Raw genomic sequence first — 72,089 nt, 5'->3', positions numbered from 1 at the left:
CCCTCGTTTTGTATTTTTAAGGACAAAATAAGAAACAAATGTTCGAGGAGTCAATGACATGTCACTTTCTAGAATAATTAATAGAATAACGCCCAATCTTTTAATGAAGGCTAAAATATATTTCCATTAAATTTTCTCTGTGTAATTAAATCTGTAAGGTAAGGCGAAATGGTCACGATTAATGTAAGGAAGGTACTTTTTTGCTGTTACGGTAAAGAATGTTCCAGAGAAATATTTTTGTATCGATACTGTAACGCAAGTGGAAGGCAGTCGACGTAATTTGTTTTTGGATTGTATAAAAGCAGGAGCAGTGAGCTCTCAGTCTCTCACGTTTGGTTTCGCTGGCTGTTTCACAAAACGTAAGAATCGCTCTCGCGTCTATAATATTTGATTGAATAGTTACGCTGCTTTAATTACAATAACCATATTTAAATTAATAACCTACTTTCCTTTTTCATTAATTCCACATATCAAATTATTATGCTGCTGTTACCAGACTATTATTTCAGCGTCCCTGAGATCTCTTTCAGCGGTCGTCATTATCAGTTTCCTCGCAATGTAATTACGCAAACTGCGTAAATTTGAGACCGATCACTGGCCTCTAAACAATGCCGTCGGTCAACGTTCTCGTCGGTCTGATGGGAATCTGATGCTGGTTGGCGGAATATATAATTTCATTATCCACAAGTAAAAATTTTCTATGCACCATTTTACCATTTCAGAAGCTTTGACACCAACAAAACCGATAAATATAATATTACACTAATTTAAAAAAATACCTTTAATGTTATACAGTGTAACCTTCTTCCATTGTAACCTCTTCTGGATTAACCATTTTTTGCCGTAACCAATTTCCAGTATAAACATTTTCCAGTATAATTATTGTCAGTGTAAACCTTTCTACGGTCTAATCAGTTCCAGAGTAACCAGTCTTCCCTGAAGCAGTTTCTACACTAACATTTTCCCACTGTGTCCTCTCCCAGTGTAACCATTTCCAATGCAGCCATTTTCCATTGTAATTGTATATCAACATAACTGTTTTCCAATGTACGTTCTGCAGTGAACAATTTTTTAGTGTAACTTTTTCCTAGTCAAAACATTTGCCAGAGTAATTAATTCACGGTGTAAGCATTTTCCTGTGTAACTGTTTTACAGTGTGAATGAGTACTGAGGTAGATTTTTCCGCCATTTTCTGTATATGTGTAACAGTGTAATGGTTTTCCGGTATGACTGTTTCTAAATTGTGACATTTCCAGATGTACCCCTTTCCAGGGTAACCATTTTCCAGTCTAAATTTCTTCCGCTTTACCATTTCCAGTGTAATCATGTTCCTTATTTCCAATGTTGCCTTTAGTCTGGTAAACCACTTCCACTTTAACTATTTTCCAGTGTAACTGCTCTCCAGGGAAGCTGTATTCCAGTTCAAAATGTTCAAATGTGTTTGAAATCTTATGGGACTTAACTCCTAAGGTCATCAGTCCCTAAGCTTACACAGTACTTAACCTAAATTATCCTAAGGACAAACACACACACCCATGCCCGGGGGAGGACTCGAACCTCTGCCGGGACCAGCCGCACAGTCCACAACTGCAGCGCCCCCGACTGCTCGGCTACTCTCGCGCGGCTGTATTCCAGTGTAACAGTAATTTAGTCTAGGTATTTGCCAGTATAAGTACTTTCCATTGTAACTATTTTCGTGCAGACATTTTCAGTGTAACCATTTCCAGTGCAATTAATCTCCAGTGCAACCATTTTCCAATGCAATTATTTTCCAGTGCAACCATTTTCCAGTGCAACCATTTTGTAGTGTAACTGTTTCCCAGTGTAAAAATTTTCCATTATACCCACTTTTCCACATAAACATCTTCCAGAGTAAAGCCTTTATCAGTGTAAACATTTTGCAGCATAGCCATTTTCCAGTGTAACTGTTCCCCCTGTAAACATTTTCCAGCGTAACCATTGACAGTGTACCTGGTTTTCATTGTAACCATTTCTGGTAAAACATTTTTCAAGTGTAAACTTTTGCATTGTTACTATTTTATTGTGTCACTACTTTCTAATGCAACAATTTTCCAGTGCAAGATTCATCTAGTACAACCATTTTCCAGTGTACCATTTTCCAGTGTAACCATTAAATGGTGTGCCATTTCCAGTGGTACGGTTTTGGAGTGTATTCGTTTGCCAGTGTAAGTGTTTTCAAGAGTTACTTAGTCTGGTTAAACTTTTGCAGTGCAACGTTTGCTCAAGACTTGTTCCAATAAGCAAAACATACAGATTCCTGATGTCATATCCTCAGGTCAGCGCGCTTATCTGGTGAGCACTAACCATGAAGCCCTTAAGTGTGATGCCTTAATATCACGGATGTTTCACTGACTTTAGCTTCATGTAGTGGTATCATTAGCAGATGTTTACACTGGGAAACACTTACACATGAAAATGTTTATACTGCGAAATAATTACCCAGCGAGCTTTTACACAGGACAATGGTTCCACTATAAAACAGTTACACTGGGAAACTGTTACGCTTTATAAATCTTTCTGTTAAAATGTGTATGTTTGACATGTGTATCTACGGTTAAAGTTTGGCATTATCAAGAGGCAGTTTGTTGGCTCTAACATAGGCTTTTACAATTTTTGCTGTGACATAGGTTCTCGCAATTTTAGCGGTAACATGCATTGTTACAATTTTTACTACAAATATAGGCTGTTACAATTTTTGCTGTGACATAGGTTCTAGCAATTTTTGCGATAACATGCATTGTTACAATTTTTACTACAATTTTGGTTGTTTAATGATCTTCTTTACCACGTAGAATAAATTAAGCGTGTATTCAGGGTAACAGTAGTCACTCATTACACCCACACTTTGACAGCTATTGATGACACAAAATTGTCTTAAGACCAAATAACAAACACTGCCAAGTAATGACACATACACTATCACATTTTGGGAGTCAGAATGTCAGTTTCTGGTGTCACAAATCTAATTCAGTTACGCATCCCCTTTTGTTTGTGTAAAATAGCAATATCGTGCGTGAACATGGTTGTGGTCATCAGAGTTTAGGTCCTATGTTTTTGTGTGTCAGATAATGGTTTCTCAATGTGCTATGTGGCAGCTGACATTATCTTATGATGACTAATGAGAGATAGACGGTTGTTTTTCCAGATTTCATCAATGATTCGTGTTAAACTATTATAATGTAGCAATCACCATTAGCTGTCCTGAGATTGCTCACGGGCCTGCACTCCCTGGATCGAATTTTTTTCGAGATTTTCTACGACAATGAACACGAGGCCGTTCTGGTACTTTGTCCTTCAAGCAGAACAACCAGCAAGATCCAATAGTGGTCACATGCATCAATACCAAAATCCAGCAGATGCGTTAAACACTTGATGCAAGCATAAATAAGACAGTACAACCCCCCCCCCCCCCTTTCATACATCTTATTCTCCCATCAACAATAGACTGTAAGGTTATTACAACAGAAATCGCAAAAACAGGCAGTAGTGGCGGCGACTTCTCAGCCGAGGTGCCACGGGTCCAGATCGCTTCCGCGCGAGGCGCCGTTGACGACGAGAACGTCGACGCCCTCGCAGATGTATCGGGCGTGTCGGCGGCTCAGAAGTGCCGGACGCTTCGATGGGGAGAGCCGCAGCGGTGGGTGGTAGGGGCTCTCCAGCGTCCTGTAGGCGGAATAAAGAAGCTTGAGAATTTCGCCACCAAACAACAGTCTACGTACTTCAGTGGATTGTTTCAAAGTAAATGACAAAAAATTGCGTTAATTCCAAAGGCTATCAGTTAGCGTGAATGTCGTAACAATGCTGTTCTAATTTTCAAATTATCGAAAGCACATGTTAGTCGACTTGGCAGTTCACAGACATTCGTGTGATCAGCTCACTGGTGCTCGTGGCTGTTAAGACACTGTTCTACGTGGGTGACTATCAAGACGGTCATACGGAGTGTTTTGCAAACACGTCTTTCACTCGCTAAATAGTTCACTACTGGAACCTGGTACTTTATACTTTGTGGATCATGTTGCGCAGAAACGAAATTGACATAGGTTGTCAATCAAGCAGACGTAACAGCACCTGTAATGTTGTCAGTATACCTAACCCAATTATTGCCTGGTATCAACAGCATCAGGTGTTTACAAGCCACTATCACCGTATGGTGAACCTAAGGAAATGCAAAGATAATTACAAAAAATTTCCACTAGGTGTACTAATGGCAGCACTCTCTAACTAAACGTAAATACAAGATAATGTCTATAAAATAGATAAGTAGCCGTAATTCTGCCCGACTAGACATGTCTCGGCATATAAGAATTTAGAGGTAATTACAAGAACCAATACAGAGTGGGATAAATACTTCAATCAGTATCAACAAACGAAAATGTAGGTCAACGATTAAGGAGGTCAGAGGCTTCTTGGAACGGTTCTGCGAAAATACACTGCATACATAGGAACATTTTACGAAAGGCACTAGATATAACAGTTCCGCGGTATTGCCCTTGCGTTAAAGGAGTTCTCATGAAGTAGGAACGTCTGCTCGCATACAACGAATTCAGAAGCGTACTCCTAGGGTGGGAAGCGGTCGGTTTAGCCCATACGAAAAGAGTAACAGAGATGCACGCCTTACTTTAATGTCACTCTTTGGACGAAAGAAAGTGCACTTCACCTGAAACTTTGTTGGCTAATTTAGAGATCCTTTATCTGAATAGGAGTGTACGACATTATACTGCCGTCGTCAACATCACAAAGAGAACATCAGAACAAGAGACTAGGATGGCACAGGGGTGGCTACACAGTCACGTTTCCTCACTCAAGACGAGAATGAATTTTCACAGATATTCGTTCACATTGTTAGGAAGAACACTCCACCATGTACCACACTCTGGGTTGTGGAGTATATTGATAAATGCAGATTTACCACTTCTGATTGTCAGCAGTGAATGTAAACTGAAAGCTTACGAAGAATACGCACATTAAGTCTCTAACTGCTAAGCAGAAGCTTCAACTTAAGGAATTGCTTATATAATAGACGATGCCACTATATTGTCTGCTAATTAGTAAGTTCTTTGACGGAGTGAGTACTTTCTCTTGCTTTCCTGCCTCACTCGCCGGTCTAAATGAGAAGGGCGATAAAGTTAGGAAAAATATAACTGATTCAATGGTTAGCAGACATTCAATCCATCCACACTTCATTCGCAAAGCAGCACAGAATATAATGAAGCGATAATGGAACCAGAAGAACTCCCTGCAACACACAAAGCAAGACTGAAGTGTCTAGGACACAAACGCTAATTAGAGAGTTGAGTTAGCTGATCGATACTTACTCCCAACATTACATTTGTGAATAAAAAATGGTGCGATAAGAACACTTTCGAGGACAGTTGCCACTCCAGTCGTACAATTTGTGAAATCCAAGTGGATAAATTATTTTAACAAAGCCTTATTGGAGTTCCAGGGAAACGCGACAGAGTTTAGTAACTAGTGGATGAGTTAAATGCAATGAGGTTGCCACTGTTCCGTTTGCCCTGTCATTAGCTACATAACACGATAGGCCTCACCTACAGAGTGTCTGGGACCGCAGTTCGGCTCTGCTCCTCCTCTTCCACGTCCTCCTCCATCTCCTGGTATCCGGCGCCCAGGCAGCATAGGTTCCTGATGCGTTGGAAGATCTGCATACACAAAACAAGGTGTGAGACAGTGGCCAGAGCAAGCGAAATGCAACGCAATTTAATACATGCTGCTGATGCTCTACAGTACAGGTAACGCAAGAATCACGAGCTTCGTCCTCTTTGCTGAAAAACACCTGAGTGTTTGCAAAGTGTGTGGAACCATAGTTTGGCAGCCTTCAGAACAAACAAACGTTGAAGTTTCAGATACTGCATCTGCGTTACTAGCAAGCAGCAATTACCTTGTGTTATGAAAGTTCTATGTATTCTGCGTCATCGAATCGGTAGACTCAACAAACACTAGACATCTCCCGCCCTACAATGCCATTACTACAGTTTATCTTCCCCTTCGTCGTACCAACTGAGAAGTGAGAACAAGCTATTGTCTCAGTCTACGTGTATACTGCAACTGGAATTCTGCATTCGAATAGTAATGGCGGCTGTTTGGGGACGTACCGTGTGGCGTCCAGATCGTCTTCCCTCTCCAATAGGATGAGGACGCGAAGCGTGGTGTGGTGTCTCTGAAGAGCGGGACGGCTCGGTGTCCACACTAGTCCAGCAGGCAGACCAGGCGCCACCAGTGTCCTGGAGAAAAAAAATTATGAAGTCTGAAATAGCGCCGTCTTGCAATGGTGTGCTCGACAGATGTGTATGGCTAGGATATAAGAATTAGTGGTAATCTAAAGTTGCTGCCTTAGTATTGAAAGGTTCGTGTTACGGACTATACGAATCTAAACGAGAAACTTGGCGTCAGCTTCTTTTTTTCTGTCGTGGACTAACTTCAAGACAAAAGCTATTAGGGTGTAATTTTGTTGGAAGTTATAACACTGTGATTTTTATTAGCTTCACTTTACTTGTGAGTGATCCGCTATGTAATGCAGTGGGGTATGTGTCGCTGTTATTATTGTTTCATTTGTCTTCAGTTTGAATACATGTTCGATGCAACTTTCAAAGCTAGACAGAAATGTGCAAGCCTCTCATGGTCAGCCCCATTTGCTTTAACCTGTTTTTAGTAGTCACATCTTGCTCTCCTTGTACAATGGTTAGCTCCTTTCCCCCTCCACACACGTTCTTTTCTACATGACCACAGTTATCATAGCTTAATAATTTGCAATTAGTTCCACCATTAAACTGTATTGTAAGTGTCTTCCTGAATCGTTGCAATACCTCCTAATTAGCTGACCAGCTTACCCATCCATTCTTCAGCATTCTTCTGTAGATGGCGCTAGGCAATCAGGATTATGACCTTACTGAGTCGTAAAGTAAATTCCTACACTAACTGCACAAAGATATTTGCAAACTAAGCGTGTGTTTCTCAGACACTTAATAAAAGTGACGAGGGCGCATTCTGTTTACTCTGCAAAATAAATAGGCCAGGAAAAATACGTTGTATAGGTGCAAGACGCCGTCTGCACTGCTAACATGTAATGACTGGCGGATATATCCAGTAGTTGCCTCCAGACCACTCCTATAACGGAAGAGTACGGAATCTGCGGTACTTACCCCTCCAGCTCCACGCTCTTCCTCTCCATGCAGGCGGTTTCCAAGCAACAGAAGAAAGAACTCGTCCCGCGTCACAGCTCGCACCTATTGGGGGAGAGAATACGACTGTAGACAACGAAGATTTAGTTGAAGTGTTGGGATGGTGTAATATTCAACATATCTGGACTGTTCGCTGCTGTATCAGTAATCACACTTTCTAGGCACTCGATAAATATTTACATTTGTGTTGTCTGATAACAATAAAAAAAAATAGGAATATTCGAGCCATCGTGCTATCGTTGGTCAGTCCGAATCTTAAAGCTGACGCTGTCGAGTCTTGTCTGCATGTGGAATTACATGGAAACCTTCGTAAAAGACTGGTAATACACAGTATTTACAAGAACCAAGGGGCAAGAGTCAGAATGGAAAAGTAAGAGACAGGTGTTCTCATTAAAAGCGTAGTAAAACCGGGATGCAGTCTTCCTTCCCTACTGTCATTGCTGTACATCAAAGAAGCAATGACGAAAATAAGAGAAAGGTTCAAGGAAGCAATTAAAATTCTGCGTGAAAGAATAGCAGTGGTAAAATTCGCAAATGAGGTTTCAACCCTCTGTGAATGGGAGAACGGTTTACTAAACATCATGTAGAGTGAACTGTGCAGTGTAATGAGCAGACAATGTGCCCTCTGAGGAAAACAATGAATAAACAAAAGAGAGTGGGTGGCGGGGGGGGGGGGAGAATTCTCCAACGTTGGAAACAAAATCACACAAGACGGTTAAAGCGAGAAAGCTTCAAGAAGTAGACCAGAACAGATGAAGACGGTGATTCCCCGGTAAATGGAGCCTGCTAATATCAAACACAGGTCTTAATTCGGGGATTAAATGTCTTAAGTTTATACGTCTGTAACACGTTATGAGCCATGGGAGAATCTGAAACGAAGAGAACTGAAGCGTTTTGAAAGTGTTGTTGGAGACTTCCATTAAGATTCAGAGGACTGGAGAGATAAGAAATAATGAGTTCCTCCGGTGAGAAAGAAGGAATATATGAAAACACACGGACTTGAATAATGATCTTCATTAAATGAAATCTGTCACTATATCAGGGAATACATTCCATTTTACCACAGCGAGCCGCAGAGTGTCAAATATTTAGCTGAAAGCACATCTTGCAATGCGTTCAACAAATAATTCAGGACGATGATGTTAAAAGGTATTATGAGACGAAGAGGTGGGCACAGACTTTTTCTGTTCTTGCTGGCCGCTTCAAACTGGTCGGAGGACTGACTACATTTAGTTTCCGTCTCATAAAAAATTCAGTGCATCCTAACGCCTATAAGGCTCTCTCTATATACATCACCAGAGCAAGCGATACACCGTTAATCAACCACACGAGCTGCAATGGTGTCTTTCATCGCCAGGTCATGCAGCAGGTCTTTTACATGAGATTCCTCTGTCACAAAACGCTGCGACATCACTATCTGCTGCTCTACTCTGGCGTTCCCTGTAATCAGGTTCCTTCGCATTCTCAATACGGTCTTGTTACTCGTAGCCAACGCCATAAGTAGCTTGTTGTTGAGTGCTTTTGGACACTTCAGTTCTTTCAGTTACGTTAAATTGTTTGCGTCCCGGCAGAGTCTAACTGACTCGAAACAAAAACGAATGAACAATTGTCATCCCCTACAATTTAAGTTTTGCTCTCGGAAGCAATGTAACACGACGATACTCACCTGCAAGGTGTCTTCTTCTGGAGAGACGTCGTCCCACACGCGCGTCTCCTCCGTCTCCCCTGGCGCTGCTGACAGGCAGCAGAACCACTCCCTCACACGAGAAAACATCTGTGCAGAGGAGGCACCACGTGAGATGTAGTCCAGGCAATACACAGGGACAAACATTACAGGAACAATTTCGCTGCAAATCTTGTAATATTAAATACCTCAATCATTAGGGAAATTGGGATTTTTCTGTAGTTACTACACTGAAGTTTAATAGGGAAGATTAAAATGTACATGGGATCTGTTAATGTTTGAGTGTCGGTATCATTCGGCTTTGGTTACATTCGGTTCCTTGGTAGCGCTAGGTACTTACAGTGTGTGTTATACTTCTGGATAGACCGTCTTTTGGCTTACGATATCCTGCCCCCCTCCCCTCGCTCCCCTTTCCCGCTCAACCACCAGAAAACGAATCTTTAAACTGTTGTGCACAACTGTCTCTCGTACCATTTGTTGCTTGAAAATGAATGTGTGTTCAGATGACGAAATATTGGCGATGGTCGAGGATGGTTCCCGGCTTTATTCCCATAAGTTAGGATTTCAGTGAAGAAGTGGTCGTCAATAGTTACTTGTGTTACATACACGTCAAGATGATAAACCCAATGGAGCCATCAGTCCAAGGATCTTACAAGATTTGTTTGTGATTTCATGAATGATGGTGTGTGCAAAATCTGTTGGAGGTGCTGGACACCTAAGGGTGACAAAAAAGTTATTAGAAGGGAAATGGTTTGGCAACTATAATCTCTGAACGTCGGAAAATGCTATGTTACTCGAGAGTAACGAAAGTTGTCAACATCTGTACTTATGGTAGAAGTTCATTCGCTCATGAGAGAACAATACGTTCAAATGATCGATGTTGAAACATTAGTGCAACCCTTTTGAGCCACCTTAGTAAAAGCAATGTCTGCCATTCAAGATATTCACAGCAACACCAACACTGGGAATGCACCATCTGATAATGAAACGCACGAACCCAACCGCACAAGAACTCTCACGGCACCGTAGCACACTTCTTGCTGGAATAGAACTAAGAAACATTCGGGAAGGCGACTCTGAGTTGAATTTGTGGTGTTATTTTCTTCGAGGTCAGTTAGTGAGTAAATTTGTTCAGGCCAACTACAATATGGGCATGGTTTAAAACAAATGAATCTTATGGTAGTAAAACATTTATGATGTTCGTAGGAACTACTTTCACCACATTTTTGCAATTGGTACATCTAATATGTTTATTTTCTTCAGTTTTAAATACTTCTCCTAAACACATAGATTATAGACAGTAAATTCGATTACCGTAATTCAGTTTCTCGTGCTACAAAACGAAAATAACCTAACGTAAGGCTACCAAAGTAGCACCGCTCACTGCATTCCGGAAATTAAACAGCAGTAAAAGCAGAGTTTACAGGTATGTAAACATACAATAGAAGAAGAATGGGTAGCTCTGAGGGATGAAGTAGTGAAGGCAGCAGAGGATCAGGTAGGTAAAAAGACGAGGGCTAGTAGAAATTCTTGGGTAACAGAAGAAATATTGAGTTTAATTGAAGAAAGGAAAAAATATAAAAATGCAGTAAGTGAAGCAGGCAAAAAGGAATACAAACGTCTCAAAAATGAGATCGACAGGAAGTGCAAAATGGCTAAGCAGGGATGGCTAGAGGACAAATGTAAGGGTGTAGAGGTATATCTCACTAGGGATAAGATAGATACTGTCTACAAGAAAATTAAAGAGACCTTTGGAGATAAGAGAACCAGTTGTATGAATATGAAGAGTTCAGATGGAAACCCAGTTCTAAGCAAAGAAGGGAAAGCAGAAAGGTGGAAGGAGTATATAGAGGGTCTATACAAGGGCAATGTTCATGAGGACAATATTATGGAAATGGAAGAGGATGTAGATGAAGATGAAATGGGAGATACGATATTGCGTGAAGAGTTTGACAGAGCACTGAAAGACCTGAGTCGAAACAAGGCCCCAGGAGTAGACAACGTTTCATTACAATTACTGACGGCCTTGGGAGAGCCAATCTTGACTAAATTCTACCATATGGTGAGCAATATGTATGAGACAGGCGAAATACCCTCAGACTTCAAGAAGAATAAAATAATTCCAATCCCAAAGAAAGCAGGTGTTGACAGATGTGAAAATTACCGAACTATCAGTTTAATAAGTCACAGCTGCAAAATACTAACACGAATTCTTTACAGACGAATGGAAAAACTGGTAGAAGCCGACCTCGGGGAAGATAAGTTTGGATTCCGTAGAAATGTTGGAACACGTGAGGCAATACTGACCTTACGACTTTTCTTAGAAGAAAGATTAAGGAAAGGCTAACCTACGTTTCTAGCATTTATAGACTTAGAGAAAGCCTTTGACAATGTTGACTGGAATACTCTCTTTCAAATTCTAAAGTGGCAGGGGTAAAATACAGGGAGGGAAAGGCTATTTACAATTTGTACATAAATTAGATGGCAATTATAAGAGTCGAGTTACATGAAAGGGAAGCAGTGGTTGGGAAGGGAGTGAGACAGGATTGTAGCCTCTCCCCGATGTTATTCAATCTGTATATTGAGCAAGCAGTACAGGAAACAAAAGTAAAATTCGGAGTAGGTATTAAAGTCCATGGAGAAAAAATAAAAACATTGAGGTTCGCCGATGACATTGTAATTCTGTCAGAGACAGCAAAGGACTTGGAAGAGCAGTTGAACGGAATGGACAGTGTCTTGAAAGGAGGATATAAGATGAACATCAATAAAAGCAAAACTAGGATTATGGAATGTAGTCGAATTAAGTCGGGTGATGCTGAGGGAATTAGATTAGGAAATAAGACACTTAAAGTAGTAAAAGAATTTTGCTATTTGGGGAGCAAAATAACTGATGATGGTCGAAGTAGAGAGGATACAAAATGTAGACTGGCAATGGCAAGGAAAGCGTTTCTGAAGAAGAGAAATTTGTTAACATCGAGTATAGATTTAAGTGTCAGGAAGTCGTTTCCGAAAGTATTTGTATGGAGTGTAGCCATGTATGGAAGTGAAACATGGACGATAAATAGTTTGGACAAGAAGAGAATAGAAGCTTTCGATATGTGGTGCTACAGAAGAATGCTGAAGATTCGATTGGTAGATCACATAACTAATGTGATGGTACTGAATAGAACTGGGGAGAAGAGAAGTTTGTTGCACAACTTGACAATAAGAAGGGGCCGGTTGGTAGGACATGTTCTGAGGCATCAAGGGATAACAAATCTAGCTTTGTAGGGCAGCGTGGAGGGTAAAAATCGTAGAGGGAGACCAAGAGATGAATACACTAAGCAGATTCAGAAGGATGTAGGTTGCAGTAGGTACAGGGAGATGAAGAAGCTTTCACAGGATAGATTAGCATGGAGAGCTACATCAAACCTGTCTCAGGACTGAAGACTACAACAACAACAATAGGTATGTGACGCACAGCATCCCCTACAGACTGTTGTCAGTATTTTCTAGGTAATTAGTATGAAAGGTAATATTGTATGAAAGCGTTTTCTGTAGATGATTTGCTAAAGAGGCAGATTTTTGGAGGAGACAGTAGGATTTAGATCTACTCTAAATGCAAATCTAACTAGAAGAGGAAATCTGCTGAGGCCCTGTGATTTGGCGCGGACTATGTGAGTAGAAGTACGAAGACGCCCCGTCCAGGTTCCTAGAGTATTTCACGTGAGTGACTGTACGAAAATGTAAAATGTTCACTCGTAGATTATGAGCGATTTTTGAGCAGCAGTTCACTTATTGTCGTGGCAGCCCAGTAGTCAAACACACCGATTAGTAATTCGTCGGCTTGAATTGGTTTCCACTTCTACCACTTTTCTTTCATTTTTGTTTAGTCTCTGCGATGTTAAGCGATTGATTATAAAATTTAAATATCATTAAACAGTTCGGTAAAATTAATATATTCAATTTAGCCATGATTGCCACCCTTGTATGTCCAAAGGCTATAGGCCACCAAATTGTAGCACACTGCTAAAATTTTCCTTGGACCACCACTGAGTGGATGCGTATCACCGCCTCAGCCTCCAGCACTGGCAAACTACACTTTAAAATATGCGTTGCCAATAAAAGCTGTTTAACTTCTGAGGGAGTTCTCTGACTTCGGAGTCGCCACGGATCCGTCATCATCTCCTGAGGCCACCCATACCCGACATCTTGAGTTCTTGGATGACTACATAATAGTCAAGAACCTGGACTGCTATGTTTTAACCAGGGAAAAAGCAGAATTGAAATATTGATCTCCATCTCTGTTTATAAGGTCACGAGCTCGTGTCATCTCAACGGTGTCCTCAATAACACTATACCAGTAGCTGTAAGTGTGTGCCGGCCATGGTGGCCGAGCGATTCTAGGCGCTTCAGCCGGGAACCGCGCGTCTGCTACGGTCGCAGGTTCAAACCGGCCTCGGGCATGGATGTGTGTGATGTCCTTAGGTTAGTTAGGTTTAAGTAGTTCTAAGTTCTAGGGGACTGATGACCTCAGATGTTAAGTCCCAGAGTGCTCAGAGCCATTTGAACCATTTCTAAGTCTGTGCCAGAGGTGTATTGTTTTATTCTACTGTGCGACAGATACGGAAGCCATTTTCTGCAATCACAGGTTTGCTCGGCTAATGTAAATGTGTGTCACGCTTCTGGTCTGTATACCGGTCCTCTATTATCCTGATCGCGGCACCGATGTGATACATGCAACAACTGCGCAAGATATCGTAGGCACCTGCCTTACGCAAACCAAGACCATCCTTTCTTTACGTACGGTAAAACGAGCCTCATTTTGCATAGTGTGCGGTAAAGGCACTTCACACAATGATTCCCATAATGTTTCGTCAGAATACGATCAATTCTCTTTGGAAATGCCACATACGTAAGGGAAAAATAACTGTGGATTCAGAATTTTCTCCTCTTAAACAGGCAGTATTTCCAATAGGACTGGTTGTATGTGGATCGCTATGACACACAGTTTTCATGGACGATGGGAAAGGGCCATGATATATGGAGCCCTTACACGAAGCCGAACTGGTAGGAAACTAAGTATCGTGGTTTGTACGAAATTGTAGTCTCATTGCATCCGTTATAGGAAACATTGTAAGAAAGACGAAGTATGTCATCATAAGTGGTGGAGGTACTAAATTACTTTAGTGCGCTGAAAACGACTCGATCTTTGTGTTCGTAAGTCTGTCCAACGTGTTGTGGCCTCATCTCACTTTGCTCATCTTCTTCGTGAACCCTTAGGAAAACGCCCACTGAAATATGTATGGAGTGAAAGGTTAAATTTTATGGCCATCTGGCTTCTTCTGAAACACTTCTGGTTGTTTCTAATTGGATCGTATAAAATGTCTTGTGTATGACTTGTTGAGCACGAAGAAGATGTCCTGATTAGAAATATCGTTGTATCGACATACGTAGAATAACATTGGGTGCGACGGATATTTGTCATGCGTGCTTTGAAATACTGTCCGAAATTCAAGTTCTAGAGATAAAAAAGAAATAATAAAAGAAATTGTTTCTTATGGTTTTTTATCATCGCCAGAAAGCCAATGGTAAATATGGGCTCTCTATTTCATTACTGACTTACGAGGTGTGGCTAGAAAAAAACCGGACTAGTACTGGTGAAACAATAAAACGAATGTAATAAGGCTGAAAGTCGCGTGGCCTCTCACGTGACTCTCGCCCCGCCTACTGCTCGAGTTTCATCTGCCTCCTGCACTCAGTCTGCCCGTGGCGTCTGTTTTAAGTAGTTGACGTTTTGTCTGTGCGTCGGAAAATGTTGAGTGTACAGAAAGAACAGCGTGTTAACATCAAATTTTGTTTCAAACTAGGAATATCTGCAAGTGAAACGTTTGTAATGTTACAACAAGTGTACGGCGATGATTGTTTATCGCGAACACAAGTGTTTGAGTGGTTTAAACGATTTAAAGATGGCCGCGAAGACACCAGTGATGACACTCGCACTGGCAGACCATTGTCAGCAAAAACTGATGCAAACGTTGAAAAAATCGGTAAACTTGTTCGACAAGATCTCCGTTTAATAATCAGAGCAGTGTCTGAGTTAACAGGAGTTGACAAGGAAAGTGTTAGGCAGATTCTTCATGAAAGTTTCAACATGAACAAAGTGTGTTCAAAAATGGTTCCAAAGTGTCTCACAATTGAACAGAAGGAACGCCGAAGAATGATTTGTTCTGACATCCTGGAAAACATTGAAAGTGATCCCACCTTCTTACAAAATGTTATTACTTGCGATGAATCGTGGTTTTTTACTTACTCGTACGATCCCGAAACCAAACGCCAATCGATGCACTGGAAAACTCCTGGTTCTCCACGACAAAAAAAAAGCACGAATGTCAAAATCGAAATTCAAGGCAATGATGATTGTTTTTTTTTGACATCAAAGGGATTGTGCACATTGATTGGGTACCAGAGGGACAAACAGTGAATCAGCATTACTACATTAGCGTCCTGGCTACCCTACGTGAGCGAGTACGGAGAAAACGGAACGATTTGTGGAGAAAAAAGTCATGGGTCCTTCACCAAGACAATGCCCCAGCTCACAGTGCGTTGTCAGTGAAGACGTTTTTGCCAAAACACAACATTCCCATCTTAGATCATCCACCCTACTCACCTGATTTGGCCCCCTGTGACTTTTTTCTTTTCCCTAAAGTCATGTCAGCTTTGAAAGGAACTAGATTTGAGACTGTTGAAGCAGTAAAAGAAAAAGCGACGGAAGTAATGTATGGACTTACCGAAAATGATCTGCAGCATTGGTATGAACAGTGGAAAATTCGTATGGAGCGGTGTAGAGACCGAGGAGGAGAGTACATTGAAGGAGATAACATGAAATTGTAAATAAATGTTTTTTCCAGCATCAGTCCGGTTTTTTTCTAGCCGCACCTCGTATGTCTTATTGGATTCCAGATCATGATTTCCTATCACAATTCGTTACATTTATCGCTATCCATCATGTCCCAATCTTAGTACCATGCTCACGGAAACGCCCTGGATGACAAAATGATCCCATAACTTAGCACCTAACGCCGAACTGACGTACAAACTACCGAATCCACTATTCTCACCACACCAGATTTCTGCTAAATTTCCACAAAGCAACTGTTTCACCACGGTTTATCTTAGTGCTCAGATGTTTTCCGATCATCTGCAGAGAGAAAAAGTATCCCCTGTTTCGTACAAGCGGCTGATGGCATTATCAATTATCTACATTTCCTAAAATATGGTATTTTTTTTGTCAGTTCATCCATACAAACTGTATAGAAAAATGGAGCTGGAGATTGGATGTCTTACGTAAGCAATAAGAGTAAAACCAATATCAATTGGATTGTAAAGCACAATCTTCACTTCAAACGCTCTGAGAGCGGTTAACTACACTTCACACGAAGATATCAAGTGTCACACTCCAGCACAATATAACGCTAAGCCCACAACCACATGAAGGTCCGAACACGTTCAAATTTGCCTGTAGTCCGACATATATTTTTAAAACCCTCGAAGGCGGAATTCTTCAACAACAACGGGCGCTAAATTATCCTAAGGACAAACACACACACCCATGCTCGAGGGAGGACTCGAACCTCCGCCGGGACCAGCCAAACAGTCCATGACTCCTGCGCCCCTAGACCGCTCTGCTAATCCCGCGCGGCTTTCGATTATCCCCCATAATTGTTCAACGGGACTCACATCGGGTGACCTGGATGGGCAAACTATTAGCTCCAGTTTTCTGTTCTTCACACCAATCGCTAACAACTGTGTCCCGGTGACATGGCGCATTGTTGTCCATAAAAATTCCATCGTCTTTTGGGAACATGAAAGGCTGGAAATGGTCTCCAAGTTGTGGAAAATAACAAATCCAGTTAATGATCGATTCAGCTGGACAAGAGGACGCAGTTCATTCCATGAATGGAGCCCCCACCAACTTGCACAGTGCCTTCTTGACAACTTGGGTCCATGGCTTCGTGGGGTCTGCTCCACACCCGAACCTTACCGTCATCTCTTACAAACTGAAGTCACGGCTCATCTGACCGGGCCACGCCTTTCCAGTCACCTAGGGTGCAACCGATATGATGAAGAGCCCAGGCAAGGCGCTGCAGGCCATGTTGTGCTGTTACTAAAGGCACTCGCGTCCCTCTTGTGCTTCAATGGACCATTAACGCCAAATTTCGCCTCATTGTCCTCACGGATATGTTCGTTGTACGTCCAACATTGATTTCTTGGTTATTTCACGCAGTGTTGCTTGTCTTTTCGGCCCTGACATCTCTACTCAACGTTGTTGCTCTCGGTCGTTACGTAAAAGCCACTTTGTCCGTTTTGAGTGGCAATGCCTGAAATTTCATAAATTTGGTGCGCTCTTAAGATTGCGGATGTCAGTATTTTGAATTCTCTAACTACTTCCGAAATGGAATGTCCCATGCGTCTAGCTTCAACTACCATTCCACGTTCGGAGTCTGTTAATTCCAGTTGTGTGGCTGTAATCACTTCGAAAACCTTTTCACGTGAACTACCTGTGTACAGCTGACTGCTCCGACAATTCACCGCCCTTTTACATCTTGTATTACCGACGCGTCAGCCAAATGTATATGTGCATATCGCTATCCTTGTCACCTCAGTGTACAAATGGCGTACATAGCATGAGCCCACAGAAAATTATATGCTTACGAGGGCAACAACAAGAGGAGCACAGATGCGAACGCTGGACTGCTTAGTAGTGCAGTGGTGCACACCCTGAATAACCAGCTAACTGTATTTTATGCTAGTAATTAGCGAATGTTTCGTGCATTATACCATAGCTCTGTTTTGAAAGAAGTTAGTGAGGCAATAGCCTTAATTCACGGTCTCATTTAACGCAAACGGAACTTTTCCTGAACAAAATTTGCTGTTTTGAAAAACGAATTACTACTTGAATTCTGATCAAGTAATGCGAGTAATTACTTTATACTCTTGTTTATAGGTACTTGTGAGGCCTCTTCTCTGTCTCTCTCTCTCTCTCTCTCTCTCTCTCTCTGTCTCTCTCTCTCTCTCTCTCTCTCTCTCTCTCTCTCTCTTTCTGACACACAAAAACACTTCCCCTGAAGAAATGTCGTGTGGCAAAGGTCTCCCGTCAGGCAGACCGGTAGGCTGGTGCAAGTCTCCTTAGGTGCCGCCATTTCGACTACTTGCATATCACTGAGGATGATGTTATAATAAAGAAAACCCAGTCCCCAAGCTGAGAAAATCTCCAACCCAGCAGGGAATCGAACCCGGGCCCTTAGCACGGCACTCTGCCGAGCTGACCGCTCAGCTATGGAGGCCACATCCACTGATGAGCCTGCTGTTTATGATCACCTGCTTGTTCCACATTCGGAATGCAGTATATAATCGATTCTGCGTGGCGTGTATGCAATAAGGCCTAGATAGGTATCTGGTGGTATGTAACATCAGTGTCTACGCACATTCCTTTAAATTACAAGCCGGGTTGTATGTGATCGGAGCATGGGATCGAAGCGTCTCGGATATATTCCACATTCAATTGGATTCTGATCATGTGAATTCTGACCCTGTGAAAGGGAAAGTTATTCTGTTGGACGATGTGATACTCGTGCACCAAAATACCAATCTTAAAGGAATGCAAGGGGTCCGCAATAACATATACGTAATTAACAGCTGCCATGGTGCCTCCATCTACTACCTCAGGTCCCATGGAAGCCCTGGTGAATGTTCTCCATCGCACAATAGGTCCCACCGAACAGCGTCTTTAGCCCGATGCATATTCCGAGCAGCCATTCACCTGGTAGATCGTGTATCTGTTGCAACCAGAAACGCAATGCGTCCGTCCAGGCGGTAAGTTTCTACTAGTCATCCGTCTAATCTCGGTGATGTTATGCCCACTGCATTAGCAACTGACGATGTCATTGGATCAATATTGGAACGTTCACAGCCCGTGGTCTATAAGTTGGCATTGTTGCCGCTAGATCGCGGAGTCCCAGATCCGACCCTCAGTTAAGATGGAGATTTTCTTTGCTTTGGAACTGGGTCTTTGTACTGTCCTGATCTTTTATTCTCACCCTCTTTTCAAAGACTTACAAGTCGCCGAACTGGCATCAAATAGAAGGACTTTCATTTGACGGCCGAACGAACGCAGGCTAGTTCTCAGATACAACTATTTATCACGAAAACACGCTGGGGTCGTCAGCACTACAACCACATGTTCAACTACTTGCAGTGCACAGTGTGTTCAGAAATGCCTGACACTGCAGCAGCATTGTACTCCGTCGTCAGATCTACCACAGATCCCACCTGTCCCACTTTACAGAGTGGGTAAATCAGTGACCTCCACGTTCTGTCTCGCAGTTGGAACGCCAACAACTTGTCGACTACTTGTGCTTTTACCGTCCTTGAACAACATACCATTGACAGCAGCCAAAACAGCCGACCCTTTTCGCCGTTTTTGAGATCCCCATTCCCAGTCGCCTGACCAAAACAATCCGCCCGTTACAAGTCGCTTATGTCAGTGATTTTCCACTTTTGCGGCACATAGCGTCTATCTAATATGTGGACAAAAGCAATAACAGAAGAATGGAAATGAAAACTTAGGACCTTTTACATGACGATCAGTTTCGATTTAGGAAAGGTAAAGGCAGCAGAGGTGCAGAAACTTCCTGCCAGATTAAAACTTTGTGCTGGACCGAGACTCGAACTCGGGACCTTTGCCTTTCGCAAGCAAGTGATCTACCGTCTGAGCTACCGCATCTCAACACACGACGCCTCCTAACCGCTACAATTCTGCCTATACGTCGTCTCCTACCTTCCAAACTTCACAGATACTCTTCTGGGAACCTTGCAGAACTAGCACTCCTGGAAGAACAGTTTTACTCTGCCAGGAAATTTCATATTAGCGCACACTCCGCTGCAGAGTGAAAATCTCATTCTTGAAGCATCCTCCAGGCTGTGGGTAAGCCATGTTTCCGCAATATCCATTCTTCCAGGAGTGCTAGTTCTGCACGGTTCGCAGAAGATCTTCTATGAAGTTTGGAAGATAGGAGAAGAGGTACTGGCAGAAATGAGGCTGTGAGGACGTGTCGTGAGTCGCGCTTATGTAGTTCAGACGATAGAGCACTGGCCCGCGAAAGGCAAAAGTGCCGAGTTCGAGTCCCGGTCAGGCACACAGTTTTAATCTGCCAAGAAGTTTCATATCAGCGCACACTGCGCTGCAGAGTGAAAATCTCACTCTAGCAAAGATGCAGTTCTGCCAGTGCACTTCATAATGGAAAAAAGTTGTAAGAAAAATCGAGGAACGTGTTTAGGATTTGTCGACCAGTGTTGGACAATGCTGAATGGTGCAAGATGTTTAAATTTCTGAAAAAAGTAGGGATAAGCTTCAGGGAAAGATGAATAATTATATGAAAGGAACAAGAACCAAGAGGGAATAATAAGAAATTCAATCCTGAAATTCAGTTTAACTGGAAGAGGTATAGGGGTAATCAGTAAAGCGACATATGAAAATTTGTGCCAGACCAGAATTCCAAGCCGGATTTGTTACATATCGCGAGTGGTCGTCTTACCGCTTAGAATACTCGAGAACGCTCCTCGGACCGACCCGGAGTTCCATGTGCCACTCACCTATCTATTTCTTCTCATAGATTATTAACGGCTTTACCAGTACACTGGTAGCGTAAGTAGTACGGTGTCCGCTCGCGTAAGTGGGAAATTTGGGTTCGAGTCCCGTTCCGGCCGCTGTAGGTAGTGTATTGATACCTACTATAGTTAGTTTGAATTCCAGGAATATACTTCAGCATTCGAAGCTCTACATCCACATCAAATAGGAATAATAAGAATGGAAGACCAAGAACGAAGTGATACGATTAAAAATGCTGTATGGCAGGGATACACTTCTTCGTCCTTACTGTTCAGTCTACAAGGGCATGCTGAGAAGTATTGTCTCCAAATGTGTTATTCTGTTCTCAGTATTGGCTGAAGTATTACATTTCATCAATAATACACGGTCGACTTTCCTGCTTTTCTGATGCACATCTTGGCGCTAGACGGCTCCGAATTATAACGTGTAATATGGCGGTGCGTACTTCAAAACGTCGTTGCTGTGATGCAGTGTCTAACCGCAGAAGACTTTCTCCACACAAGGAGCACCGTCTCTTTCAACATGACAATGCCAGAACACGCAAGAGGGCTGCGGCATCTGGAACAATCCGACGCCTTGGCTTCAGGCCCCATCCGACTTTCATCAGTTTCTAAAACTTAAAGACCAATTTCGAGGACTTCACTTTGATTGCGCTGCAGTGGTGCAACCAGAGGTGGGGTAGTGTCACCATCAACAAAGTCAAACAGTCTACAGTGACGGTATCAGGAAACTAGTCTCTTGTTGGGAGACGCGTGTTCGTATCGATGGTGACTGTTGAAGATAAATACACTACTGGCCACTAAAATTGCTACACCACGAACTTGACGTGCTACAGACGCAAAATTTAACCCACAGGTAGAAGATGCTGTGATATGCAAATGATTAGCTTTTCAGAGCATTCATACAAGATTATCGCCGGTCGTGAAACCTACAACGTGCTGACATGAAGAAAGTTTCCAACCGATTTCTCATACACAAACAGCAGTTGACCGGCGTTTTCTGGTGAAACGTTGTTGTGATGTCTCGTGTAAGGAGGAAAAAGGCGTACTATCACGTTTCCGACTTTGATAAAGGTCGGATTGTAGCCCATGGGGATTGCGGTTTATCGTTGTTCGAGATCCAGTGACTCTTAGCAGAATATGGAATCGGTGGGTTCAGGAGAGTAATACGGAACGCCGTGCTGGATCCGAACGGCCTCGTATCACTAGCAGTCGAGATGACAGGCATCTTATCAGCATGGCTGTAAGGGATAGTGCAGCCACGTTTCGATCCCTGGGTCAACAGATGGGGACGTTTGCAAGACAACAACCACCTGCACGAACAGTTCGATGACGTTTCCAGCAGCATGGACTATCAGCTCAGATACCATAGATGCGGCTACCCTTGATGCTGCATCACAGACAGGAGTGCCTGCGATGGTGTACTCAACGAGGAACCTCGGTGCACGAATGGCAAAACGTCATTTTTTCGGATGAATCCAGGTTCTGTTTACAGCATCATGATGGTCGCATCCGTGTTTGGCGACATCGTGGTGAACGCACACTGGAAGCGTGTATTCGTCATCGCCATACTGGCGTATCACCCGGCGTGATGGTATGGGGTACCATAGTTTAAACGTCTCGTTCACCTTTTGTTCGCATTGACGGGACTTTGAACAGTGGACGTCACATTTCAGATGTGTTACCACCCGTGGCTCTACCATTCATTCGATCCCTGCGAAACCCTACATTTCAGCAGGATAATGCACGCCCGCATGTTGCAGGTCCTGTACGGGCCTTTCTGGTTACAGAAAATGTTCGACTGCTGCCCTGGCCAGCACATTCTCCAGATGTCTCACCAGTTGAAAACGTCTGGTCAATAGTGGCCGAGCAACTGGTTCGTCACAATACGCCAGTCACTACTCGTGATGAACTGTGGTATCGTGTTGAAGCTGCATGGGCAGCTTTATCTGTACACGCCATCCAAATTTTGTTTGACTCAATGCCCAGGCGTATCAAGGCCGGTGTTACGGCATGAGGTAGTTGTTCTGGATGCTGATTTCTCAGGATGTATGCACCCAAATTGGGTGAAAATGTAATCACATTTCAGTTCTAGTATAATATATTTGTCCAATGAATACCCGTTTATCATCTGAATTTCTTCTTGGTGTAGCAATTTTAATGGCCAGTAGAGTATGTAGACGTGAACAATAAAGATGAAGAATAGTAATAAAGTTTGTTTTATTTTAAAAAGTTTAAGAGTTTCTAAATAAATAATTCGAAGCTGTTGCGTTTCAGCTTGCCCTCGTATATCTTGAACAGGCAAAGGTGAAAATAAACAAAGGCTTCTAGAGGGAATTAAAAATCGGGTTCAAAGTATATCAATGATAACATTCGCTGGTGAGAATTATTACCCACAGGAAAGTGAAGAAAAATTACAGATCTCTTGAATGGAATGAACAGTGTACTGAGTATAAAATACAATTTAAGTGTGAACCGAAGAAACATGACACTAATGATGAGCAGCAGAGTTGAGTTCTGCGATGAAAGGAAGAAATTGTGCCACCGTATAAGCAAAATTTTACACGACGGATGAAGCAAGCACAAAATAGAAAGCGGGTTATGACAGGCAAAGAGGGCATTCCTGACCAAAAATAGTCTGCTAGTATCAAACTTCAGGTTCTGTCTGAGGGAAGAAACGTCTGATAATGGATGTTTGGAGCACATTACAGAGTGGAAGCGAATTGTGGACTGTGGACGTCAGTCCCTATAGCTGAATGGTCAGCGTGACGGAGTACCGTCCTATGGGACCGGGTTCGATTCTCGGCTGAGTCAGAGATTTTCTCCTCTCAGGGACTGGGTGTTGCGTTGTCTTCATCAGCGTTTCAACTCCATCCGACGCACAGGTCGCCCAATGTGGCGTCGAATGTAATAAGACCTGCACCAAGGCGGCTGGGCCTGCCCCGCTCGGGGCCTCTCGACCACTGACGCCAAACGCTCATTTCCATTTTTTTCCATGCGCTGTGGAAAAACCGGAAAAGAAGCGAATCATTGTGTTTCAGATGCAGTGTTATAGAGAATGTTGGAAAATGTGTGTACTCGTTAAGATACGGAATGAGGAGGTTCTCTGCGGTATTGGCAAATAAATGAACATAGACAAAACACTGAAAAAAGGACAGGATGATACGACGAGTGTTAATACATAAGAGAATAATTTCCATGCTACTAGAGGAAGGTGTAGAGAGTAAAAACTGTAGGGAAAGACAGAGATTGCATCACGTCCGAGAAATAATTGAGTACTTCGGTGCAGGAGCTATGCTGATGTGAACAGGTAGACACAGGAGAGAAATTCGTGACGAACTGCACCGACCCAGTCAGAAGACCGATCCTTGAATCGGAAAACAGAATCTTCGATAGAATGTCTCCTCATTTGTTCTGCGCCATGTATATATTTGCCTTTTATTTTAATTTTTATAACTTCCACAATAAAACTCTTTCTCGACGTCTGGAAGAAAATCCGTAGATATTCTGATTATGTGTAAAACACATTAGCGGCAAGACGCAATAAATCTTCAATTCCCAGTAGCAATGGGAATGTTACGGAGGTAGCAAACACGATTTTCGGAAATTCGTTCACCAAAGAAGACAAAGCAAATATTCCAGAATTCGAATCAAGAACAGCTGCGAACATGAGTAACTTAGAAGCTGATATGCTCGGTGTAGCTAAACAGCTTAAATCACTTAATAAAAGGCAATGTCACCGCTCCAGACCCTATACCAGCTGGGTTCCTTTCAGGGTATCCTGATAAAATAGCTCGGTACTTAGTAACCATATACAGCCGCTCGCTCGGCGGGAGATCCTTATCTAAACATTGGAAAGTTTCACGGCTCACAGAAATACTCAGAAAATGAAATAGGAGTAATCCGCTACCTATACACCCAAATCACTAACGTAAATCTGAAGTAGAATTTTGGAGCGTATACTGCGTCCGAAGATTATGAACCTCCTCTATAAAACGATGTATTGATAAATAGGCAACACGGATTCAGAAAATATTGGTCTTGTGAAACACAACTACCTCTTTTTACTCACGAAGGAATGAGTGCTATCGACAGGGGATGTCAAATTAATTCTCATTTTGAGAAGACAGAAAAAGTGATCTGTTTTCTTTGCTGAAACAATCTGAAGTCAAGATCGCCTTTTTCTGTTGTGAAACGCTATCATTTTAAGTTTCACCTCATGCCAAGTTGTCATGCGGCTGAAAAACAACGCTTTCAAAAGATATGTCGTAACTAAAATTTTTAAGTTCATATTTTTAAATAGTTCAATTTAGACAAACCTTTTATGATGTGATGTTTTTAATGTACATGAGAACTTGAATGAGATTTTCACTCTGCAGCGGAGTGTGTGCTTATATGAAACTTCCTGGCAGATTAAAACTGTGTCCCCGATCGTGAATCGAACTCGAGACCTTTGCCTTTCGCGAGCAAGTGCTCTACCAACTGAGCTACGCAAGCAAAACTCACGCCCCGTCCTCACAGCTTTACTTCTACCAGTATCTCGTCTCCTGCCTTCCAAACTTTACAAAAGCTCTCCTGCGAAACTTGCAGAACCAGCACTCCTCAAAGAAAGGATACCGCGGGACCATGGCTTAGCCACAGCCTGGGGGATGTTTCCGGAATGAGATTTTCACTCTGCAGCGGAGTGTGCGCCGATATGAAACTTCCTGGCAGATTAAAACTGTGTGCCGGACCGTGACTCGAACTCGGGACCTTTGCCTTTCGCGGGCAAGTGCTCTACCAACCGAGCTACCCAAGCACGACTCACGCCCCGTCCTCACAACGTTACTTCTGCCAGTATCTCATCTCCTGCCTTCCAAACTTTACAGAAGCTCTCCTGCGAACCCTGCAGAACTAGCACTCCTGAAAGAAAGGATATTGCGGAGACATGGCCTAGCCACAGCCTGGGGGATGTTTCCAGAATGAGATTTTCACTCGGCAGCGGAGTGTGCGCTGATATGAAACTTCCTGGCAGATTAAAACTGTGTGCCGGACCGTGACTCGAACTCGGGACGTTTGCCTTTCGCGGGCAAGTTCTCTACCAACTGAGCTACCCAAGCACGACTCACGCCCCGTTCTCACAGCTTTACTTCTGCCAGTATCTCGTCTCCTGCCTTCCAAACTTTACAGAACGTCTCCTGCGAACACTGCGGAACTAGCAGTCCTGAAAGAAAGGATATTGCGGAGACATGGCTTAGCCACAGCCTGGGGGATGTTTCCAGAACGAGATTTTCACTCTGCAGCAGAGTGTGCGCTGATATTGTAACCTCCCCACAAAAATAATAAAAAATGAATTTAAAAAAGTGTAACCTCCCCACAAAAATATTTTAATGAATTTTAAATATTAATAATTGAATGTAACCTCTGAACAAAAATTGGTTCCCATTTATTATCTCCGTGCAGAAATGCATTCACATTTAATGTACCCACCAAATTCTTTTCTCATTTGATGTTAAGTTCGAAACAGAAAAATTCCTAAACCAAAAAATAATAGAAAATTCAGTAACCTGGTAAATTTTATGACGACAGCAGCGCTGCGCCACGGCCCTGTACTCTGAATAAAAAAAGCAAAAGCTCTTACCTCAACAAAAACTGCGAATATATCTGCTCTTACCTAAAAATATTTTCGGCACAACTTCGTGCAATGCTGGCCTATATTTTTGTGATTCTTGAAAGGAATGATCATGCATTGGACATATTCTTTAAATTGAAATGAATGCTTTTTTTAAAAAAAAATTACTTTGTATTATAAAAATTATTATTGGGGCATTTTTTCAAAAGAAATTGGATGACAGTTAACATACATTACTAGATATGCGCGAGGCTACTTCTTTACCTTCTACAATAATACTCATCCTCCAGAGTCGCGACCAGAGCAGACTGCCGACACGCGCAGACACGCGCAGACCACCGCCGACTACTGAAGACTACTAAAGACTACTCAAGACTACTGTCGACTCACGCAGAGTACTGCATACTAGCACAGACTAATGCCGACTAGCGACAAGCAACAACTAACTGCTCTCTGGTCAGAGACTCTCCTAAATCTTGCCTGTTGCAGGCAGCGCATATAGCGCATACCTCTTACATAACCCTCCACTGGGGGGCAAAAATTTGGCAGCGATGGTGAGTCAATTGGACTTGCCATGAGCAACAAATTTTTCTTAATTAACTAAGTTTACAATCACAGAATATATACATATATATAAGTGCAGAACATGCACTGAGTACAGAACATATCAAGCAATGACAAAATATATACGCAATGAGTACAAAACATATTAACAAATGACAAAAGTGCACACGTACTGTAGTTCAGAATATATCAGCAAATCACAAAATGTATACGGAATGAATACAAATCATATTAACAAATGACATAAAGTGCACACGCACTGTAGTCCAGAATATATCAGCGAATCACAAAATGTATAGGCAATGAGTACAAATAATATTAACAAATGACATAAAGTGCACACGCACTGTAGTGCAGAACATATCAGCAAATCACAAAATGTATGTGCAATGAATACAAATCATATTAACAAATGACATAAAGTGCACACGCACTGTAGTTTTTTTTTACTATTTTACAAGAACTAGGATAGGAAAGGGAAGGATTGCATCATGGTTGTAGCACATTAGGTTGCACGCAGCTGCACTGAGAATCTATATCTTTCTACAGAAGCACAACACCAAGTGAGACAATGTGAAGTTCTTTTCCCTGAAGTATTAATCAGTGTAGCCAAGAGACTGAAATGTCGTATTAATATTCCATGTTATCATTTTGGTAGTACATTAGGTACACCAAACAGTGGGACCATAATAACATCTCCATCGCTCAAGGTGGTGGACAGCATGTCGTGTCAACACCGCGTTCTTGTAAGGTACACCAACGTAGAATTAGTGTAAAAACAAAACATAGCGCTCCATGAGCATGAGGATAGACAGGACAAACGGATATTGCCGTAATTTCTGGTAATTAGGTCAGAAGGTGATGGACATTAAGTCACATGCTAGTCTTCATTGAGAATTACACTAATCTAACAACTGATTTGAGGAATTCGTGGCACTCATCGCCCAGTTACTGAACATTTCTGTACCATGTATGAAGTATTAGAGAATAATGTTCATAAGTAATCTGTTTACAAAAAACATTGGCACTCATTGACCAGTTACAAATCATCAGAAGTCATCAATGAGTGTAGCATCAAGCTACTGGTATTCATATATATAGCATGAAAGTGACATTATACAAATTTAAAGTATAAGAAACAGTGGCATTCATTGGTCAGCAAGTATTGAATATTACAAAACATTTCTCATCATTCAAGTGACATATGACATATTTAAAAATAATTATTGGCACTCATTGGCCAGTTACAAATCATCAGAAATCATCAGTCAAAAGAGGAGCTAATGAGTGTAGCATCAAGCTACTGGTATTCATATATATATATATATATATATATATATATATATATATATATATATATATATAGCATAAAAGTGACATAATACAAATTTAAAATATAAGAAACAGTGGCATTCGTTGGTCAGCAAGTAATGAATATTACAAAACAATCATTCAAGTGACATATGACATATTTAAAAATATTTATTGGCACTCAGTGGCCAGTTACAAAACATCAGAAGTCATCAGTCAAAACAGGAGCTAATGAGTGTAGAACATGCATGCATTATTACAAAATATCTTTCACTATTACTCAGAACTCATCATTCAAGTGACATATGACATATTTAAAAAAATGTAACACTCTGTAACCATTACTCAAAGTCTGTGATTTGGAAACATCATTCAGTATTACTCAAAACTCTTTTAAATTGGTACCATTATTTGGGACTGGTAATACATTTTTTTGTGCTAGCAATGCATTGGGTTGGGATCGATAATTACTTACTGGGGGCATAACAATATTTGCATTTGACTTATTGCTGCAAATGAAGATGGGTAACGTCATTCGTGATGAGTGAGCTGTAGCAAGGTTATGAAACAAATAGAGTATATGTGATCACATTCATGAATGACACAGGTTTAATGACCAACTGCTTATAGCACATTAATTTCATGAATAATTTCTCCTGCAAAAAATACAAAATGGATTATTAAGCTGAAAGAAGAAACGCATATTATGCTGAAAAGTAGTGAACTTCGAATTAACAGGTAATGAAATGTGTATTAAATATATATGTTCTCTAGCTGTCCTTTCCAAATCCTTCAGTCATCATACCATGTGACATAAGACATACTGTCAAAACGAACTGCAACAAATACTTAAATAACTAAATATCATTTCTTAACTAACAGTAAATATATAAACTTCATCTGCAAAGAAAAAGTTCATTATCCATACCACCATAATTCCATTATTATCATCACCTGTAAAGAAAAACTTCATTACCCATATTAGCATATTCTCCATCGCTATTCATCATTCACTATCATCTGCCAAAAAGTCACTTCATTTTACAACCATTCATAGTATAGAGTTTCTTATTTCTAGCATATTTCATCACTAAAACTAAGATGTGTAGTTCTGTCTGACAGCCAGCATCAATCGCCTCATATTCTGAAAGGAAAAATTAGTTAAGACTGCTATCATACGATGTGTATAGTATATTCTTGTTAATGCTTGTTAATTCTGATCCATTTACTCTTCATGACGAGGTATTGCATCTTCTTTCGTTCATTCCGAAGGTGAAATTCCCATAATTTATTTCTTTTACACGTTATTTCTTTCTGAAAATGATGAACAATGATTAATGTCTTGAATTTAAATCATATACTCATTAAATAATAGCTGGTTTATAGTGATATAATTGAGCATACAGCATAGCATGACAGAAAACCTAATATGTCAAAAACATAGACAGTGTTCAGATGCAAAAGAGTACACAGAATATCTCAATATGGCAGCAAAAAAATAAAAAAGAAAATAGTCACGATGTTGAGCTATCATAAGGCATAATGTCAAAGTCAACTGGTGTTTGTTACATCTTAAATATTTTATAGTGCATACAAACAAAACAGTAAAACAATCATACATGTATGAAAAATGGAAAATGTGCACGGTCTGTTGTGTAGCGACAAGAAATGCGACCTGTTAACCTTACCTTGCGGGCACTTGCCAAGAAAAAATACGATAATTATCAGTAAGTGTTCACATAAATATAACTGCATAAGTGGTCATAAAAACTGTAAGTTCATCCGGAAGAAATGTGCACGGTCTCATGTGTAACGACAAGAAAAGCGACCTGCTAACCTTACCTTGCCGGGCACTTGCCAAGAAAAATACGATAATCATCAGTAAGTGTTCACATAAATATAATTGCATAAGTGGTCATAAAAAGTGTAAGTTCATCTGGAAAAAATGTGCTCGGTCTGTTGTGTAACGACAAGAAAAGCCTCTGTTGGATAAATAGTGCGTACGTACTAATATCTTCTGTCCAATGTGAAAGTCACGCCGTGTACAAACCTGCTTTTGCTGTCTTCTCCGGCGCTCTGCGGCACGTTTGATGTTGTTCAGCGTAATCTCAATTATTTCATGGTGTCGTAGTCGACGAGATGTAGGAAAGGTTACTAATTCTTTAATTTTGTTACGTGGTTCAACATTTCTCAGTATAACAGTCGGAGATAGCATAGTAGATTCATTTGGTATGGAATTAATTACATCCTGGATTGAGGAAATGTGTGTGTCCCACTCAATATGTTTTTTATGGCAGTATATTCTACATAGTTTACCAATTTCTTTCATTAGTTGTTCACAAGGGTTCGAGGAAGCATGGTACCTGGATATATAGATTGGAGAAATGTTTCTAGCTCGTAACACACGTGTCCATATAGCAGATCGAAACTGTGGTCCATTGTCTGAAATTACTTTCAACACATGCCCTACATGAAATAGAAAATGTTTTACAAATGCTTTCGAAACAGTTTTAGCAGTAGCTTTGCGTAATGGAAGTAATGTAACAAATTTTGAAGTGAGTTCAACAGCGACAAAGATGCGGCAAAAAATGCGGCAAAAACCTCTATTACTTTTGAGAATCGGACCAAAAATGTCTACAGCGGCCATGTGTCTCAATTTAACAGGTACAATGGGATGTAATGGAGGAATATGTGAAGTCGTATCTGACTTAGCTTTCTGGCAGATTTTACATGACGCTAAGACTCGTCGAATACGTTTCTCCATGTTGGTAAAATAACAGTTCTGTCTCAGTATAAGAAAACATTTTCTGGCTCCGTAATGTGCGTAACTTAAATGAGTATACCAATTTAATTTGTTAACAAGCTCGTCAGGAATGCATAATAACCAATTGTTGCTGTCAGGGTGAGAGCGGCGAAACAGAATGTTATTGCGTACAGTGTAATGGTTTCAAATGGTAACATTATTCCTATCTTGCCAAAGGTGTTTAATTTCTTTCCACACGTTGTCTTTACTCTGCTCTTGTGCTATGTCTTGCAATGACGACGAAATGAAATTCTCAAATGCAACTTGTTGAATGTACAAGACGCTGAAATTTGCTTTGCAGAAGTTGGTTGCGATGTCTTGCTGATTGTTGCTGAGAGAACGGGATAGTGCGTCTGCTACAATATTTTGTGTACCGGGAATGTGAACAATTGTAAAATTAAATTCCTGCAAATAAAGTTTCCATCTGCTTAATCTGTCGTGTGTAAATTTACCGGAAAGTAAAAACTGTATAGGTCTATGATCTGTGTAAACGGCCGTATGTCTTCCATAAAGAAAATGCCGAAATCTCGTAAATGCCCATACAACACATAATGTTTCAAGTTCTGTAACAGAATAATTGCGTTCAGCAGGTGACAGAATGCGACTCGCAAAGGCGATGATTTTAATTACTGTACAACCATCTTCTTCAATTCCCTGAAAAATGTGTACGCCTAAAGCCGTGTTAGAACCGTCGGTGGCAATGGAAAAATTTATAGTAAGATCTCGGTGTGACAAAAGTGGTGCATTCAACAAAGCTTCTTTCAGGTTCACAAATTCATAATGTGCTTGCCTATCCCAGGACCAAATAGTGTTTTTACCTGTCAATTGACAAAATTTAGGGGTGTCTAAATCAGTGTAATCAATAAATTTACGAAATAAGTTAACTAAACCCATAAAGTTGCGTAGTTGTTTCTTCGTCGTAGGAACAGTAATGTCACGTAAAGCTTGAAGTTTTTCCGGGTCAGGCGAAATGCCCTCTGCTGAAATTACATGTTCAAGAAATTTTATAGAAGTTTTGCCAAAGTGCGATTTACTGAGATTAACTGTGAGTGTTTGTGCACGAAAAGTTCGTAACAGTTCTTTAAGAATCAGATTGTGTTCAGACCAGTTAGCTTCTGCAATAAGAATGTCGTCTACATGCGTTGTGATTCTGTCTTTAAGTTCTGTCGGAAGTATTGTATTCAAACCGCGAATAAATGCTGCTGAAGAAATAGTTCAACCGAACGGTAATTTACAAAATTGATAACAGTCACCAAAACAGAGAAAAGCCGTGTACTTTCTGCAGTCCGGATGGAGTTGAATTTGCCAAAATCCCGATTTCAAATCTAATGTGGAATAAATAGCGGTACCATGAAATTTCTGTAGAAGTTCTTCTAGTGTCTGTGGGCGATCCGTTTCATTAATAATAATGTCATTGATGTGCCGCGAATCAAGTACGAGGCGAAGTGAACCATCCTTTTTCTTAACAATATGGAGCGGGTTTATGTACGGACTAACTGCCGGTTCAATAATTCCTTGGTCAAGCATAGCTTGCAATTCTTTCTTAACTTGTTCTCTGTGAATATACGGAATGGGATAATGTTTGGCTTTAAATGTGTCGTGCTGTTTAACTTGAAATTCATACATAAAACCGGACATAGTACCAGGAACGTTGTCAAAAACTGGAGCTTGCTGTAAAAGAATTTTGCGTAGTTGCGTGCGTTCGTCGTCTGTATTTGCAGTACTCTGTTTAACTTTATCAGAAATCATATGTATACCGTCATAGTCGGCTTCGCCTGGAGTATTATAGTTGTGTACGTACGTATCTGTGAACAATGTGGAATGACAGTCTATGTTACGTGATGCGGAAATGACCTCTGTACGATTAATTGTTTGTTCTTCTGCAGATAAAGATTGCTGAAATTCTAAAGCCAGTTGTACATTTTCATCCTTTAGTAGTTTTGAAAGTCAATAATTGCGTCGTGTTGTACCAGAAAATTCGTACCTAAAACAACGTCTGTCGTCAGTAAGGGAACAATCAAAAAATTTGAGTGAAATGTATGACCTGCAATACAAAATGATAAATGTGTCTGTAATTTTACATCTACTCCTTTACCAGATACTGCTCCTTATACTTTAGTTTTGCCTAATGGTAACGTAGGATAGGTATTCTCTTTGTTACATTCGTTGAAAGTTTCCTCATTTATGACTGACATAGGAGATCCAGAATCGATTACTGCTGAAAATTTCGATGATCCAATTTTTACTTCAATGACAGGGTGTGAAATGGTTTTTTGAATAACTGGTCTTTCCTGCAAAAGAGTGTCTCAGATGTCGTCAAAAGTAATAACACTTTAGTGAACAAGATTCTGCGTGTCAAAAGTATTGCTTGCGTTGCTGGAAGATGCAACCTGTACTGTATCGAGTCAAATTCTATCTGACGTGCTGTTATTTTCGCGAGGATGCTGTGGCATTTCCACTATTTGAACTGTTCTGTTATTTCTTCCTGACGTATTACGTTCGGGATGATATCTACTGTCTGGTTCATTCATGATAATCTGTTGTTGTGGATAAGTCTGCTGTTGGTAAGACCGACTGTTATTAAACGTACACTAAAAATTGTGCTCATTATTTTTACGTCTGTCATGAGAGTCATTGCTATATGGTGCATTGCGATAGGAATTGAAATGGTGTGTTTTCTGTACGTACTGATTTCCTTGTTGCTCTGCGTTACTATTTGTTGGAGCTGACGCCATGCGTGTGGGCGGCGAAACATTGAAGCTTGCTTGACCTTGTACATTACATTGTTGGTTAGGTATGCTAACCGGCCGGCTTTCATGCTGTTGCGATGAAAAACGTCTATTGTTACCAAAATGTGGTTCCTGTTGCTGATAATTTTGACGATACTGATAATTAAAATTTTGTCTGTTATTAAAGTTCTCGCGGTTGTCATTTCTGGAGCGTCTAATGAAATTGTCACTTTCGGTAAAATTTGTCACATCAGGTTTTCTTTACACGTTCATAATTAGAGATAGATCGATAGTTGAAGAGCTGTTTTAATACATATAAAGGATAGTAGAAGAGAAGGCAGCAGTGCAGAAAACTAAAGATAAAACAGCACTACTACGGCTCGGGGCCATGTGCACGCTACGGCACATATTCATTTAAGCGTAATGAATCCCCTGAGGTCAATTACACGCTGCAAATAAATTTTAGTTTCTGCATTCTCCTCTCCAACTTTGTCCGATTACGAAACCATTTTGTTGGCGCTGTCCTATACAGAGAGGAATGTTCGTCATAAGAAAATAAGAGAAATCAGAGCTGGAACGGAAAGATTAATGTGTTCGTTTTTCGCGCGTGCTGGTCGAGAGTGGAAAGGTAGAGAAATAGGTGGTTCGATCAACCTTCCGCCAGGCACTTAGTTGTAAATTGCAGAATAGTCATGAATATGTAAATATACCGAGTCACCTGCCCGAAGTGGCACGAGTCATTCCGTCTCCTGGTGGTTTGCGGGGACAGTGTTGTGGCTCGTCGGTGTAATCGCCCATACACACGAGCATACATTCCCTCTCTCTCTCTCTTTTTCTCTCTCTCCCTCACACACACACACCCATATATATTAGCTGCTAATGACTCACCATATGCACCAGGATGCGAAAGAAAATGAATGTCCTGGAGGTGACGAGATCAACTTCTCCGAAATGTATGTGTTACACTTCACAAAGTAGACATCGTCGACATTCCATTGCGACCGTTACGTTGCACCATGATACTGTATTATAAATGGCGCCCTGCAGTGATCACGAAAGTACACACCATAAAGATAGAGGGCAAACACTTTCGGAGTTACCGACGGTATAGGACGTTCAGCTAGGAATACACTCCCGAAGAATGCATATAGACTCGTGTAACGGTGAGATGAGAACAGATGGAATGTGATGGCATGCAACCGCATGCGAAACAGTCTACTGTAGAGCTTATTGTGAAACTGGCTATCCTCTGCAGCATAGCTGCAGATAGGGTAATAGTATGTTTAATCAGCATGGAAAAAACAGACATCGAGCGATAGAATTTGTCCAGTGGTTCAAGGTAGTATGAACTGCAATGTCACCCTTTTCCGGAGGGTTAGTTTGCTCTAAAAGAGTATGATTTTTATACGCAGGCCAGGAATCAATCGAAGAAAGTTATTTTGACCAGCTGTTGGCCTAAATACCATAGGTGTAGTTCTCGTACGGCCACTTTCTCACTCTACTTTGCAGTGACGTAAATATTCCCTACTGCCCTTTCAAGATCGCGCACACAAGGAAAAAACTTAGATGGCAGAGCCCCTCCAACTTCTCGTAGCACAATAAATAACTTTCAAGTCAGTTTATCATCTAGATTAACAGTTAGCATTATTGTGTAAGAATGCGCTGAATCACTGAAGTTAATTGAACCTGATACAACTGTCTAGTGCCTCTAATTTCTAGGGCTCCTTTCATACGCATTTCCTCTTCAAATCACAGTTGAAGAAAAATTCGTCATTGAACGTTGGGATACGTTTATTTATGTCACCTATAAATCTGTGGGCCGATATAGCAGTTTGCTGTGCATCGCCTAGTTGACGCTTTGTTTGCCATTTAGTTACCTTATGTCTTCCGATTTTGAAGCAGTGTTTCTAGCTACGTAACCACCCGCTGCTTCCCTCGAAATCACTTTCATATACGTCACGCGCCATTTCATCTGCATAAGCACATCCTGTAAACTGTATCGAGCATCCTTGACACGTGTAAACAATGTTTTTTGTAACAACTGCGCCTTGTCCTCCGTTCAATATCGGCAGCTTTTTAAGGCACTACACGTCATGTCGTTGCGGATTTATTGTAATCTGTCAGTTGTTCTTTTCTTATTATGCTCTGGTTTATCTTCCATGTACGTAATTACGTTTAGTACGCTCTCCTTGGCCAATGATCGTCCTTTGCTACGTCTCACTGAAGACAGGGTTTATGGCACCGTGTGTGACGTGATGGCTCAACACCTGTTTCAGTATCACTTTCACTTGTTAAGCACATACCGTCATCATTGACTCCTCACGTACATTGTCTGCACAATCGAGCGTATACGACACCCCAGATTTTACTGACTTATCTTGCACAAACAATATTTCATATACTACCACTTTCCCTCCGTGCGAAATTCCTTGGGTTCCTTCTTGCCGAAATGTCAACTTCAGCAACTGTCGTTGTAGGTATGATGCAATGTTTGCTTTGTTTCTCGTTGCCGTTGCTCTGCTTTGTATCAACACCACTAGCATTGTAACATTGTTATGAGATACTCGTCAGCCAAGAAGTTCAACAAGTACGCTCCGTAGCCCCATGCTGTGCTCACCATTGGATACCTCCAGTCCCGCCCCCTGTTTCATTTAGCAGCCAATACTGTGGTTCCGTGATAGACGCTACGTGCCTCGTGGAATACTGTAAACATCGTTGGCCTTTGCGACCTGACACTCAAGGGCCTCCTTGTTAGCATAAGAGTACCAGATCAATCCATCAGACACAAAATACGAGCCACATTCATTCGGACAGGATAACATATTTAACCCAGCCCTTGTGCGAGTTCGCACGGGAAACCACATTCAACAGTCTGTCCCTCATTAGTATAACCAATACGCCAATAATGGCGTAAGTATTCAGGTACACAGTTGACAACTGCACACTCTCAGGACACAGCTAAAAGTGTAGGAACAATCATGAGGTCATTACAACAAGAGATAATTTTGCTACGGCTTAGGCTCGAGATCAATTGCTTTGTGTAATGACACCTTTCATATTAAGTTACTTAAACTCATATATTTTGTGTTGTGGGTTGGCAGGAGAGCCAACATCGTGTTATTAGAGGAAGCCGAAAGGCACGCGTTTTAGCTCACGCAGGCTGGCGTGTGGTCTGGAACAGGACAAGTTAATTAGAATTTAGAAAAACGGACGTAGCTGGTGGAATACTTAACTTTAATCCATTAATGATGAGCGTCGCTCTTGACTGTACATTATTCACAATATCAATAGTAACTGAACATGGCGCCTTGCTAGGTCGTAGCAAATGACGTAGCTGAAGGCTATGCTATCGTCTCGGCAAATGAGAGCGTATTTTGTCAGTGAACCATCGCTAGCAAAGTCGGTTGTACCACTGGGGCGAGTGCTAGGAACTCTCTCTAGACCTGCCGTGTGGCGCCGCTCGGTCTGCAATCACTGATAGTGGCGACACGCGGGTCCGACGTATACTAACGGACCGCGGCCGATTTAAAGGCTACCACCTAGCAAGTGTGGTGTCTGGTGGTGACACCAGATTTTGTAAACCCTCGACGCAAATTTTGTAAAGGCCTCGTCGCTACTGCAGTGGAGACCGAGTTGCCACTGTTGTTACGGTAGGTCGAGTTTATGATTTCGTGAAACGGCTTCTGGTGCGGTACACCGCACCCCGCGAAGATAATTTCTCCCTGCCACAGTTACACAGCTGCGCCTCAGGGTCAGGTAACATGATAGGAGGACGAAGGCTCTATGGCACTCCACCAAATTAGAAACAAAATCACACCAACGCGTTAAAACGTTTATCTATCTTTGTGATTTGTTGAATAATGAAGTCTGCTACACCGCATGACTTATAACACAAAAAAACCCTCAATGGCTAAGTGCAAATAATCGTAGGTAAACTTCACAGTATAGAGCATATGCAATTTACATCTTCTGATAGTTCACTAAACGACGTTCCCTGTCTAAATCAGTCCTGGATGGTGATCTATAAACAGTTGGGGGAGAGCTGCTTTTCTCTCTTTCTTGAAGGCTTCTGGCGGATTGTACTCGGCCGGCAGCTCTCCGAGGCGAAGCCGGTATTTTCGTCAGCGCCGCCCGTGGTGCAGGTGGAACTCGCGCAAGAGGCGAGTCTCTATGGCAATGACATCAGCTAGCATCTTTGGACCTGTGGTGCTTTTTCCCTGACTGTGCCGTGTTCACACGACACAGTAATATGAACTTCCAATACATATCCCAGACTAACTCAATTCACTCAAGATGATGGCCTGTGTTCGACGTCAACATGCATAACCGCCCACAGGCGGCATGTGTCAGCACCAGCAGTGGAGGGTATACACCACGTGACGGCATATGTGGAAAACAGTGCTGTCGTCTCTGTAATTAGAAAGGGGAGCTATTTAACTGACGTCCAAAAGGTAATTCTTATTGGCTTTCGGACCAAAAGTGCAAACATTTCCGAAACGGCTAAGGTTGTGAAAAGTTCGAGTTGTTAAAGTAGGCCGTGCATCGCAAAATGCTACCCAAAACGACGCTGAGGAAATAGCTTTGCACGAAGGACAGTAGATGATAGGGGTGAACGATGCCTGCGGAGATTTGTACAGGATAGTGGACATGTTGCTGTAGAACAGCTGACCGCCCAGACGAACCAAGGGGCTATCAAGAGTGCGTCCTCAACGACCGTTCACCGAATGTTGCTGTGTTTGGGTCTCCGCAGCAGGTGCCTGGTTCACGCACCCGTGCTGACTGATGCTCATCGACAATGGAAGACGGAAGTCGCACGCCAGTACCGCTACTGGAAGCCACTGTAGGCGATACGTGGCCTTTCGAGGTGAATCAGGTTTTATGTTCCATTGTGCAGATGTCATTGGCGCGTACGGGGTGAAAGATCTGAAATCAGACATCCTGTAATAACGTTATGGTCTGGGCAGTGTGGCTGATGCATTCCCTGGATGATCTCGACATTCTGGAAGGCATAGTCGACAACACGAGTTTGCATCTGTCCTAGGGGACAGCGTCCACAGTTGCACGCAGCTTGATCTTCCTCGGCACACTGGCATCTGCCCTTTGGAAAATTCACACAGCTTACTGTGTATGAGCGTGATTTGAAGAGCACCAGGATTAGTTTATTGAATACCCCTGGCCGCGAAACTCCCCGGATCTAACCCTTCGAGAATCCGTGGAACAACCACGAACAGTTCTTCGCGACAAGAAGAAGCCTACAGCAGCTGGCCACGACACTGGAGTCAGGATGGCTCCACATTCCTGTCGGTACCTCCCACACCCTCACTGACTTTCTGCCTGCGGTCTGCGCTGCTAAAAGTGATTATCCAGGCTTCCGACATTTGGTAACATTAATGTGACTGGATAGTGTAGTGAGGCCCGTTCAGACAAACTGAATGTAGCGAACAATCAGATCTACTGGGCAGTGATCAGTTTTCCAACACATTACATACATTTGTTCTTCCATTCTTATAGATCAAAATAATCGCAAATTATACTCAGTAAATGCTAGTATACCGAGCTGGTTCACAGGCATCCAATAACACCAACGTTCGTTTCGTGCGGAAACTTGGTTCATCCCTGCTACGCGCCGGTTAGGGGCAATAATCTGCTGGCGGGGGATGGAAACCAGCGCCTCGAGCCCACAGAAGAAACACAAGTTTGCATCTGACCTAGGGAACCGCATCCACCGTTGCACGCAACTTGTTCTTCCTCGGCACACTGGCATCCGCCGTTGGAAAATTCGACGTGTCACACAGCTCACTGTGTATGACCGTGATTTGAAGAGCACGCCTGTCTCATGTAAACAGATGTTAGTGTTACAATGCCAGGCCGACCCTTGGAAACTTCTGAGCGCCCTACCTTGTGTGTTATGTAGTAATTTCCCTGTTTGAATTTTAGTGATTTGGTTGATGTGTGGCTTTCAGCCCAGTATAAATTTCTGTTAAATTAATGTTCTTGTCTAGCCCTTAAGGCATGAGATTGTTATGCACTACTGGCAATTAAAATTGTTGCACCACGAAGATGACGTGCTACATACCAAGAAAATGCTGTGATATGCAAATGATTAGCTTTTCAGAGCATTCACACAAGGTTGGCACCGGTGGCGTCACCTACAACGTGCTGACATGAGGAAAGATTCCAACCGATTTCTCATACACAAACAGTAGTTGACAAGCGTTGCCTGGTGAAACGTTGTTGTGATGCCGCGTGTAAAGAGGAGAAATGCATATAATCACGTTTCCGACTTTCATAAGGGTCGGATTGCAGCCTATCGCGATTGCGGCTTATCGTATCGCGACATTGCTGCTCGTGTTGGTCGAGATCCAATGACTGTTAGCAGAATATGGAATCGGTGGGTTCAGGAGGGTAATACGGAACGCCGTGTTGGATCCCAACGGCCTCGTATCACTAGCAGTCGAGATGACAGGCATCTTGTTCGCATGGCTGTAACGGATCATGCAGCCACGTCTTGGTCCCTGAGTCAACAGATGGGGGCGTTTGCAAGACAACAACCATCAGCACGAACAGTTCGACGACGTTTGCAGCAACATGGACTATCAGCTCGGAGACCGTGGCTGCGGGTACCCTTGACGCTGAATCACAGACAGGAGCGCCTGCGATGGTGTACTCAACGACAAACCTGGGTGCACCAATGGCAAAACGTCATTTTTTCGGATGAATTCAGATTGTGTTTACAGCATCATGTTGGTCGCATCAGTGTTTGGCAACTTCGCGGTGAACGCACATTGGAAGCGTGTATTCGTCATGACCATACTGGTGTATCACCAGGCGTGATGGTATGGGGTGCCACTGGTTACACGTCTCGATCACCTCTTGTTCGCGCTGACGGCACTTTGAGCAGTGGACGTTACATTTCAGATGTGTTACGACCCGTGGTTGTAACCTTCAATCGATCCCCTACATTTCAGCAGGATAATGCACGACAGCATGTTGCAGATCCTGTACGGGCCTTTGTGGATGGTCACCCATCCAAGTGCCGTCCAGTTCCGACAGCGCTTAACTTCGGTGATCTGACGGGAACCGGTGTATCCACTGCGGCAAGGCCGTTGCCGATGACGTATAACAGCATCTCAAATATCACAAAGGCCAACAATAAAGTGTATCAGGAAATTGACGGTCAGAAGGAGATTCTAGAAATATGATCTGGTGCCTACGACATTGATAATTTAAACGAAGTCTTAAAACACTCTGAAAAAGGAATTGAACTAAGCACAAACATCAATACTCTTAAATCTTAAATGCGAACAGAGAATGCTACAATCGACTTTAGGCAGAGAGATTCAAAAGTTCTCTGTTAGGTTTTGCGAAAGACCGTGTTTTGGTGAAGGATTCCAGTACATTTTACTCATCAGATTAGGCTGTGGTAACACTACTAGTCAGCACAATCCACGTTGAGTGTAACATAGATGCAAACTCATATCACAACGATAAGTTGATTCACTCTATTTACGGATTCTTCCCTACAGTTGGAACTGGGTATAAGATAGATCACACCTACACAAACGCCATGTACCTCCCGGTGAAAGTTTAGACTTTGGACTACCTTGAGTTACGAATTGTGGATCAGAATGATCGATTTGTCGACTTTCTGGGTAAAGAAATCATTCTACGTCTACATCTAAGACAAGATGGGGGTAAGGTATAAAGCTAGCACGCAGGGCTCATATTCATTGTGTCACAGCATTGCAAGGTGATAACATGCATTAATTACGAGTTCCTAATTTCAATTGGTCCCAAGCCGTAAGATGACGTTTTCAACGTACCGCAGTCAGTCAAGTATGATGATCGGATTATACGTCATGAATTCCCGTCGCATAAGCGCTACACCTCAAAAACATTTAAATAAAATTATGAAATTCGGAATGTTATTCAACACCAGGACACTTTAACACTACCTTGCAGGAGCATCTTACATCTGGACTGCACATTTAAGGAAACTGATGGCACTGCGGTAACACTCTCGAAGCTGACACGTAATGCGCCAGCATTCCTGTTTCAAGAGATTCGTTATGAACTAAACGGAATAGAAATCGAGCACACACGTTATGCCGGACTAGTATCAACCCTTCAGACGTGCGTTTCAGCCTCAAACTCCGATCTGAACAGCTTGGAAAATGTGAGCTGGTTCATAGACGGACTAGATGTCGGATAAAGTCGATTTACTGCTCGCTTCCATTTTTAATGTAGGAGGCTATGGGTGCACTCGTTGACTGAATGAGTGCATCGAATACAGCTATTAAAACAACCCCGTCTGGCACTAACATTTGCTCATGCTCCTTCCACACCGACAACTGATATCTCAGCCTGTTGTGACGGTAGCACCACACAAAGCCACTAATGCTGTAGGTAGATAATAAATTTAAACAAATTTCACAAATTTAATCAAATTTATACAAATTTAAGCAAATTATATTGGAATTTAATGGCATCATGAGCAGTGTCTAGTGCAGGCAACACTACATTAACCCCTCTTCAGCTGCAGGAGAAATATCTTAGAGCAAAATTCCCTCCAATGTTCGAAATTCCCGCCCATTTCGCAAGAGGATAACGCACATCATGCAAAAAAGTCGGAAAGGAAGGACCCGTAGAATTTCCTGCCATTATTCAAGCTTCCCAGCAGAGGGGGGCGTGGCACTTTCCCACCTAAAGCCGCCATCTTGAATAATGGTACTCACGTCATCAGCTAACGTCACTGCCGCTATCTTAGATAACGATACTCGCGTCATCAGCTGACGTCACGGTCTCCACCTTGGATGACGTCAGTGGGGCCGCACCGGCCTAGTTCTCTTACTGACGTGATGTGTGGCTAATGAGCAGCCACTCAACCATGAAATCCAAGTTTTCTCACCTCCCGCCTAACTGACATAGTACTTGCATTGGATCCCGACACAGTTTGGAATTCCTGTGTGATGGTTTGGATAGATGCCTGCCTATTACACATTACGACCCTCGTCAACTGTCGGCAGTCTCTGGTCAGACAACAGAGATGGTCGGCTTGTCCGCTTTTGTATTGTACATGTCACTTCACGTTTCCACTTCACTGTCACATCGGAAACAGTGGAGCTAGAGATGTTTAGGAGTGTGGAAATCTCTCGTGCAGACGTATGACACTAGTGACACCCAGTCACCTGACCACGTTCGGATTCCATGAGTTCCATGGAGCTCCCCATTCTGCTCTCTCATGATGTCTGAGAGTCCCGAGATTGCTGATCTACATCTACGTCTACATGGTTATTCTGCATTTCACTCTGAAGTGCCTGGCAGAGGTTCATCGAACCATTTTCATACTACTTCTCTACCATTCAACTCTCGAAAGGTGCGTGGAAAAAAGGAACTAAATCTTTCCGTTCGAGCTCTGGTTTCTCTTATTTTATTATGATGTTCATTTCTCCCTACGTAGGCGGGTGTCAACAAAATATTTTCGCATTCGGAAGAGGAAGTTGGTGATTGAAATTTCATAAGTAGATCTTGCCGTAAAGAAAACTGCCTTTGTTTCAGTGACTGCCACCCCAACTCTTGTATCATATCAGTGTCGCTCTCACCCCTATTGCGCGATAACACGAAACGAGCTGCCCTTCTTTTCACTTTTTCGCTGTCTTCCGTCAATCCTACCTGGTAAATATTCGATACCGCGTAGCAATATTCCAGCAGGAGACAGACAAGTGTAATGTAGGCTGTCTCTTTAGTGGGTTTGTCGCATCTTCTGAGTGTTCTGCCAACAAAGCGCAGTGTTTGTTTCGTCTTCCCCACAATATTATCTATGTGGTCTTACCAATTTAAGTTGCTCTTGATTTGAATCAATAGGTATTTAGTCGAATTGACAGCCCTTAGATTTGTTCGATTTATCGTATACACGTAATTTATCGGAATTCCATTGTGGATGACCTCGCACTTTTCTTTATTCAGTGCCAATTGCCACTTTTCGCAGCATACAGAAATTCTCTCTAGATTATTTGTAGTTGGAATTGATCGTCTGATGATTTTACTAGATGGTAAATTACAGCGTCATCTGCAAACAATCTAAGGGGGCTGCTCAGATTATCAACTAGATCATTTATGTAAATCAGGAACAGCAGAGGGCCTATGACACCACCTTGCGGAATGCCAGATATCACTTCTGTTTACTCTATGATTTACCGTCTATCACTACAAACTGTGATCTCTCTGAGAGGAAATCACGAATTCAGCCACACAACTGAGACGATACTCCTTACGCACGCCATGTGATTAATAGTCGCTTGTGAGGAGCGGTACAAAATATTTCTCAGATCCCTTGTCAATAGCACACATTATTTCATGGGAATAGAGAGCTAGCTCCGTTGCACAAGAACGATATTTTCTGTCTCCGTGTTGGTTATGAATCTTTAAGTCATTTTCTTCACTGTGATTCATAATGTTCGAGTACAGTATATGCTCCAAAATCGTATTGCAAATTGAGGTCAGTAATATGGGTCTGTAATTCAATGGGTTGGTCCTATTTCCTTTCTTGAATATTGGTGTGACCTGTGCTACTTTCCAGTCTTTAGGAACAGACCTTTCGTCAAATGAGCGGTTGTATATGATTGCTAAGAAAAGCGCTATTTTGCTTGCATAATCTGAAAGGAACCTGACTGGTATACCATCTGGACCGGAAGACATGCCTTTCTTAAGTGATTTTACTTGTTTCGCAACACCTAAGATATCTACTTTTAAGTCACTCATGCTAACAGCTGTTCTGGTTTCAAATTCTGGAACATTTACTTCGTCTTCTTTCGTGAAAGAATAACGGAAAATTATATTCATTAGCTCCTCTTTAGTGACACTATCATCGGTAACATTTCCATCGCTATCGCGGAATGACGGTATTGAATGTTTTTCCCACTGGTGTACTTTACATACGACCAGAATCTCTTTGAGTTTTCTACTATTTTTTGAGTCAATGTTTCTTTGTGGAAACTATTAAATGCATCTCGCATTGACGTCCGCACTAAATTTCGAGCTTCCGTGAAACTTAGCCAGCCTTGCGGATTTTGCTTTCTTCTGAATTTGGCAGGCTTTTTTCGTTGCTTCTACAACATTTGTTCTGACGTGTTTTGTGTACTGTGGTGGATCAATCCCGTCTCTTATTAACTTATTCAGTATGAATCTATGTACTGCTGTGGATACTGTATCTTTGAATTTGAGCCACATCTGGTCTGCACTTACATAATTAGCTTGGAAGGAATGGAGACTCTCTCTTAGGAAGGCAACGACTGAATTTTATCTGCCGTTTTAAAGAGATATGTTTTGGGTTTATTTTTAGTGGTTTTCGTTGATATGGTTTTAAGCCTCGCTGCAATGACCTTGTGTTCACTAATCCCCGTATCCGTCATGACGCTCTCTGTTAGATCAGGCTTATTTGTCGCTAAGAGGTCAAGTGTGTTTTCTCAAACATTTACAATTCGTGTGGGATCAAGAATTAATTGTGCAAAGTAATTCTCAGAGAAAGTATTTAGTACAATTTCGGAAGATGTTTTCTGTCTTCTACCGGCTTTCAACGTGTACTTTCGCCAACAAATCTGGGGTAAATTGAAGTCTCCACCAATTATAACTGTATGAGTGGAGCACTTATTTGTAATGAGATTCAAGTTTTCTTGGAACTGTTCAGCTATTATATCATCTGAGTCGGTGGGGGGGGGATCGGTTGAAGGAGCCAATTATTATTTTGGTACGGCTGTTGAGTATAACCTCTACCCATAGTAATTCACGGGAACTACCTATTTCAACTTCACTACAAGATAAACTACTACCCACAGACACAAACACACTACCACCTACTTTATTTAATCTATCGTTTCTGAACACGGTTTGCGTCTTTGTAAAAATTTCGGCAGAATTCATCTCCGCCTTTAGCCAGCTTTCTGTTCCTATAACGATTTCAGCTTCAGTGTTTTATATCAGCGCTTGAAGCTCTGGTAGTTTTCCAACACAGCTACGAAAATTTACAACTACAATATCGACTGTTGCTTGGAGTACCTGACAGTACGTGGCAGCAAAATGCACCTAATATGTAAAACCTATGTTTTTGGGGGTGTCTCAAGTGTACATTGTCACGGTGGTTCATTTATGGTATATAAATCAAAGGCCAGCATTTTTTAATACGTGGTTAATTCGTCTAGCTCAATCTTTGCTATGTGTATACACACCAGATACACTGATATAGTATTGAAACAATCAAGAAGAGATATTTTCTACAGATATTTATTAAAAAACTTTCATCCTTTAGTTATCTAAAGCACACTCTGGTAACAAATAGTTATCTGCTTTCTGCATAACAATGAGCTGTTTAGGGCAATGTGTATTAATTATAACGAAAGATCGTCTTTAATACTAAGACAATACTCACTATATATTGCACTGTCATTTATCTTGGTTCGGTCAGTTACCAAAGCATCGTACATGGCTCGTTAATCTCTAACGTAAGTGGAACCAACCAACCGAGTCCTGTAAGTACAGATTAGAAGTAGTGTAGGCGACAAATTTGATGCTACAAAAATGGGAAAGAAAACAGACTATACAATTTTCTTCCATTGTTGCTCAGAGCGATGATGACGTGGTCTGATAACCCAAATCAACGTCACACAGTCTTTCTTGTGAGTAGTGGACATTGGTGTCATTGTACGTTTTACAATCGTGTTCTGTGTTTTCTCGACGTATCATCCTGCAACTGACTTCTGTTTGCGAACAGCAACGAAAGTCGCTTACAGTGGTTAAGTAGGAGATCTTTTGATTTTTTGGCACAATAAGCTTTACAGGTCTTCGCTGAACACCGGCTAAATTCTCAAGTCTACAATTCTTCTATAGTTTCATCTAGAGAATAGCAAAGCTACAAAACACCTAGCCACATCTCTCTGACAAATATTCCTACTGTGAACATCCACGATCATACCGTAAGGACTTATGTTCCCTCCATTAACTTATACGCAAAGAAAACATATTCGGCATAATGTGGTTCTATTTACATATATGCGTACTGAGAGCATAGGCATCCTCGTTGGAACGTGAGAAGTATGTATTCCACATAGATTCCTCAGTGAAGGTCATCAGCTTCAGGGTGTAAGGCTTAGATCTATTTCGGCTGATAAGTTCTGCTATCTTTTCTAAGCGTGCCTCTGACTTCGTTGGTCTATCGTTTTGTACAACCGGAGCTGTCTTGGGTAGTCTAGACTAGCACTTCCGTTGCAAGTACTATAACAAGTTAGTTGTTCTTGTGTCTCATCATTATGCCTTAAACCCCCAGATCTTCTTGCTTGTCTTATGAATACCAAGAGCATTTTTCTCCTATATGTGCATACCTTGGTTGGATCTAATAGTTAAAGTTTCGCTCCCATATAGTAATAATGGTTACATAATTACATTATACAAACTAAACAGAAATTCTTCCCATACTTTGTGGAACAGTCAGAACTCTAGTGTATCCATGAATTGTCTAAATCTGCCAAGTTTGATGTGTGGGGCCTGTTTTGGGGCATTCGTTATGTGAAACCACAAATACGTGAACTCTGAGACTTAGTCAACTATTTTGTTGTGTTTGTTAGTTATAAACTTTAAGTAATTGATAATATCTGCTTATCAGTATTTTAGAACATACTTCATAGTAAAAGTTCAGTAATCTTATGTCTATGAAAGCGGAGTATGGCTTCCGCTACCATTCTTAAAAACTGACTATGCTTCCTCCATTCTTCAGTATTTAACTAACATATTTTTATACAATGTATTAATCTGTGTATAGAAGTTACTAAGGTATTGTATATTAAGAGAGCTCCATGTTTTTATTATCAGTTCCAGATGGTTTTCTGTTCTTTCTTTCATTAAATACCTCCAACAGCTCTTATCTTGTCAAATGGTCAACACGGATCGTGGCAGCACTCATTACGAGAATTTCCCTCTTTACAGAAAGACTATAACTTTTTAAAATAATCTAATATCACTCACTGTAATATTCGTTTGGTTTGAAGAATTTGTAGACAATGCGGCACCTTTACAGCAAAGAAGTTGAAGCGTTAGTGCTGTGTTCCACAGCAGTTTCATGACGATATAAAAATGTTCCAGTGTGACGTCAGCTTAGTTAGTACGACAAATTTCAACTGACTAAAATGGCGTCCGGCGGTAACTTTCAAGGCGTCCTCCTCGTCCAAGTAACTTACTTCTCAGGGTTCAGTGTCTTAGTGCTGGCTGCGACACCTGGAAGAGAACCGTCACTGTAAATGTTCTACAGAAGAAAGACTAAATTTTTCACAAATGAAACAAAGTAAAATACTAATGGCTGTTGTTATAGTTCATTGCTGACACTCAAAGGAAAGTGGGGGACGTAATAACGTGAGCACACATAAATTAACATGAACATCCAGGTGGTTTAAAGCAGGTCGAAAGCGTGTGTGCATTGGTCTGTGTAAACTGTGAATATATGCTAACGATTCTTTACACACACACACACACACACACACACACACACACACACACACACACACACACACACAGAGAGAGAGAGAGAGAGAGAGAGAGAGAGAGAGAGAGAGAGAGAGAAGCTTAGTTCCGTAATAGATACTATTTTTTCCCAGAACTGGCTACAGTGCTTTGAATGTAACTGTAGTGAAAGGCAAATACGACATTTAGTTTCATTTAAATATGTCTAGTAGATTACACGTGCTGTTATTTTTCTTAGTAAGGGCGTTGGCACCTGAACGATGATATTTCGTCCTATGAACAATGCATGTCTTATTAAATGAAAAGGTTACCTAAAATATTATCATCAGGTTTCGATGTGCCCTTTTCTTTCTATATGGCCATGGGAGCCATTGCAAATGATTATATGACATAACAAAAAATTAATGAAACACTTCAATGGGTTTTACATGTTTTAAACTTTACCTTTCCCTCCTACTGAACCACTTACTTCAGTGTGGATAAAGCTGTTGCCATATATACCATTACAGAAACGCCACTATGGATTGCACGTTTCTTCTGACGTTCTCTTTTCTATATGCGCACAACAGTAAGGAACAGTATAAACGTCTACTCTTCGGACAAGATGAAATCCATCCCTTGTCTGATAGTCTTGGATTTCTAATCCTTGCAACACTGTGAAATGTACATTACTGTAGCTGGTTAGAGGTGCAATGACAGTTACTGTTTGCTGGAAGCCGTTTTGGTGCTTGTCAGAATGCACTTAGTTCTCACCTAGTCAATCAAAATTTTGTAACAGCCGGCCGAAGTGGCCGTGCGGTTAAAGGAGCTGCAGTCTGGAACCGCAAGACCGCTACGGTCGCAGGTTCGAATCCTGCCTCGGGCATGGATGTTTGTGATGTCCTTAGGTTAGTTAGATTTAACTAGTTCTAAGTTCTAGGGGACTAATGACCTCAGCAGTTGAGTCCCATAGTGCTCAGAGCCATTTGAACCATTTTTTGTGTAAGATTATTTTGCATGAACACCATCATTACTATTAGGAAAAATAATTTAGGAAGCAATCCAATTTCACCATACGTTCTTTTAACTCTTGGTTTAGTAGTTGTGGTTGCTCTTTCACGTTTCCACTTCACAATCACATACACAACGTCCGACTTGGACAGCTTTAGTAGGTTTGAAACGTCGGTAATGTAATTGTTATTCACATTACGCCCACTGACTGAGCCACGTTAGAGGCCACTAACAGATCCGGTAGTACATTCTCTACGAAATAATGATAACGTTCGCCGTTGATCCTGAGTGGAAGAAAGTGAGGCCCTTCCAAACTGTCATCAACTATGCCGGCCCAAACGTTGACAGAAAATCTTTGTTGATAACTTTCTTCCACAGGTGCGTGGGGATTGACGTCCGCCCATACATGCCTATTGTGAAAATTTACACTCTGATCTCGCTCAGACTCGTTGGAGAAAATGAGTTGTAAGACAGAAACAAAGCGTTTTCAGATCCATGTTAATATAAAATAATTTATGCCTCTGCATGTGAGGAATGTATCCTGAAATTTGTGCCGCACAATGTTGTTAGACGCTGTGTAATTGTCCACAGAAATCATTAAGCAGAAGATGTCAGTGCGTTTTCTGGGTATACGATAGATTCACTTACCGTGTAAGTGATCAGGAGCCAAAGTACCATAAAGTGCAGCTCTGGTGTTCTCCGTTTGTGAGTTCGCCATTTAACAAAAGATCAGTGTTAATAAAGTCAGGTTTTGTGCACTTGGCGGTAAATGGTATACGTGAACTTGAGAGTGACAGGGTGTGAGTGGATGAACGGTTAACGAAGATTTTGTCCTATGAATTTTAGTATTTGAAACATTGTAGCTACCTCCGTTTTGGCATGTTCTAGAGAGAGATCTGATAATAGCGCCCATGAGAACTAGATACCTACGTCAGCATCGTTATGGGGATTCGCGTTATATTCAACTGCTGTTATTTTATTGTGGCAGAAAAGAAATAAATTGAAAGGAAAAAGTCAACAAAGAAACATATTTACAACAAATCTGGACCGAATTACTGCTGTGTTGGAGAAACATTGACAGGATATGCTATTAAAATTTATATCCTCACATTTTGCCAGAAACTTCCTCGCTGTTGACTACAGTGAATTTTCCTTCAAACCTCATACTTCCCACACAAAACGAAATGTGTTTCAAGTACGTGGAATAACGTGAAAAATAAGACAGTACATCCTTTCCAATAATTCTCAGTTACTGTGACGGTCTCGTACGTACAACAACGTAATGACATGAGTGCTGTATCCCACACTGAATATCCAGTGTTTGCGACGTTACTGGATCTACTGTCAGCACAATTTCGGCGAGAGTCCAGCAGTAACTGTTTTTCCTGTCACGCTCTCTCACGCAATGGAGAACTCTGCTGTGCCACCACATCGCCTTATATAGTAAGGACATATAATCGTAACACAATATATAAAGTTTCACGTCCCATTATTTGTAACTAATTATGAACTTTACTATTACGAACTTTGCTATTATGTAAAAATACACACTAGTAATAGGTGCATAAAACGAAGTTGCACTAATATCCCCATAAAATATGAGGAAGTCTGTATTAAGAACTGCAATAAAACACCCCGTATCACATTGCTACTTTTAAAGTTCCTTAAAATGTTACATGAACAAAAATTATTGAAAAGATAGCCTAGAATAAGTAGGATCTTATAACTGAAGAGTTGCACGTTAAGAAATAAGAAACTGGCCATTTAATGTTGTGTGACATTGTGGTTAGTCATTTCCACTAGTGTCAGATATGACAGAGTCCATCTTTATTGATCGTACCATGTATTTCTCCCGAAAATATTCCCTCTGTATTCAACTGATACATATAGTCAATGGACATTATAGGCCTGTTAATTTTACTGTGGTAGGTATATATTTTATATCTATCTGTCTGTGATAGTAAGAACTGGCTGTAATTACATATTCATGTCTGTTGCATATTACCATATTATTATCAACGGAGTGGGACTGAATTTACTGATAATTTAATTATCTCAATTACTAAATTACTCTTTATGATGATATACGCATACTTTTGGACGAAAGTTAAATATAAGTGCCCAATTTACCTATAAATGGTTTCATTTTATTATCAGATACCGTGCATTTATTAAAGTTTCAGAACGTACGTAACTTTGTTTGATATTGTGTGAGCAACCTGATTATATTTTTACTAATGTTGGGTAATAAATATGCCTTTTGACACCTTTAATTACTGCAGTAAGTATTTATTATATGCAGCAGGTAAAGCTATGTAGAAAGTCCTGTTATACAACTGACAATTAGTTTCGATACTGAGGCTAGACCATTGTCCAACGAATTTTTTGGTTTAGCTCGCGTTCCACAACAGTTATCGACATAAGTCATTCTAATGAACGTCGTCAACCAGTCGTGTATAGCTCTGATGCTTTAAACTGGCAGACAGCCGCAGGTACAAACAACAGTGAAGTCAGACTGCTGAGTGGAGAGCAGTGGTTTTAGGAACGAGCCCCGCCTGTCTCTTTCAGGACTGCCAGCCTACATGCACCCTTGTTTTATGATCCTACAAAAGCAGAATCTTTGTACAGGAATACCGACGGATGATTCTTCGATTAACTGTGCAAGTCGTATTCCAACCTCATGATCGATTTGCTTTAGCTTTTTATGTAGATAAATATAAGAAAAGCAAATAACGAAGAACTCACAACAGAAAGCAAAGTGGGATTTGGAAGCGGCTGGTGTGTAACTGCATGCTGGGTTTGGCTGTGTCGTAAGCGCGATACTTAAGGCCACTCCTCTAACCCGTATCTTCTGCAAACATATTTCAAAAGAACCCCTCCACCCCCACCACGCACACTCTCTCTCTCTCTCTCTCTCTCTCTCACACACACACACACACACACACACACACACAAACACACAAGCGCTCGCGCGCGCGCTTCAAACGGCCATGTTAAGGTGTATATAATATTCTAAAGTATTTCAAAATGTATTCCACAAAATCACTCTTCGAAAATGATAAAACAATGGATTATCTCACTTAATAAAATATTCCGAGTTATTATGCCACTGAGGGATGAATTTATTTTTGAAACGCAACGTTCTTTAACGGAGATGTAGTTTTCTCCCCAAGCTCAACGCACACACTGCTTTGCAACTGATTTATGCGAAATTCCGTCTTCGAGTGCTCTCCTGCTGAGGTGTGACATCAGATTTATTGAAAACTCGAGCACATATCCACGGTTATCAGTTGATCTCATTCGTTATGCTACCACCATACGGTGGAAGACTGGTAGAAATCTTTTTCACCACTGGAATTCAAATGCCATTCTGTTTCACATCCTTCTGCAGATTACAAATACGTCCCTAAGGACTCTAGCCATTGCTAATATCCAATTTTGGCTTCCAATGACTCTTATCAAATCTGACACACACACACACACACACACACACACACTGAGGGAACGAGAGAGAGAGAGAGAGAGAGAGAGAGAGAGAGGGAGAGAGAGTCAGCTGAGATGTTCTGTACATATATATCCTGTACAACTGCCTCTTACCACCCGTCACAAGTCGTGTAAATGAAAAAAAAACTGTAATTATTTTGTATCTGGATGTTGGTTTTCTTATTCATTGTCCTGCGGGAAAGAAGGAAAGATAGAAAAGGTGGATCTTCAAAAGTCTCTTCTAGTTCCACGCACGTGAATATAAGGAAAGGTATGCCTACAGCTTCGTTTATTTTATATGAATACCTGTTATGCATTCTCTGGCATAATTCAGCTGATGTTTGTGTATGAGAAATAGGTTTGAAACTTTCCTCATGTCAGCGCGTTGTAGGTGTCGCCACCGGCGCCAACCTTGTGTGAATGGTCTGAAAAGCTAATCATCTGCATATAGCAGCATCTTCTCACTGTTGGTTCAATTTTGCGTCGGTAGCACGCCATCTTCGTGATGTAGCAATGTTAATGGCCAGTAGTGTATTTCGATAAGAAAATAAACCCGAACGTTTTGATAAGTGTGACATTTCCGGCAACAAAAGTTTACGTGTTACATGTTTGGTATTCGTTGGTCAGATCGCTGCATTCTTGCTAACACATCGACTGCTTTGCAGCCATAGAATGTCGGAATAACTGTACCTGAGGGCCAGAAGGTGAGGAACAGGGTGCTGTAGGTGGTCACTATGGAGATGAATGCCCTGACGAGGCTCAGTCTAACGGTGATCACGCCCAGCACCAGCAAGTTGGCCACTGGGCGTCCAGAGGACACCTGCCGCGCCAGTAACCGCAGCTCACGGTGGGCGGCGCCGCCCACACGCAGCCCTTCCAGCAGTAACTCCGAGCACAGCCTCTTAGTGCTCCTCGCTTCTGCCTCCACACAGTGAGCTGGCAGGACGAGTAGCGTCAACTGAACTAGGCAGAGACACATTACCAACTTCCCTTGCCAGCTGTCGATATTACTTTAACCTAGGAAAGCTGATTTGGTTCCAAGGAGGTAGACCCCAACTGTCGATTGCAGTGCAAATGCTAGGAAATAGAACACTGGAAAACCTCGTGTGCAGATGTGGCCAAGTCTGACAGTTCACAGAGCTCTGCATGCACTCGTGTGAGAGACCGCACATCAGGAGCCAAAGTACCATAAAGTGCAGCTCTGGTGTTCTCCGTTTGTGAGTTCGCCATTTAACAAAAGATCAGTGTTAATAAAGTCAGGTTTTGTGCACTTGGCGGTAAATGGTATACGTGAACTTGAGAGTGACAGGGTGTGAGTGGATGAACGGTTAACGAAGATTTTGTCCTGTGAATTTTAGTATTTGAAACATTGTAGCTACCTCCGTTTTGGCATGTTCTAGAGAGAGATCTGATAATAGCGCCCATGAGAACTAGATACCTACGTCAGCATCGTTATGGGGATTCGCGTTATATTCAACTGCTGTTATTTTATTGTGGCAGAAAAGAAATAAATTGAAAGGAAAAAGTCAACAAAGAAACATATTTACAACAAATCTGGACCGAATTACTGCTGTGTTGGAGAAACATTGACAGGATATGCTATTAAAATTTATATCCTCACATTTTGCCAGAAACTTCCTCGCTGTTGACTACAGTGAATTTTCCTTCAAACCTCATACTTCCCACACAAAACGAAATGTGTTTCAAGTACGTGGAATAACGTGAAAAATAAGACAGTACATCCTTTCCAATAATTCTCAGTTACTGTGACGGTCTCGTACGTACAACAACGTAATGACATGAGTGCTGTATCCCACACTGAATATCCAGTGTTTGCGACGTTACTGGATCTACTGTCAGCACAATTTCGGCGAGAGTCCAGCAGTAACTGTTTTTCCTGTCACGCTCTCTCACGCAATGGAGAACTCTGCTGTGCCACCACATCGCCTTATATAGTAAGGACATATAATCGTAACACAATATATAAAGTTTCACGTCCCATTATTTGTAACTAATTATGAACTTTACTATTACGAACTTTGCTATTATGTAAAAATACACACTAGTAATAGGTGCATAAAACGAAGTTGCACTAATATCCCCATAAAATATGAGGAAGTCTGTATTAAGAACTGCAATAAAACACCCCGTATCACATTGCTACTTTTAAAGTTCCTTAAAATGTTACATGAACAAAAATTATTGAAAAGATAGCCTAGAATAAGTAGGATCTTATAACTGAAGAGTTGCACGTTAAGAAATAAGAAACTGGCCATTTAATGTTGTGTGACATTGTGGTTAGTCATTTCCACTAGTGTCAGATATGACAGAGTCCATCTTTATTGATCGTACCATGTATTTCTCCCGAAAATATTCCCTCTGTATTCAACTGATACATATAGTCAATGGACATTATAGGCCTGTTAATTTTACTGTGGTAGGTATATATTTTATATCTATCTGTCTGTGATAGTAAGAACTGGCTGTAATTACATATTCATGTCTGTTGCATATTACCATATTATTATCAACGGAGTGGGACTGAATTTACTGATAATTTAATTATCTCAATTACTAAATTACTCTTTATGATGATATACGCATACTTTTGGACGAAAGTTAAATATAAGTGCCCAATTTACCTATAAATGGTTTCATTTTATTATCAGATACCGTGCATTTATTAAAGTTTCAGAACGTACGTAACTTTGTTTGATATTGTGTGAGCAACCTGATTATATTTTTACTAATGTTGGGTAATAAATATGCCTTTTGACACCTTTAATTACTGCAGTAAGTATTTATTATATGCAGCAGGTAAAGCTATGTAGAAAGTCCTGTTATACAACTGACAATTAGTTTCGATACTGAGGCTAGACCATTGTCCAACGAATTTTTTGGTTTAGCTCGCGTTCCACAACAGTTATCGACATAAGTCATTCTAATGAACGTCGTCAACCAGTCGTGTATAGCTCTGATGCTTTAAACTGGCAGACAGCCGCAGGTACAAACAACAGTGAAGTCAGACTGCTGAGTGGAGAGCAGTGGTTTTAGGAACGAGCCCCGCCTGTCTCTTTCAGGACTGCCAGCCTACATGCACCCTTGTTTTATGATCCTACAAAAGCAGAATCTTTGTACAGGAATACCGACGGATGATTCTTCGATTAACTGTGCAAGTCGTATTCCAACCTCATGATCGATTTGCTTTAGCTTTTTATGTAGATAAATATAAGAAAAGCAAATAACGAAGAACTCACAACAGAAAGCAAAGTGGGATTTGGAAGCGGCTGGTGTGTAACTGCATGCTGGGTTTGGCTGTGTCGTAAGCGCGATACTTAAGGCCACTCCTCTAACCCGTATCTTCTGCAAACATATTTCAAAAGAACCCCTCCACCCCCACCACGCACACTCTCTCTCTCTCTCTCTCTCTCTCTCTCACACACACACACACACACACACACACACACAAACACACAAGCGCTCGCGCGCGCGCTTCAAACGGCCATGTTAAGGTGTATATAATATTCTAAAGTATTTCAAAATGTATTCCACAAAATCACTCTTCGAAAATGATAAAACAATGGATTATCTCACTTAATAAAATATTCCGAGTTATTATGCCACTGAGGGATGAATTTATTTTTGAAACGCAACGTTCTTTAACGGAGATGTAGTTTTCTCCCCAAGCTCAACGCACACACTGCTTTGCAACTGATTTATGCGAAATTCCGTCTTCGAGTGCTCTCCTGCTGAGGTGTGACATCAGATTTATTGAAAACTCGAGCACATATCCACGGTTATCAGTTGATCTCATTCGTTATGCTACCACCATACGGTGGAAGACTGGTAGAAATCTTTTTCACCACTGGAATTCAAATGCCATTCTGTTTCACATCCTTCTGCAGATTACAAATACGTCCCTAAGGACTCTAGCCATTGCTAATATCCAATTTTGGCTTCCAATGACTCTTATCAAATCTGACACACACACACACACACACACACACACACACACTGAGGGAACGAGAGAGAGAGAGAGAGAGAGAGAGAGAGAGAGGGAGAGAGAGTCAGCTGAGATGTTCTGTACATATATATCCTGTACAACTGCCTCTTACCACCCGTCACAAGTCGTGTAAATGAAAAAAAAACTGTAATTATTTTGTATCTGGATGTTGGTTTTCTTATTCATTGTCCTGCGGGAAAGAAGGAAAGATAGAAAAGGTGGATCTTCAAAAGTCTCTTCTAGTTCCACGCACGTGAATATAAGGAAAGGTATGCCTACAGCTTCGTTTATTTTATATGAATACCTGTTATGCATTCTCTGGCATAATTCAGCTGATGTTTGTGTATGAGAAATAGGTTTGAAACTTTCCTCATGTCAGCGCGTTGTAGGTGTCGCCACCGGCGCCAACCTTGTGTGAATGGTCTGAAAAGCTAATCATCTGCATATAGCAGCATCTTCTCACTGTTGGTTCAATTTTGCGTCGGTAGCACGCCATCTTCGTGATGTAGCAATGTTAATGGCCAGTAGTGTATTTCGATAAGAAAATAAACCCGAACGTTTTGATAAGTGTGACATTTCCGGCAACAAAAGTTTACGTGTTACATGTTTGGTATTCGTTGGTCAGATCGCTGCATTCTTGCTAACACATCGACTGCTTTGCAGCCATAGAATGTCGGAATAACTGTACCTGAGGGCCAGAAGGTGAGGAACAGGGTGCTGTAGGTGGTCACTATGGAGATGAATGCCCTGACGAGGCTCAGTCTAACGGTGATCACGCCCAGCACCAGCAAGTTGGCCACTGGGCGTCCAGAGGACACCTGCCGCGCCAGTAACCGCAGCTCACGGTGGGCGGCGCCGCCCACACGCAGCCCTTCCAGCAGTAACTCCGAGCACAGCCTCTTAGTGCTCCTCGCTTCTGCCTCCACACAGTGAGCTGGCAGGACGAGTAGCGTCAACTGAACTAGGCAGAGACACATTACCAACTTCCCTTGCCAGCTGTCGATATTACTTTAACCTAGGAAAGCTGATTTGGTTCCAAGGAGGTAGACCCCAACTGTCGATTGCAGTGCAAATGCTAGGAAATAGAACACTGGAAAACCTCGTGTGCAGATGTGGCCAAGTCTGACAGTTCACAGAGCTCTGCATGCACTCGTGTGAGAGACCGCACATCGGCTGACATACGCCAAATAAATCTACTGTGTACTTGTAGCCTCCCTATGCTTACATATCGCTCCTTCGTAGACTCTTTACCATCACTTGCCGCAAGCATGTCACGTAAACAAACATTCAGAAGTGAAATTCTATACTTTATCATCAACTGTAAATTCGCAAATCTCAAAATAGTTAAAAAGGCGCAAAGAAAGGAGCCTACAGTAACTACAAAACCCAGCTGGTGGTCCTCGTTATTACTAACCGTAAAAATGAATGTGTACAATGAAACAACATAACAAAGTAAGAGTTAAAGTTGGAGTTTTACTACATTTCCATCATATGTATTCATAGGCCCAATATGGGTCGCCAGAATTTTGTCACATGACACTACCGACTTCAGCATGTTCTCGTACATTTTTGTATTGCAGAAGGCGTCTGCGGTTATCGAACAGAAGCTCATTGCTGACCAACTCAATTCGCCGAAAAGCGTGATAACGTTTACTACAAAGAAAGTACCAACAATCTACTGTGGAAGTGCACCAAAATGTATACAGAAATGAGATGTAATACGCTGGCAAGAGTCACAATAACCAAATCCGATCTCACTTTCTTCACTAACCTGGCCTTCTCATCAACTGTGAATGGCATGAGCCCAAACAATTTGCATGTGAAGTGCACTGGTTTAATGGCCAATAAAAGTCTTTTTGTGATTTCAGGCACCATCGTCGGAGATTCATATGCTGACATCATCTGCAAAAGTGGAAACTATTTTATAGTTTAGTCATGTTGCATGCTCCACTATTCATTGCTTAATGGAGTATTAAAGTATCTCTAAAACTAAATATATACATCAAGTAAGGTATGTATATTAGGTAGTAATTTACAAATCACTATAATATTTATCTAACAAAATGCCAGTTAATGCAATTTTTAGTTTCCTCTGTAGGAGTAAGGATTAATAAATAATGGTGAGAATAAGATAGTATTTATTGCTTCCTGAATATTTCCAGAAATTTCTACAGAGATCATTTGGTTCTATACGATTGAATGTGGCCCTAATGTTTTCAGGTAACATGACATGAATGTTGACAACAACTCCACACACTGCAGCGTTTATCACACGACAGTCTATCTCCTCAGACAGGAAGACCTGTAGATATTTTAATAAAATTTGCAACAGTTGACTTGGTCTGTTTCCTCAAATTCATCTAGATCTTTTCCCCCCAACTCCCAACCCCTCCATTCCACCTCAACCCAACCCACCTCGGCTAACGCTTTTTCCCCACAGGAGATTAGGTTGAAGCTTCAGAAAGATCTTTAGTAATAGTGACCATACTGCAGTTCTGAGAAATGCTGATTTGCAGTTAATATTCCCTGGAGCTGTAAAGCATGTATTTCAGCTGAAGAGAACTGGTCATCTCTAAAAAGGATAACCACAAAAATTTAACACACAAACATAGAAAGAAGGAAAACCACGGGAAAGAAACTGTGGGAGAGGGATGATATATATCTATTGAGTTATGCTGAAAAGAATTACAAAACCTATCAGCAAACTAACTCAGAAATTTAATCTAAGAAGCGCAAGGAAGACATTGCAAAATGACTGTAGAAAAAAAGTGCATAAATACAAGACAAAATGTTTGCTGATAACTGTCAGAGTAGCTTCGTGTAAACTAAAAGCCTAGGTGTCAACATTAATAGCACAAAGAGTAGAGCAGTGGTAACCGCAAGGGAAAGAACAGATACAGAATACAATGAAGATCTCTACAGTAAGGCAGGGCCTTATGCCATGGGGATAGAAGGAAAAAAGTCGTCTTGGAAGACCTGGACGGTCCAGAATTAAAAGTCAGAGATTTCAAAGCTTTGAAAGACCAGTCGAACAAGTGCGAAGGCATAGATGACATTGGTTCGGAATTGCAAAAGTCACTGGAGAAACTGGCAGCCAGATGATAAGTTACGGTATAGAATCCGGTGACAAACCTTCAGAGATTTGGAAGAATACCATCTACACAGTCCCTTAGATAGTAAGCCCGTGGAAACTAATACACAGTACACTTCACAGCTCATACATCATAGATGCTGAGCAAAGGAATAGAAATGAAAACTGAGTTTCTGTACACAATATTTTATTCATGGGAGGAAGAGAAAATGCCACAAAACAGTAAGTTTGGCTTTAAAAAAGATAAAGACATTATAAAATCAGTGCAGACGTAATAATAGAAGCAAGAGATTTTTTCAGGATTTATAAAAGTGCTAGACAAAGTGAAGTGGAACCAGATATTATAAATCTTAGAAAAATAATAATAATGTATAGAAAATGAATGATAAAATACAGTAATAATAGAAGACGAAGAAATAATTGTAGAGAAAACAATAAAAGAAACAAGTTGAATGAGACGAATAGCCTGCGAATCACACAATATATACCAACAGCAAAGAAAAGAAAGAAAAGCATTGAGTAACAGCAAAAACGGGGTTATTGACAAAATTAGTATCAGAATTGGGGACCATGCATTAGGTAACGTGAAGCAACAATACTACCATGAAAACAAAACAACGCATGAGATATGTTGCAAGGACGATATAAGAAACGTATTATTTCAGATGAAGACAGCATTTTTCGGTATAAGAAATCTGCTTGTGTATTTATCAGGTTACGTGGGACCACGCGTGGCAAAGCTACTACATCGCGGAAAGACTCGGTAGATATTTCACATAGCTAGGATTAGAAGATTTATAAAAAGCAGAAATAATAAAACACAAAAAAGAAAATCAGACAGATAACGAATGAATAAAACATTACAGAGAAAAATTGTAGACTACACTCAGGAGCTTTATTATAGAATAGAACTGTGCCACAAGGAAATCTCTCAATTTGGATTTCAATACTTGTGGTTTATAAGCAAATTTTTACAGTTATCTTAAAAGTCAATGCTGCATACTTCTCTGCACAATCAATAAGAAAATATTATTCAAATGCTTATCGTTCTTTCGTCCACAGTTCACTGAATGGATGCTGCTGTTTGTTCAGATTGAGTGAGTATTGTTAATAACAAATTCCTTGATGGAATATAGACTATGTACAGGAACGGCAGAGCCAAATTTCCTAATTACTTGGACAACGCCATACACGAAGTTCACGAACTGACATCACCGATCAGTCTGACAGTCTTTTCCTGAACTGTGAATATTCTTTGTGAGCGCATGCAGTAGCTCCAAACATATAACAGCACGTGAGATAACAGACTGAAAAGTCAAGCGCTCAGAGAGCTGACGTAACATGCTGTTGCATACTCTATGTCGACAGATCCTAGATGTACGCTTACAGGTTTTAAGCTACGCTACAGATCTTAGGGCTACGCTACAATTCAATTTATTTGTGAAAATACAATGTACAATCTCCTACAAATTTAACATATTCACAAGTACCTTTACCTTTAATCCATATAAAAACAGTTTCATTAACAGATATTTTACGTCTATTACGTGTATATAAGGAAAAGGGTGAGGGTGACATATATGTTGATTTGCCAAAGTCTTTATTTGCATTTTCAGTAACATGATATGTTCGGTATGCTATGATGTCACGATCAACAAAGCTTTCCAGTCCGGATACATTGGGTACGCCTGTTCCACCACGTACAACATCGACTGTTAGCCATCCATTTCCGTGGGTAAACGAGTCATTGATGTCGATGCTAAAGTTCAGTCTACATCCACAAAAGACTGCAGGTCCGTCCAGTAGAGAGTGTGCAGCAACTGATTTGATCGTATTCTTTTTCTTGTCAGCTGCGGATGTGGTCATTTCAACGTCTTCAATTGTTTTATATATAGTCTGTCTTGCACGACGACGGCGACTATATCTTCTGTGTTATTGACACAAAGTTATTACTGAATATTTTAATCAGTTTCTCTGGATCACTAACAGTTTCAGTCCCACAAAATCGACGTATAATACGTTGAGCACCAACTCTCCCCTCTCATACCTCTATTAGAACTGATGCTATGTATTTAACTTTATTCTGAGAACTTTCTAATCTCTTCATGTAATGAAATTTATTACTCTGATGATATTCTTCAGCTCTTTGCAGAAATTTCAGTAGTAAATTTCCTTAACCAATTCCTGACTGTCCGGCAGCCTCCTGTCAGTACATGATAATCTAATGCCGATAACTATTCATATCACATGTTCATTATTAATGCGTATCACCCTCCAATATTTTTCTGCTAATGTCAAAGAATGCGAAGGAGATTTGAAAAAAAAAGAGTATTATACTTGTTCAAGTTGTTTGTATGACAGACGAAATTTTTACAAAGGTACAGACGGTGTTTAGAAAGGATAGATTGCATGCAACCGGTGGTGGAGTGTTCATCGCTGTTAGTAGTAGTTTATCCTGTAGTGAAGTAGAAGTGGATAGTTCCTGTGAATTATTATGGGTGGAGGTTACACTAAACAACCGAACTAGGTTAATAATTGGCTCCTTTTACCGACCTCCCGACTCAGCAGCATTAGTGGCAGAACAACTGAGAGAAAATTTGGAATACATTTCACATAAATTTTCTCAGCATGTTATAGTCTTAGGTGGAGATTTCAATTTACCAGATATAGACTGGGACACTCAGATGTTTAGGACGGGTGGTAGGGACAGAGCATCGAGTGACATTATACTGAGTGCACTATCCGAAAATTACCTTGAGCAATTAAACAGAGAACCGACTCGTGGAGATAACATATTGGACCTACTGATAACAAACAGACCCGAACTTTTCGAATCTGTATGTCCAGAACAGGGAATCAGTGATCATAAGGCCGTTGCAGCATCCCTGAATATGGAAGTTAATAGGAATATAAAAAAAGGGAGGAAGGTTTATCTGTTTAGCAAGAGTAATAGAAGGCAGATTTCAGACTACCTAACAGATCAAAACGAAAATTTCTGTTCCGACACTGACAATGTTGAGTGTTTATGGAAAAAGTTCAAGGCAATCGTAAAATGCGTTTTAGACAGGTACGTGCCGAGTAAAACTGTGAGGGACGGGAAAAACCCACCGTGGTACAACAACAAAGTTAGGAAACTACTGCGAAAGCAAAGGGAGCTCCACTCCAAGTTTAAACGCAGCCAAAACCTCTCAGACAAACAGAAGCTAAACGATGTCAAAGTTAGCGTAAGGAGGGCTATGCGTGAAGCGTTCATTGAATTCGAAAGTAAAATTCTATGTACCGACTTGACAGAAAATCCTAGGAAGTTCTGGTCTTACGTTAAATCAGTAAGTGGCTCGAAACAGCATATCCAGACACTACGGGATGATGATGGCATTGAAACAGAGGATGACACGCGTAAAGCTGAAATACTAAACACCTTTTTCCAAAGCTGTTTCACAGAGGAAGACCGCACTGCACTTCCTTCTCTAAATCCTCGCACAAACGAAAAAATGGCTGACATCGAAATAAGTGTCCAAGGAATAGAAAAGCAACTGGAATCACTCAATAGAGGAAAGTCCACTGGACCTGACGGGATACCAATTCGATTCTACACAGAGTACGCGAAAGAACTTGCCCCCCTTCTAACAGCCGTGTACCGCAAGTCTCTAGAGGAACGGAGGGTTCCAAATGATTGGAAAAGAGCACAGATAGTCCCAGTCTTCAAGAAGGGTCGTCGAGCAGATGCGCAAAACTATAGACCTATATCTCTTACGTCGATCTCTTGTAGAATTTTAGAACATGATTTTTGCTCGCGTATCATGTCATTTCTGGAAACCCAGAATCTACTATGTAGGAATCAACATGGATTCCGGAAACAGCGATCGTGTGAGACCCAACTCGCCTTATTTGTTCATGAGACCCAGAAAATATTAGATACAGGCTCCCAGGTAGATGCTATTTTTCTTGACTTCCGGAAGGCGTTCGATACAGTTCCGCACTGTCGCCTGATAAACAAAGTAAGAGCCTACGGAATATCAGACCAGCTGTGTGGCTGGATTGAAGAGTTTTTAGCAAACAGAACACAGCATGTTGTTATCAATGGAGAGACGTCTACAGACGTTAAAGTAACCTCTGGCGTGCCACAGGGGAGTGTTATGGGACCATTGCTTTTCACAATATATATAAATGACCTAGTAGATAGTGTCGGAAGTTCCATGCGGCTTTTCGCGGATGATGCTGTAGTATACAGAGAAGTTGCTGCATTAGAAAATTGTAGCGAAATACAGGAAGATCTGCAGCGGATAGGCACTTGGTGCAGGGAGTGGCAACTGACCCTTAACATAGACAAATGTAATGTATTGCGAATACATAGAAAGAAGGATCCTTTATTGTATGATTATATGATAGCGGAACAAACACTGGTAGCAGTTACTTCTGTAAAATATCTGGGAGTATGCGTACGGAACGATTTGAAGTGGAATGATCATATAAAACTAATTGTTGGTAAGGCGGGTACCAGGTTGAGATTCATTGGGAGAGTGCTTAGAAAATGTAGTCCATCAACAAAGGAGGTGGCTTACAAAACACTCGTTCGACCTATACTTGAGTATTGCTCATCAGTGTGGGATCCGTACCAGGTCGGGTTGACGGAGGAGATAGAGAAGATCCAAAGAAGAGCGGCGCGTTTCGTCACTGGGTTATTTGGTAACCGTGATAGCGTTACGGAGATGTTTAATAAACTCAAGTGGCAGACTCTGCAAGAGAGGCGCTCTGCATCGCGGTGTAGCTTGCTCGCCAGGTTTCGAGAGGGTGCGTTTCTGGATGAGGTATCGAATATATTGCTTCGCCCTACTTATACTTCCCGAGGAGATCACGAATGTAAAATTAGAGAGATTAGAGCGCGCACGGAGGCTTTCAGACAGTCGTTCTTCCCGCGAACCATACGCGACTGGAACAGGAAAGGGAGGTAATGACAGTGGCACGTAAAGTGCCCTCCGCCACACACCGTTGGGTGGCTTGCGGAGTATCAATGTAGATGTAGATGTAGATGTAGATGTAGATGTAGATGTATTTCTAGATTTGCTTGAAATACCTGCACTGCAACAGGACTAATAGCTTTCAATCTTTTTTTGATTACTGTGGAGTACAGTTCAGCCTTGACTATTTTCACTACCTCTATCTATGTATAATGATTTGATAGGAAATTCCTAATTTTTCTCACAAAAAATTCGTCAGTTAGAGAGCAATCCATTAAGTTATTTAATCAAACATCAGCCTTGCAAATGATGATTACGTGCTACTTGTTTGTAACCGTATGCCTGAAAGTGAATAATGGGCTGTGTGAAAACCAGAAAAGAGAAGAATCGAAGCAACAGAAATGTAGTGCATGAAGGAAAACGACATTTAAGGGAAATGATATAAAAATTAGGTGGTTCTTCACTCCATGACAAGTGTAGCAGCATGTGTAAAACAAACTCCAAGAAGGGATAGGATTCTAAGACATGTATTACGGAGTCAGAAATTCCACGTTACTGGACGACAAAAATGCAGTGGAAGACGCAGAACAGAACACATACAGGGTGATAATTATCGAACTTCATGAAAATAACGTAAACTAGTTTCAAACAACGGCGTCCACACACTTTATTCAACATGTAAACGTCACTACAGATATTCGGATTTAGGTTATGACATGTTCGATATGCCTGCCATCATTGCCGATGATGTGGCGCAGACGAATAGCGAAATTCTGCATGACCCGCTCAAGGGTCACTGCTGCTGATGCTATCCTGAATGGCTGATTCTAGCTAGGCAATGCTTTTGGGGTTATTGCCTTACACCTTGTCTTTAATATAGCCCCATTTAAGCAGTCGCCCGTGCTCATATCCGCAGAATATGGGGGCCAGGCACATGAGCATTACATTCATTTCAGAATCATGAAATACCGATACAAATCATAATCAATATAGTCATTTATTATGTTCGAGAGCACTCCTCATAGTTATTTTGTTACATCCAGAGTAGGTAAAGACTACGACCTATCTGCGTCCAGTCTTTAGCCAGACATACCACTCATTGTAACTGAACCTCCTATGCTATAATATTTTACCGTGTCTCTATTTTCCGATATATCGAAAAACAAATACTGTCTGAGACAGTTCTACATGTTCCTGTGACTTCCACTCGACCGTGTAGGGATCTGCAACACTTCCGCTACAATTGTTTATACCTTTCAAACTCTGATACGTTCCCACAGTCCTGTCATGACATTTACAAACCATCGGTTTCAGATGTTTTTCCCTACTCTTTTAGTACATTATTCATTAGTTGATCGTGATTTATAGACGAACACTTGGCAAGTTACACATTCGAGCTGCAACCCTCCACTGCTTACAGCTCTACACACACATATAGAGCCCATGCATGGGTATTATCAATCACGTGGTCTTGATTTCTACCAGTTGTATGTTATTTTCGACAGTGCTAGATCCCTGCAAATAACGAAAAAATCTTCGTAAAACGATTTTTAGAGGATGTAGGAACATTTAAATCCCTCCTACTGGAGAGCGTAATATCGATGCAAGTTATATTACCGATATTTCGTAACAATATTGTCTAGGTTATGAGAGAACAGCAACAAACAAAGGCATCATGTTGCGCTTATCATACATCCTTTTATACCCTTTCAGATCCTTTCCGCTCTTTTGTGTGCTAGATGTTTGTAGGATGGAAGGAGACAGTCCTTTCTGAGTATTATTCTTAAGTACAAGTTAGAACAGTACAATAGTCGGACGGTATAGTATACTCGTGGAACTATATTTGAACGCAACCAGTCAAACCCAAACATATATTCCACAGATGCAGTGCTCTATTTTCTGTATGTCAATGTATATCCGAGTGGCCGGCCGGAGTGGCCAAGCGGTTCTAGGAGCTAGTCTGGAACCGCACGACCTCTACGGTCGCAGGTTCGAATCCTTCCTCGGCCATGGATGTGTGTGATGTCCTTAGGTTAGTTAGGTTTAAGTAGTTCTAAGTTCTAGGGGACTAATGACCTCAGAAGTTAAATCCCATAGTGCTCAGAGCCATTTGAACCATATGCGAGTGTTGTGGATCTCACCCATAAACCTGACACAGTGCTGTAGCGCAGCAGACCTTCGAATCCAGTCCCGGATGTAGCGCATTGGGGATTCACCTCTACATTCCGTTCTGGATATAACGTGGGGTGGATACACATCAACTCTGGTCTACCATGGGTCACGGGGTCCATCCGCAAGACATGTGGAGTCTCTACATGTATTTGTATAGAGCTGTGAGCGGCGGATGATTGCAGTTTCAATGTATAACTGGCTAAGTGTTCGTCTATAAATTACGCTACCAGGGAAATGCACTCTGTATGGAGGAAGAAGGGAAGGAGAAGGGAAACTCTAATGTTCCAGGATGCTAAGTACAGTTGGCACTTTGTCAATTAATGAATAACTTATTACTACCTTTGAAAAAAATATCCGAAACCGACAGTTTATAGATTTCATGACAGGGTTGTGGGAATGTATCAGAGTTGGAAGGTATAAACAAATGTAGCAGAGCTCATCGGGTAAGCAATATGAGCATTTGCTGATGGGAATAATATCAGAGCAGCAGCAGAAATCAACTCTTTACACATGTCAGCTCCCTGTTGCAGATCCATACACGGTAGAGTGGAAGTCAAATGAACACGCAGAATTGTGACAGACTTCGAGTTTCCATCAAGTGTATCGCTACATAAGTCGGCATACAAGCTCTCTGATGTGTCATAGCCGTTCACGGATTGGTTTTCGTACTTCGAGTTTCCAATCTGCACCAATCGTTGAGCCTCATGTAGGTACAAAGCGAGTGTTACACTTTTCATGACCGTCCTATGCAAAATGCATGCATGTAGAGAGCATCGGGAAGAAGGGAATTCTTAGGATTTTTAAGTAAGCTGATTTATAGTGCACACAAATATCCTTTTATAAAGTCACTCAATGCATGGGTATGCCCACAATATGAGTATATACATACTGCAGACTATCGAAGTAAATATAAAAATGACATAAAAGTGCTAAACATAGATGAAAATTTCGCATAATTACGACAATTGTACGAGAAATGAATAAAATTGGAAATTCGTCGAAATATGCAAAATCACAAAAAAGCTTGCTATATTACGTAAATTGACGGAGAATACGAAAAATCGGGGAAAAAGTACCTTGAAACGAGAGCAACTGAGGTGGGTTGGAGGTGCCCAGACACTCAAGACCGAGAAAAGCTTAAAAATTGTTCCCTGCCATCGTTCTCCTTTAACATCTTTTTTACAGAGAAGCGCTAAATGAAAGCACGTGAAACATACATGCCCAATAAAGGAATGAGTTCTCACACACGCAGTCGAATACATATAATACGGAATTACCATTGGTTCTCCCAAGCGATGTCATTCAATAAGTATTAACGAGGAGAATCAACGTGTTTATCGGATTTAAATCATTCCATAGCGTGTTCTGTAGGAGAGTGGATACAGATGCCACATGTATCAGCGTTAATAGTCTGAGAAGAGTGTAGTCTATAGAGGAAGTGTCAGAAAAAAATTGCATATTGCAAAACTACCTAACATCAGACCACGACTTCTGCGTGCGAGAGGAATTCTACCAGGATGGTGGTGATACTACTGTAAACAGCTATAAGACTGTTACATCTCCTTTGCTACTGATCAACGTACTTAATACCTCATAAGGCGCCGCTGTTTCTTCAAGTACATTCTTGTGCAGCAAGATGTGGGTGGTAACTCAACGCCTCAACAACCGAAAGTACTATTTTCGTTTTGTCGTCGCTCAATTTCCTAGTCAGGCACAGCCGCATCACTCAAATCCGCTACTTCTGCTAACAACAGTGACTGGTGCAAAAGACGTGGTTGAGGGTACATACGTTTCCGACTTAAAAAGACGTATAAAATCCCAACATTTCTTAAGAGAGTGAACAAAAGTCTCCTGACTTTCATTCTAGCTGATTTACAAGCAGTTCGAGCAGCGGATTACACTGACGATGAATTCGTAGCGAGGAACAGCTCGGACACTTCCCAGGATACCAGAACAATGTAGAAGGAAGTAATTTTATCATTTCAAACTTTGTCACCGTAGTGACTGGGGTACAAACCTCACAGTGTAGTCGTTGTATATCAGATGCTGAACACATATGTCCTGCATTGAAGTATTAAGAGCGATGTATTCTACAAAACTAATGTTCAGAAAAAAATTGCTATAGCAAGTTAACGTTCTTAGGTGCACAACGGCGTTGCCATAGTAATGTGTGTTTATGTTCGACGATCACACCTCTCATGCCGATTCCTTCCAGACACTGGAATAATACTCCAGAACTGATACCACAGTAGATTTACATTGAATGCTTCAGACTCAACCGTATGAAGCTCCATCTGTATAAACCACAGGTTCTTCTCAGCTGTCTGTTACGTAACTGCAACACTCTCATCTCTATTATACACCGATAAGGGGTGCTAACCTCCATGACATGCAGGCGTCTGCAGAGATGTTGTGCATTTGGATGGGTGCTGCAGGTAAGACTGGTGCAGATCTGTCTTTGGTGAACAGCAATTACAGACACCACAGCTCACTCGATTCCTTCATAAGATCTGGAATGGGGCCACGTGTAGTATCCTCCTACTTCGGGTCAGTTTCAGATTAAATTGGGGACTGTGTTGCATTGGGCAAGGACAATGTCAGGGGACATATCAGTTTCCGACTCTATCCTATAACTGTGAATATACTCCGTGACTTCCATCCACACAGGAAAAGGTGGCCAGACAGAATCATAAATCCCACATTCTGATTGATGCACTAGAAATTTGTAGGTAAAATTGCTGCATCGGTAGAGGACGCTGTCTAGTATACCTTGTTGCATATGACTGAACAGACATACTGCACACTCATCTATCTGCATTTGTAGTCTAGTATATGGTACTTGTAAAGTAATGGAAGGGTGGTATAGCCATGATTAGAAACCTGTAAGCACTCTGCTGTGTCACTGGCTGTCGTTGATATACTAGCTATACTGGTAAAGTAGCTAAAACTGATCACATTATCAACTGCAGCGCTTATTACAGTACGTCATCCCATACCAGTGGTGTCCTTTCCCCCCCATCCATCCCCTGGTACCATGTTGATTAGCTCATACTGATTGACTGACACCACTTGTTTGAGATGGAATGAGTGTTGCTGGAATACTGTAAATTTGCTGCTTCTCACTGTGGAACATGGGATTAAATGTATAGGTCATCACCTTCAGACAATTGCATGGAGCCTTTTGTCAATGCTGCAGTTATTTCTATATGCCACAACATCGTCAATTTTTTTCACCAATAAGACAACAGTACTTCTTTTTATTTCTACTTCCCCATGTGGTTTGTGAGCAGCACCTTGCAGCGATAGTAAACACGAGAACCCCGATCATCTACACGACTATAAATGAGGAAACAATGCTCTTGGTGTCTTCAGAATGGAGCACCGAGACACCTGCTACCCCATCAGTGTAAAAGATGAGATCAACTGTATACGTTATGACCTTCGGTCATCTGTTTGTAAATTCTCCACAATGTCGCAAAATCTTCCAGTTTCCATATGTTGCAATATCTTCGATATTTTTTGTCGCTAAGAAACATAGCATCTGTGTTTTATTTTTGTCATCCTGTGTGTTGTGGGAGCAGCATAGTTTACATCATGCAATGCCCAGTTTTCTGTGAGAGGCAGTGCTTCGAAACATGTTAATGTCAGTTCGGCACCGACACAGACCTCGATGTCAAGGTAGAAAGCAAAACGTATGGCGGTGTGTGGAGCTGTAGTCATACACTGCTTGGACGTGGTGCAGCTGAAAAACAATGCATCAAGCTGCTTATGAAAGAACAGCGCAGGAATCCCTGCTGGTGACAGATAGTCTGTGGGATATGATCTTCCTCCAGTACAGGTGACAAAACTTTACACAGTTCTCTGCAAGCGGCTTCGGTCAAAGGACAGCAGCTCCAATGGTCCAGTAACTATATATGTAATATGCTCGATGCAAACACACAGACAATATTAGTTTTCCGATATATCACAAGAGAGAGAGATGACGTTAGGAGGTGCTATTAAAAGGTGTGGTATGACTGGTTGAAGTTTGGATCCTAATAATTCGTAGTTCTTTACCTATTCTGTATGTTACAAAATTACAATGAGCAGTCCTCTCAGACATAATAAATGCTATATAGATCCTGATCTGTTTCGATATTTCATACATCTGAAATGAATGTATGCCTTCGTGCATGACATTTTGTAATTTGAACATGTGGAATGCTCTCAACCCACACCAGTTTCACTTATAAAACTAACAAAAACCGAATGTATCTGTGGTCATGGAATCACGACTGTTTTCACTATTATCATCAGGATTGTGTATTAAAGAATACGTACTACCGTTTTGTGTTACTTCATACTACATAACCTCTAATCGTAAAGTTGACACAAGCTCATTATGGAACCTAGATATGATAGTGTTTTTCCCGACATGTGAACAGATGACTTGAAATAAGCTGTATGTGATGCCCAAACAGCTTACAAACGAACGATAGAAGAATCTGCTGCTATCGTGAATAGTAGTCTGCTGGATGTGGGTTACTTATTCTAGTATGGGTACAGAAACATTGATCATAGGCTGGTAGAGGGGAGTTATGGAGCAAAAGTATCACATATCAGCATGCAGACAGTATTTGTGTTCGATGTGTTGCAGGAATCTTATTGGGTTCTTTTCTAGGTAACCTAGGAGATTCTATAACAGCGCATGGTCTCACAATTTTTTCTACTTTACGAAAAAGCCAGTGTGAGATAGCATCGCATATGGGAACCGGGACTTGCAGTGTCTACAAAACAACAATGTCCTCCTGAGTTACGTCCTGTTGTTGCAAAATTTAAAATGATTATGTTCTTTCGATGTGAACATAAGGAGTGAAAAAGTGTATCTGCAATAGTATTTCATGTCCCTTAAATGTTTGTAATACCCATATGCACTACAATTTATTTACAGACACAGATTTGAGTGCCAATGACGCTCTTAAACCATGTACTTCAGAGTTTAAATTATCGCTTTTTCTTAACTCTGATGAAAATGCTGAAATAACGTGGACATAATGCAGTGATATGTAGTTTATTCAGCAAAATAGTGTAAATTCTTTGTTTTATTTTGTGCAGGGTGGACATGTATGGGAGAAGTGAGATAACTTAATATATTTGTCATATGTATTACTACGGAGATTCGACCTTTGCAGTTTGATCGTGTGTAGTTGGTGGTGGTGCTGTAGTTTATTTTCCACTTCATTGGATAAGGGGGGGGGGGGAGGAGGCGATGAGATGAGAGATGTTAATTATGTCTAGCAGTCGAATGTAAAAGAATAGTTGTATAGATGCCGTTCT

The sequence above is a fragment of the Schistocerca piceifrons genome, unplaced genomic scaffold, assembly GCF_021461385.2.
Source record: "Schistocerca piceifrons isolate TAMUIC-IGC-003096 unplaced genomic scaffold, iqSchPice1.1 HiC_scaffold_2357, whole genome shotgun sequence".
Lineage (NCBI taxonomy): Eukaryota > Metazoa > Arthropoda > Insecta > Orthoptera > Acrididae > Schistocerca > Schistocerca piceifrons.
This window is presented reverse-complemented; position numbering follows the sequence as displayed.